Below are 72,089 nucleotides of genomic sequence, written 5' to 3' on the forward strand. Positions count from 1 at the left end.
GTTCAATGAATGGGTACAACTACACATCTTTTATGAGGAACTATCCTATGAAGCAAAGAAGGTTGTGGACCATTCTTCAGGAGGCTCACTCAACAAGAAGAAAACCATTGAAGAGGCCATAGATGTCATTGAGACTGTAGTTGAAAATGAGTATTTTTATGCTTCAAAGAGGACTCAGAAGAAGGGAGTGCTAGAGCTCAACTCTATAGATGCTTTGTTAGCTCAGAACAAAGCAATTGTAGCTCAAATAGCAGCTCTAACCAAAAGGATGGAGGCCAACCAAGCCTCAGTCATCCAAGACCAAACTCCTCAACAAGAAGGGAATGCACCAGAATCTGAAGGTGACTGGGAACAAGCCAATTATGTGAACAATTCATCTAGACCACTATATGACCCACACTCTAAGACATACAACCCAGGTTGGAAGAACCACCCAAACTTTGGGTAGGGAAATCAACAAAACCACAACCAGGACCACAACAAGCCTTATTCATCAAATCAGCATTTCAACCACAACCCCAACCATCAAACAGGAAACCATAGACCCTAACACAACTCACAAAACACATCATACCATAGTAACCAACCCACATACAATAACCTCAAGCAAGATACACCATCCTCAACTATGCAACCATGTGAGATCAAGAGCAACTTTGAGAGAATGGAAGCTGCAATAGCACAACTGTCCTCACAAGTTACAGGAGCAGTCTCCACCCTCATGGATAGACAAGCACAAACTGACAGAAGGATAGATGCTAATCAAGAAGAATACATGTCAAATCTGAAAAATCACAGCGCAGCAATCTCAAAGTTGGAAGCACAAGTGGGATTTTGTCCAAGTAAATCCCACTTCCCACACACACATTTCCTAGTGATACCATGGCTAACCCAAGAGGGGAATGCAAAGCCATTACTCTAAGAAGTGGGAAGGTTGTAGAAGAAGGAACCCCAAGCAAAGATAAGCATGAAGAAGTTGCAGCAGAACATGAGAACAAGGATAAAGAAGAAATCCCTACTCCACCTCCACTAAAACCAGTCCTGAAGCCTTATATGCCAAGGGCACCATACCCACAAAGACTGGAAAAAGATGGGAAGGATGGCCAGTTTTCTAAGTTCCTAGAGATCTTCAAGAGGCCCCAAATCAACATACCATTTGCTGAGGCATTAGAACAAATGCCACTCTATGCTAAATTTTTGAAGGAGCTTATAACCAAAAAGAGGAACTGGGAAGCAAAAGAAACCATAATCTTGACTGAAGAATGCAGCGCCATCATACAGAAGAAGCTGCCTCAAAAGCTGAAAGACACAGGGAGCTTCCAAATTTCCTGCATCATAGGAGACATCACCATTGAGAAAGCTTTGTGTGATTTGGGAGCTAGCATAAATCTTATGTCCCTGACCATGATGAGAAGGATGAAGATTGAGGAAGCCAAGCCAACAAGAATGGCACTCCAATTGGCTGACAGAACATTTAAGTTTCCACATGGGGTGGTGGAAGACTTGCTGGTGAAAGTAGGAGAGTTCATCTTTTTTGCTGATTTCATTGTGCTGGACATGGAAGAAGAGGCCAATACGTCAATTATCTTTGGAAGACCATTCCTAGCTACTGCTGGAGCCATCATCGATGTGCAAAAAGGGGAACTAGTCTTGAGGTTGCATGAAGAGAAAATGGTCTTCAATGTCTTCAAAGCAATGAGTTACCCCAAGGAATCCATAGGAGAATGCATGGTGGTAGACATCATGGAACAAATAGTTCAAGAAGTCTTGGAAGAAGAACAATGTGGAGGAACCATTGAGCTGGAACAAGCACCAGATGGAGAATCACCACAAGCAACCACGGGAAACTCAATCATGCCAACCATTACAAGTAACAAAGATGCAGAGCCACCTAAACTAGAGCTGAAAGCATTACCACCCAACTTGAAATATGCATATCTAGGTGCCAACAACACCCAACCAGTGATCATAAATTCAAGTCTGAGTAAGGAACAAGAAGAGGAGCTCATCCGAGTGCTGAGACAACACAAGGATGCCATAGGCTGGACACTTGCAGATTTAAAAGGGATCAGTCCTTCAATGTGCATGCATAAGATCCTACTTAAAGAAGATGCCAAACCTTCAAGATAACAACAAAGGAGGCTAAACCCAACTATGAATGAAGTGGTTCAAAAAGAAGTGTTGAAATTGTGGCAAGCAGGGGTGATCTACCCCATCTCAGACAGCCCTTGGGTAAGCCCGGTGCAAGTAGTCCCTAAGAAAGGAGGGATCACTGTTGTGGCAAATGAGAAGAATGAATTGATACCCACAAGGACAGTGACCGGATGGCGTATGTGCATTGACTACTAGAAACTCAATGAAGCCACCCGGAAAGACCACTTTCCCTTACCTTTTATGGACCAGATGCTTGAAAGATTGGCAAGACATGAGTACTATTGCTTCCTAGATGGGTATTCGGGCAACAATCAAATTGTTGTAGACCCCAAGGATCAGGAAAAAACTTCATTTACTTGTCCATATGGTGTCTTTGCTTATAGAAGAATGCCCTTTGGATTGTGCAATGCACCTGGAACATTCCAAAGGTGCATGCTCTCCATTTCTTCAGACATGATTGAGAAGTTCATAGAAGTATTCATGGATGACTTCTCTGTATTTGGGAACTCATATTCTGATTGCCTATACCATCTTGCTCTTGTGCTAAAAAGGTGTCAAGAAACCAACTTGGTTTTAAACTGGGAGAAGTGCCATTTTATGGTGACTGAAGGGGTGGTTCTTGGTCACAAGATTTCAAAAGATGGCATAGAAGTGGACAAGGCAAAAGTGGAAGTAATTGAAAAATTACCTCCACCTTGCAATGTCAAAGCAATCAGAAATTTTTTGGGACACGCTGGGTTCTATAGGAGGTTTATCAAATATTTTTCAAAGATTGCAAAACCCCTTAGCAACCTACTTGTCTCAAATATTCCCTTTGTTTTTGATAGAGAGTGCATGGTAGCCTTTGATGAACTTAAGAAGAAACTCTCCTTTGCACCTATTATAGCACCACCAAGTTGGGATCTTCCCTTTGAACTAATGTGTGATGCATCTGATTTTGCTGTTGGTGTTGTTCTAGGACAGAGGAAAGACAAGCTAGTACATGTTATTTACTATGCTAGCAAGGTTCTTAATGAGAATCAAAGGAACTATACCACCACAGAGAAAGAACTTTTAGCCATAGTTTTTGCTTTTGACAAGTTTAGATCATATCTTATTGGCTCAAAAGTAATTGTGTTCACTGATCATGCAGCACTCAAACACTTACTTACCAAACAAGAATCTAAGCCCAGACTAATAAGGTGGATCTTGTTGCTCCAAGAATTTGATATTGAGATTAAAGATAGGAGCGGAGCAGAGAACAAGGTAGCTGACCACCTCTCAAGGATCCCACAAGAAGAAGAGATGCAGCAAGTAGTAGTCAATGAAAGCTTCCCTGATGAACAATTGATGATGATTCGAGTATCCCCTTGGTTTGCAGACATAGCCAACTTCAAGGCTATTGGGGAACTACCAACCAACATCAATAGGCACATGAGGAGGAAGCTAATTAAGAATGCCAAACACTACATCTGGGATGACCCTTATTTGTTCAAAAAGTATGCTGGCAGAATCCTAAGAAGGTGTATACCCCATGAGGAAGGGCAGGAAGTATTATGGCAGTGCCATGGATCTACATATGGAGGTCACTTCAGTGGAGAAAGGACAGCAGCAAAAGTGCTTCAATCTGGATTTTACTGGCCAACAATGTTTAAGGATGCCAAGGAAATGGTGTCAAGGTATGATGAATGCCAAAGAGCTGGTAATCAAACCAAGAGAAATGAGATGCCACAGCAATTCATACTAGAGTTAGAGCTATTTGATGTATGGGGGATTGATTTCATGGGACCCTTCCCAACCTCCTACTCTAATAGCTACATATTGGTGGCTGTTGATTATGTCTCAAGATGGGCAGAAGCCATAGCCACTGCAACAAATGACAACAAGGTTGTGATAAGCTTCTTGAGAAGGAACATCTTCAGCAGATTTGGAGTGCCCAGAGCTCTCATTAGTGATGGAGGGACACACTTCTGCAACAAACAACTCGAGACACTCCTTCTCAGATATGGAGTAAAGCACAAAGTGGCAACTCCATACCACCCACAGACCAATGGGCAAGCTGAAATTTTCAACAGAGAGCTAAAAAGAATCCTTGAAAAAACTGTTGAAAGCTCAAGAAAGGATTGGTCTAAGAAGCTGGATGATGCACTATGGGCCTACAGGACAGCCTATAAGACTCCCATTGGGATGTCTCCATACCAACTGTTATATGGCAAGGCTTGTCACTTACCAGTTGAACTTGAGCATAGAGCATTTTGGGCTCTAAAAATGTTAAACTATGATGAGCAAGCTGCTGGAGAAAAAAGATTAATGCAACTCAATGAGCTGGAGGAGTTTAGGAATCAAGCATATGAGAATGCAAAAATCTACAAAGAGAACACAAAAAGGTGGCATGACCAAAAGATAGCAAGAAGGGAGTTCACTGAGGGACAGAAGGTGTTACTCTATAACTCAAGACTCAAGTTCTTCCCTGGAAAACTGAAGTCTAGATGGTCAGGACCTTTCACTATACTCAAGATGTTTTCTTATGGTCATGTGGAGCTCATGGAGGACAAGACTCAGAGAACTTTTACTGTCAATGGCCATAGACTCAAACACTACTTGGGAGGCTCCTTAGAGGAGCAGGGAATGAGCTACAAGCTCAGCTGAAGATGAAGGAATGTCAAGCTAATGATAATAAAGAAGCGCTAGTTGGGAGGCACCCCAACACTTTATCCTTTTTGATTTAGTTACTCTTCTTAGAAGTAGTTTAAAAATTTGTTGCATTAGGTAGTTTAATTTTCAGTCTCCCATTTATCTTACATTACCATATTAGGATTAGTTTACAATTGCAAATTAGAAAGTTGATTTTAGCTTTGGTAGCTAGATTTTCTTTATATTTTTTTCGGAATTGCAACTTGATGAAAGCATAGATCATGATGAGTGAATGGGCTGAGGACTAACTAAATTGCTAAGTTTGGTGTGGCCTTTCACCAACTTAATCTAGGTGTACAAACAATTTATATCTTGATTTGAAGAGTAAGCCCAAGGATTAAGTTTGGTGTGGCCACCACCAAGAATCATCTAGTAGCCCAAGTCACCCAGTTTGAAAGCATTTAATGCTTTGGGTAAGAACATGAATGTGGTTTAATGAGTTCAGAGGAATTGTAATCAAAAGGAAAATGAAAAGATTGATGTTATTCCACTTTTATGAACACATTAAATACACAATAATAAAACCAATTTAAGATGCCAAAGAATTAAGTTTGGTGTCCCAAGGGACACCCATCAGTTGCAATCCAATTCACTTTTGATGAGAAGGAATGTGAAAAGGGTTCTTTTGTCATTACTAATGCGTTCAGTTTCATTTCAGGAGAGAAGATGGGGCCTACATGGTAAACAACTCACAAAGTAAGGAAGTCAAAGTGTACTTACACTTTGGAACTCAACACACGCAGAAGACACAGTGAGAAAAGAGTTGGCGCCTCTTCCCACACTAGGCGCCACTCCCCAAGTGGGAAAACATTTAACCCTTTTTATTTCCCACCCTTCCCACCACAACATTCACCCATTATAAAAGCCCCACTTCACCATCTCCTATTCCACTCCAACAACCCCAATCACACACGAAGAGCATACAGCCCTCACCTTCCCTTCTCTGTTCATCTTTTACCATCTTTTTCCATACTTCCTTTCTTTCTTTTTTTCTTGATTGGGACAATTAAGTCCTAAGTTTGGTGTTGGAGCAAAACCTTGTTTTGCTTGCTTTTTCTTACAACCCCCGTTTCACTCTCAAACACACTCTCTCAACCTCATGACACCACCAAAAAGCTCAGCCTCAAAGAAAAGAAAAGTCAAGGAACCAACCTCTGGATCCTCAAGTTCCTTCAATGACTACAAGTTTCTCTCCGCATTCAACCAAAATCAATTCTATGGTTGGGTGAGTGAGAGGGAGATCATTCCAGAAGTTGGGTTCCAATTAGGGAGGAACAAGCATATTGAAATCAACATTGAGATCAACAATAGAGGTTGGTCACTTCTATGCAACCCACCAAGGAAAGTGGTAGAGAGCTTGGTGAGGGAATTCTATACCAACGTAGTGCCTCAACCAGGGCAACAATATGGCTACATTAGCTATGTAAGGAGGAAGTCCATTGACTACAGTCCCTCTAGCATAGAAAGAATGATAATGGTGAAGAGGACAAGTTCCACTCGGAGCTATGAAGAAAGAATGAAGCAGCAAGACCCTGGGTTTGATGAGATCCTGAATGAGATTTGTGTGATGCATGTGCGTTGGATCAATGACAAGGATGGGATACCCAATCAATTGAGGAGAATAGATTTGAGCCCCTAAGCTAGAGGGTGGCTAGAATTTGTGAGGAGGTCCCTAATCCCCACATCCAACACTTCAGAGGTGACCAAGGAGAGAGCTGTACTCATCTACAGCATCATGAAAGGAGAGAACATCAACGTGGGGGAGATGATTGCCAACAACATCAATAAAGTGCTAAAAAGCACCAGTGACAACACAAGGTTGGCATTCCCCAGCATTATACAGAGGCTATGTGATGAGGCTGGAGTTGAAAAGATCATTGATGAAGTGCTTGTGAAGCAAGATAAGTTCATAACTGCCAAAAAGATGGCAAAGGTGGTGGCTGTTCATCCACTCCACAGGGCCAGAGAACGAAGAGCTCATGCCCATGAACCACAACAACAATAACAACAAGAAGAAAAGGAGGCAGAAGAGTAACCTCAATTCCTGGCACTTCAACCACCGCCACAATACCAATATCAGAAATTTCCAGAGGGATTCAATTGGGAGCAATTGCAAGGAGATGTACACCAAATGAAGGGAGATCTACACCACTTGAGGGAAGATGTCAATCAACTCAAGGAAACTCAACAACAACAATGGAGCCAAGTCAACCAAAACATTTAACAACTCCAAGGGAATTGGGAGCATATGAGGAAGGAGCAGCAAGAACAATTTGACTGGAGAGAGGTGCGAAGTGCACTAGACAAAATAGCAGAGCAAGACAAATGGCAACAGAGGAACTTGGCCGAATTCAGACATCTCTACGATGCCAGAACCATATCCAGGAGGAAGTATGACATCAACACACAAGCGAAGCTAAATCACTTGTGTAATGTCGTAGCCACTCTAAACCCAGGATACCGAACCTTTGTGCAAGGAATGGAAGAGCTAAGTGCAAGACAAGAGGAAATCCTAGTCAAACATAAGGAGGATGAAAGGAATTATATGAGAAGGGCAGGATTTTGGAAGCCCAAGGACACCAAAGCACAAGAAGGTTCCTCCAAGCCAGATGAAGGTGGCTCTTCCCCCTCCAAGAAGAAGGACAAAGGGAAGGGGCCAATGAACTAAAGATGAAGCTGCTCAAGGTTGTTGAGTCCCATGGTTGACACTTTCCAACTTCTGAAATCTTGTTTAAGTTTTTGCTTTATTTACTTTTTAAATAAATAGTCATGCTAGGATAGTTTATACTTTATGCTTAGTTTTAATTCCTGTTTGAAGTCTTTATGAGTTTGATGAGCGGATAATTTATACGCTTTTTGGCATTGTTTTTAGTATGTTTTCAGTATGATTTAGTTAGTTTTTAGTATATTTTTATTAGTTTTTAATTAAAATTCACATTTCTGGACTTTACTATGAGTTTGTGTGTTTTTCTGTGATTTCAAGTATTTTCTGGCTGAAATTGAGGGCCTTGAGCAAAAATCAGATTCAGAGGTTGAAGAAGGACTGATGATGCTGTTGGATTCTGACCTCCCTGCACTCCAAGTGAATTTTCTGGAGCTACAGAACTCCAAATGGCGCGCTTCCAATTGCGTTGGAAAGTAGACATCCAGGGCTTTCCAGCAATATATAATAGTCCATACTTTGAATAAGGATTGACGACGTAAATTGGCGTTCAACACCAGTTCCATGCTGCAGTCTAGCGTCCAGCGCCAGAAACAAGTTGCAAAGTGGAGTTCAACGCCAGAAACCCGTTAGAAACTGGTGTTCAACTCCAAGAATGACCTCTCCACATGTAAACTTCAAGCTCAGCCCAAGCACACACCAAGTGGGCCCCAGAAGTGGATTTCTACATCATTTACTCAATTCTGTAAACCCTAGTAACTAGTTTAGTATAAATAAGACTTTTTACTATTGTATTTACATCTTATGATTTTTAGTTCAACTTTGGATCATATTGATCACGTTTGGGGGCTGGCCATTCAGCCAAGCCTGGACCTTCATCACTTATGTATTTTCAACGGTAGAGTTTCAGCACTCCATAGATTAAGGTGTGTAGCTCTGCTGTTCCTCATGATTTAATGCAAAGTACTACTGTTTTTCTATTCAGTTCAACTTATTCCGCTTCTAAGATATTCATTCACACCCAAGAACATGATGAATGTAATGATTATGTGACGCTCATCATCATTCTCACTTATCAACGCGTGCCTGATAAACACTTCCGTTCTACATGCAAACAAGCTAGAATGAGTATCTCTTAGATATCTAATACAGAGGAGCGAGTCCGAGATATTAGAATCTTCGTGGTATAAGTTAGAACCCATGGATGGCCATTCCTGAGATCCGGAAAGTCTAAACCTTGTCTGTGGTATTCCGTGTAGGATCTGGGAAGGGATGGCTGTGACGAACTTCAAACTCGCGAGTGCTGGGCGTAGTGACAGACGCAAAAGGAGGGTGAATCCTATTCCAGTATGATCGAGAACCTCCAGATGATTAGCCATGCCGTGACAGAGCATTTGGACCTTTTTCACAGAGAGGATGGGATGTAGCCATTGACAATGGTGATGCCTTACAGAAAGCTTATCATGGAAAGGAGTAGGAATGATTGGATGAAGACAGCAGAAAAGCAGAGGTTCAGAGGAACGAAAGCATCTCTATACGCTTATCTGAAATTCTCACCAATGATTTACATAAGTACTTCTATCTTTACTTTCTGTTTATTTATTATTATTATTCGAAAACTCCATAACCATTTGATATCCGCCTGACTGAGATTTACAAGATGACCATAGCTTGCTTTATACCAACAATCTCCGTAGGATCGACCCTTACTCACGTAAGGTTTTATTACTTGGACGACCCAGTGCACTTGCTGGTTTGTTGTATCGAAGTTGTGAATGAAAAATGATTTATTAAGACGTGCGTACTGAGTTTTTGGCGTAGTTGCCTGAGATCACAATTTCGTGCACCAAGTTTTTGGCGCCGTTGCCGGGGACAATCAATTTCGAACAACAATTTCACAATTGTTTCCAGACCACAATGGTGCCAAGTTTTTAATCCAGCAACAACACCAAGTTTTTGGCTCCGTTGCCGGGGATTGTTCGAGTTTGGACAACTGACGGTTCATCTTGTTGCTCAGATTAGGTAATTTTCTTCTTGTTTCAACTTTTATTTGGTTTTCAAAGACTTTTTCAAAAATTTTTCTTTGTTTTCGTTTTTCTTAAAATAAATTTTCAAAAAAAAAAATTTCTTCTTTTTCGTTTTTTCCAATTAATTTCAAAAAAATCCAAAAAAAATTTATAAAATTATAAAATCAAAAATATTTTTCTGTTTCTTGTTTGAGTCTAGAGTCAAGTTTCAAGTTTGGTGTCAATTGCATCTTTCTAATTTTCTAAAAAAAAAAAATTTTCAAAAATTTCATGCATTGCATTCTTCATGATCTTCAAGTTGTTCTTGGTCAGTCTTCTTGTTTGATCTTCAGATTTTCTTGTTTTGTGTCTTTTCTAGTTTTTCATATGCATTTTCAATTTGTTAGTGTCTAAAGTTTGATAATTTCTAAGTTTGGTGTCTTGCATGTTTTCTTTTCTTGAAAATTTTCAAAAATAAGTTCTTGGTGTTCATCTTGACATTCAAAGTGTTCTTGGTGTTCATCTTGACATTCAAAGTGTTCTAGCATGCATTGTGTGTTTTGATCCAAAATTTTCATGCATTGAGTCTTTTTGGTATTTTTCTCTTTCTTCATTCAAAATTCAAAAATAAAAAAAAAAAATCTTTCCCTTATTTCACTCATAAATTTCGAAAATTTGAGTTGACCTTTTCAAAACTTTTTAAAATTTAGTTATTTCTTATGAGTCAAATCAAATTTTCAATTTAAAAATCTTATCTTTTCAAAATCTTTTTTCAAAAAATCAAATCTTTTTCATTTTTCTTATTTATTTTTGAAAATTTTAAAAATATTTTTCAAAAATCTTTTTCTTAATTTTACCTCATAATTTTCGAAAATATTATCAACAATTAATGTTTTGATTCAAAAATTTCAAGTTTGATACTTTCTTGTTAAGAAAGATTCAAACTTTAAGTTTTAGAATCATATCTTGTGATTACTTGTGAGTCAAGTCATTAATTTTGATTTTAAAATTCAATTCTTTTTCAAAACTAATTTTAATCATATCTTTCTATCATATCTTTTTAAATTATATCTTTTTCAAAAAAAATTGATTTTAAAATATCTTTTCTAACTTCTTATCTTCTTATCTTTTCAAAATTGATTTTCAAATCTTTTTCAACTAACTAATTGACTTTTTGTTTGTTTCTTATCTTTTTCAAAACTACCTAACTACTCTTTCCTCTCTAATTTTTGAAAATACCTCCCTCTTTTTCAAAAATTCTTTTTAATTAATTAATTGTTTTAAATTTTAATTTTAATTTTATTTCCCCTTTAATTTTCAAAAATCATCAACTCCTTTTCAAAAATTATTTTCAAAAATTTCTCTCTCTCATCTTCTTCTATTTATTTAATTACTTACTAACACTTCTCTCCATCTCATATTTCTGCTCCTATCCTCACCCTTGTGTTTGGATTATCCATTCTTCTTCACTCTTATTCCCTTTCTTCCTCTACTAATAATAAGGAACCTCTTTACTGTAACATAGAGGATTCTTCTTCTTTTCTTGTTCTCTTCTCTTTCATATGAGCAGGAACAAGGAAAAGGGTATTCTTGTTGAAGCTGATCTAGAACCTGAAAGGACTCTGAAGAGGAAACTAAGGGAAGCTAAAATACAACAATCCAGAGACAACCTTACTGAAATTTTCGAACAAGAAAAGGAGATGGCAGCCGAACCTAACAACAACAATGCAAGGAGGATGCTTGGTGACTTCACTGTACCTAATTCCAATTTACATGGAAGGAGCATCTCAATCCCTGCCATTGTAGCAAACAATTTTGAGCTTAAACCTCAATTAGTTTCTCTGATGCAACAGAACTGCAAGTTTCATGGACTTCCATCTGAAGATCCTTTTCAGTTCTTAACTGAGTTCTTGTAGATCTGTGATATTGTTAAGACCAATGGGGTTGACCCTGAGGTCTACAGGCTTATGTTTTTCCCATTTGCTGTAAGAGACAGAGCTAGAGTATGGTTGGACTCTCAACCTAAAGATAGCCTGAACTCTTGGGATAAGCTGGTCACGGCTTTCTTAGCCAAGTTCTTTCCTCCTCAAAAGCTTAGTAAGCTTAGAGTGGATGTTCAAACCTTCAGACAGAAAGAAGGTGAATCCCTCTATGAAGCTTGGGAGAGATACAAGCAACTGACCAAAAAGTGTCCTTCTAACATGCTTTCAGAATGGACCATCCTGGATATATTCTATGATGGTCTGTCTGAATTAGCTAAGATGTCGTTGGATACTTCTGCAGGTGGATCCATTGACCTAAAGAAAACACCTACAGAAGCTCAAGAACTCATTGATATGGTTGCTAATAACCATTTCATGTACACTTCTGAGAGGAATCCTGTGAGTAATGGGACGCTTCAGGAGAAGGGAGTTCTTGAAATTGATACTCTGAATGCCATATTAGCTCAGAATAAAATATTGACTCAGCAAGTCAATATGATCTCTCAGAGTCTGAATGGATTGAAGGAAGCATCCAACAGTACTCAAGAGGCATCTTCTGAAGAAGAGGCTTATGATCCTGAGAAGCCTACAATAGCAGAGGTAAATTACATGGGTGAACCCTATGGGAACACCTATAACCCCTCATGGAGAAATCACCCAAATTTCTCATGGAAGGATCAACAAAAGCCTTAACAAGGCTTTAATAATGGTGGAAGAAATAGGTTTAACAATTATAAACCTTTTCCATCATCCACTCAGCAACAGACAGAGAATTCTGAGTAGAATCTATCTAGCTTGGCAAACATAGTCTCTGATCTATCTAAGGCCACTCTAAGTTTCATGAATGAAACAAGGTCCTCCATTAGAAATCTGGAAGCACAAGTGGGCCAGCTGAGTAAAAGGATCACTAAAACCCCTCCTAGTACTCTCCCAAGCAATATAGAAGAAAATCCAAAAGGAGAGTGCAAGGCCATTGAAATGACCATCATGGCCGAAACCACAAAAGAGGAGGAGGACGTGAATCCCAGTGAGGAAGACCTCCTAGGACGTCCAGAGATCAATAAGGAGTTTCCCTCTGAGGAACCAAAGGATTCTGAGGCTCATCTAGAGACCATAGAGATTCCATTAAACCTCCTTATGCCATTCATGAGCTCTGATGAGTATTCTTCATCTGAAGAGAATGAAGATGTTACTGAAGAGCAAGTTGCCAAGTGCCTTGGTGCTATCATGAAGCTGAATGCCAAATTATTTGGTAATGAGACTTGGGAAGATGAACCTCCCTTGCTCACCAATGAACTGAGTGATCTGGATTAACTGAGATTGCCTCAGAAGAAATAGGATCCCGGAAAGTTCTTAATACCTTGTACCATAGGCACCATGACCTTTGAGAAGGCTCTATGTGACCTTGGGTCAGGGATAAACCTCATGCCACTCTCTGTAATGGAGAAACTAGGAATCTTTGAGGTACAAGCTGCTAGAATCTCGTTAGAGATGGCAGACAATTCCAGAAAGCAGGCTTATGGACAAGTAGAGGACATGTTGATGAGATATTTTGGTGAAAAATAAATTTCTCCCAAAACACCCAAAACTAACCGGCAAGTGCACCGGGTCGTATCAAGTAATAAAAACTCACGGGAGTGAGGTCGATCCCACAGGGATTGAAGGATTGAGCAATTTTAGTTTAGTGGTTGATTTAGTCAAGCGAATCAAGATTTGGTTGATGGTTTTGTGACTTGCAGAATTAAATTGCATTGAAGTAAAGAGAACAAGAAATAAATTGCTGAAACTTAAAGAACAAGAAATTAAATGGCAGAAACTTAAAGTGCAAGAAATGTAAATTGTAGAATCTTAAAGTGCAAGGAATGTAAATTGCTTGAAATGTAAAGGGGATTGGGATGTGGATTTGTAGAAATTAAACAAGGAAAAACTAAATTGCATCAAACAGAAGAGGGCAAGGGAATTGGGATTGAACCGGATCTTGAAGCAGTAAAGTAAATGAACAGAAAAAGCAATAAACAGGGAATTGAAATGAGAAATTCAGATCTCAGGACCCAGAGACTAGAAAACCAAGTCTAGATCTCAATGCCTTCCTAGATCCAACAAGAACAATAGCAAGGAAATTGTAAATTGCAAAGAAAAGAGATGAAGAGCAATTAACAGAAACTTAAATTCAATTAACAGTAAATAAAGCAGAGAGATCCAAGATTGAGATTGAAACAGAATTTCTTCAATTCTCCAATCCAAGATCTAAGACAAGAGTAAATGAAATTGAAAGCAAAGAAATTAAAGTGCACTCAATATCAAAAGCTCTCTGAAAACTATTATGAAAATTCTAAAAGGAAAGCTCTCTGAATAACTTGAATTCTATCCTATTTATACACTTTCAAAAATGATCTTCAAGCCTTGATTTGGGCCTTTGTTCTTGGTGGAGTTGGGTTGAAAGAGGCCTTGGTTGATTGCTCTTGAAGTTTGAAGAAGAACCGAAGTGAACCAATTGAACCGGTTTTGAAGTTAGCCATAGTTGGACCTAACGTTTGAGCCAAAGTTAGGGGTCTAACTTTGGCTCTAACTTTTCATATCAGTTGGCACATTTCTCTGGTTTGGACGTTGGTGCCAACGTTAGGGGTCTAACTTTGACCCTAACGTTGGCCTTGTTTAGTGCTAGTGGCGCCAACGTTAGCCTCCAAGTTAGGGGGCTAACGTTGGCGCAAACGTTGGTGCCCCTCCCTTGTGTCTTCATGTGCCAACGTTAGCCTCCAAGTTAGGGGCTAACGTTGGCGCAAACGTTGGTGCCAGGGGAAACTCTCAAGTTCCAACGTTAGCTCCAGTTAGGGGCTAACGTTGGAGCTAACGTTGGCCTCTTCTTGAATGTTCATGTGCCAACGTTAGCCTCCAAGTTAGGGGGCTAACGTTGGCCAACGTGCCACGTTAGCCTCCAAGTTAGGGGGCTAACGTTGGGGCTAACTTCATGCTTCCTGGTTCAATTTTCACTTATTCCATTGTCCTCTCTTCACTCCTAGCCATTCCTCTTTGCTTCAACCTTTCTCCAAGCTTTCTTCACCTATCATTAATCAACCAAACTCATCAAAGCTATGCTCAAAATCATGAGATATTCATTCTTTCACAATATGCAACAAATATAGCATAAAACCTCATGAAATGGCATAAATTCATATATGGTTGGTTCAATCAAGGGAAACATGAAAATCTACTCAATTAGCTTGCTTGTAGCTCAAGAAAGTGCATAATTCTAATGAAAACAAAAGAAAAAGACTAGTTAAAATAGGTTAGGATGACTTGTCATCACAACACCAAACTTAAAGCTTGCTTGTCCCCAAGCAAGAAATGAATTATTAAGAAGAAAGAATGAAATGGAAGAGGAAGTTCATGCTAGCAGAGTATTATTGATAGTTCATGGGGTTTTGTGTGGATATGTAAATACTCACTTCTTATTGACTCCTAGGCCTAGAAAGTCTCCTTCAAGCTTCAAGTGACATACTGCTATGACCTCTCATTATTCCTTTATCCTTGGCTATTACTTTATTCAAAAGCTTTATTTGAGTGTCATGTGTAGCAAGTTCATTTTCTTTTCTTTATACTTGACACATTATTCACCATAGACACTTGGCTCACATTCCTTCTTAAAACATTGATTCCCAGCACCTCTTTGGGCTACTAAATGCCTTGTAGTTAGGTTGCTCTTGATAGTGGACTTTCAGCTGATGATCCCGGGTTAGTTAACCCAAGTCACCAAGTGTTGAGGCACTCCTAAGAGCTTACTAATCCAAGCAGATCCTAGTACAAAGACATCACAGGCATATATTTTAAGGTTCAAGCTATTGGTGTCCAGCTTTGTTTCTTTTTGTTTTTCTTTTGTTTTGCTACTTTTTGGCTCTCTTTGTTCTTTCCTTCTTTTTGTTTTTCTTTCTAACCAAGGAATTTAATTCAATTGAGATTCATAGACAGTAGGCCACTCTTTACTTAGAAGGAGATATCCTAGCTCTTTATTCACTAAAAGTGAGCTATTATACAATCACACACATACCACCACTTACTTTTATTCTACTTCTAACTAACAGAGATTATCTTGCTTCACATTCAAACTGTTCTTTTATTGAATTTTAAAGATGCAGGGGACAATACATACTTCTTGTTAAGTGAAATGAACACATAAAAACTAGCCTACTTATTAAAAAAAACAAAAACATAAATGATGAATAGATTACTACACTAACAGTTACTGTTAAAATGGGCATATTCACACTTCCAATTTAGAGCAATTTAATACTGATGGAGTTAAGTGACAATACAACCTCTTGGTGGCTTCTTCTTCTTTCTCTCAGCTAATGGTGAGTAGTCCTCCCAGGAGAGTGATTGAATTTCTGCAGTGTTAATGGAAGTTGCTTGTTTCTCAAGCCCTTAGATGATTTGTTAGTGTGCAAGACTTTCTTGTAGGCGTTTGAACTTACTTTGGTGTGTGAACACCAAACTTAGTCTCTTGCCATGTTTCTTATGCATAACCATATGTGAAAGCCTAAATTTTTGCTAAAGGTAATAAAACTGAAAACTAGAAACAGACAATGCTTAAATGATTTATCAGATTGCTTGGAGCTAGTAACCCTTTATGTAGAAAGTGAGAATGTGCTTTTAAGTAAGATTTTGGTGAAACACCAAACTTAGAATCCTTTATTCTCCCTTAATATGTTTTGGTGTGAAACACCAAACTTAGCTCCTTGCAATACATACCACTCATTTAACCTTTTTATTGAAATAACTATGAAAAGAAAACTACCTCAGGTTGGGTTGCCTCCCAACAAGCGCTCTTTTATTGTCACTAGCTTGACACCTTTCAATTCTTTTTAAGAGGGCTGTAGGTGTTGAACCTCTTTTTCCTTAACCCATTGTCCTCCCAAGTACAACTTTGCTCTGTGACCATTTACAGTGAATTGATTCTTTGTTGCCTCATCTAGCAGTTCAATATTCCCATAGGGAAAAATCTTTGTCACCAAGTATGGGCCAGTCCACTTAGACTTCAGTTTGCCAGGGAAGATTTTAAGCCTCGAATTATACAGGAGCACTTGTTGTCCTGGCTTGAATTCCTTCTTTGTGATCTTCTTGTCATGCCACTTCTTCGCTTTCTCTTTGTATATCTTCGCATTTTCATAAGCTTCCATTCTGAATTCATCCAGTTCATTTAGTTGTAACAGCCTTTTTTCTCCTGCAGCTTGGGGATCAAGGTTGAGGAGTTTAGTGGCCCAAAAAGCTCTGTGTTCAAGCTCTACAGGGAGGTGGCAGGATTTGCCATACAACAGCTGAAAGGGTGACTTGCCAATAGGAGTTTTAAAAGCTGTCCTATACGCCCACAATGCATCCTCTAGCTTTCTAGCCCAATCTTTTCTTGTGATTCCCACTGTTTTCTCTAGGATCTTCTTTAATTCTCTATTTGCAAGTTCAGCTTGGCCGTTAGTCTGAGGATGGTAGGGTGTGGCTACTTTGTGAATTACTCCATATTTGTGAAGGAGTTTCTCCATTTGTTTGTTGCAAAAGTGACTACCACCATCACTAATAAGACCTTTAGGCACTCCAAACCTAGTGAAGATGTGCTTTTTGAGGAATTGGAGGACGATCTGTGCATCACAGGTGGTTGTGGCTATGGCTTCCACCCATTTTGAGACATACTCCACTGCTACCAGGATGTATCTAAAAGAATAGGAAGGAGGAAAAGGCCCCATGAAATCAATTCCCCATAGATCGAACAATTCTAACTCTAAGATAAAATTTTGAGGCATCTCATTCCTTCTTGTTAATCCTCCTGCTTTCTGGCATTCATTACATTGGTGTACATATTCTCTGGTATCCTTGAAAATAGTTGGCCAATAGAAGCCACTCTGTAGTATTTTTGCGGCTGTTTTTTCTGAGCCAAAGTGTCCACCATAAGCTGAACCATGACAATGCCACAAGATGTCCCTCACTTCACTTTCAGGAATACACCTTCTGATTACTCCATCAGAGCATCTCTTGAATAAGAAGGGTTCATCCCATGAAAATTTCCTTGCTTCGTTGATCAACTTCTTCACTTGTTGCTTAGAGAATTCTTGCGGTATCTTCCTTCCCACTTTGTAATTTGCTATGTCAGCAAACCAAGGTGCTTGCTGGATCTGCAGAAGGTGCTCATCTGGGAAGCTTTCATTTATGGGCTGGGATGCTTTTTGACTTGTTTCATGTGGTAGCCTTGACAGATGATCAGCGACCTGATTTTCAGTGCCCTTCCTATCTCTTATCTCAATGTCAAATTCTTGTAGGAGCAGTATCCACCTGATGAGTCTTGGTTTAGCATCCTGTTTTGACATCAAATACTTAAGTGCAGCATGATCAGTGTAAACCACAACTTTTGATCCTATCAGATATGATCTAAACTTATCAAATGCATAGACTACAGCTAGCAACTCTTTTTCTGTTGTAGTGTAATTTCTTTGGGCTTCATTCAACACTTTACTTGCATAATAAATGACATGATGCAAATTCCCCTTCTTTTGCCCAAGTACAGCACCAATTGCAATGTCACTTGCATCACACATGAGTTCAAAAGGTAATTCCCAATCTGGAGGTGTGATGATTGGTGCTGTTGTGAGTTTATTTTTTAAGGTTTCAAATGCATGCTGGCAGTTTTCATCAAAAACAAAAGGGTTATCAAGCATTAACAGATTACTTAAAGGTTTGGCTATTTTTGAAAAGTCCTTGATAAACCTTCTGTAAAATCCGGCATGCCCCAAGAAACTTCTAACAGATTTCACATTAATTGGTGGAGGGAGTTTTTCTATAATCTCAACCTTTGCCTTATCAACCTCTATCCCTTTTCTTGAAACTTTATGGCCAAGAACAATTCCTTCGGGTACCATGAAATGGCATTTCTCCCAGTTCAAAACCAAATTAGTTTCTTGGCACCGTTTCAAGACAAGAGTTAAATGGTTTAGGCAAGCATTGAAATTATCACCAAGAACAGAGAAGTCATCCATGAAGACTTCTAAAAATTTTTCGACCATATCAGAAAAAATGGAGAGCATACACCTTTGAAATGTGGCAGGGGCGTTGCAGAGCCCAAAAGGCATCCTCCTATATGCAAAAACTCCAAATGGACATGTGAAGGCAGTTTTCTCTTGGTCCTTGGGGTCCACCACGATTTGATTATACCCAGAATATCCGTCCAAAAAATAGTAATAGGCATGGCCGGCTAACCTTTCCAGCATCTGATCAATGAATGGGAGAGGGAAATGATCCTTCCTGGTGGCATCATTCAATCTTCTATAGTCTATGCACATTCTCCACCCAGTTACTGTTCTAGTAGGAATCAACTCATTCTTCTCATTAGTGATGACTGTCATCCCTCCCTTCTTTGGTACAACTTGAACCGGGCTTACCCATGGGCTGTCAGATATTGGGAAGATTATCCCTGCATTCCACAACTTCATTACTTCTTTCTGGACAACTTCCTTCATTGTAGGATTTAGCCTTCTTTGTTGTTGAACCACTGGTTTGGAATTATCTTCCAAGAGGATCTTATGCATACATACTGCAGGGCTGATTCCCTTCAGGTCATCAATGGTCCATCCTAAAGCATCTTTGTGAGCTTTGAGTACATCAAGAAGTTCTCCTTCTTCCTTCTTTGTCAGGGATGAATTAATGATTACTGGGAAGCTCTCCGATGTGCCAAGGAATGCATATTTGAGATGGGTGGGTAAAGGTTTCAATTCTTGTCTTCGTACATCTTCTTTCTTATCTTGCCTTTCATCTTGCTCAGTAGAGGTCTCAGCCACTTGTTCCTCTGTTGCCCCTTGATTTCCTTCTTGCTCTTGAAAATTTTTTTCCAAAGTTTCTTCCACCAGACTGTCTATCATATCCACTCTCACGTAATCCTCTTGCTCAGGAGCGTTTTGCATTGATTTGAACACATTTATGATCATTTGTTCATTATGGACCCTGAAGGTCATTTCTCCTTTTTCTACATCAATGATGGCCCTTGCTGTGTGTAGAAATGGCCTTCCCAGAATGATTGAGTCGTGTCCTTCTTCTTCAGTGTCCAAAATTACAAAATCTGCTGGGAAAATAAACTCCCCAATCTTTACTAACAGATTCTCCACAATTCCATTAGGTGTCTTGATTGATCTGTCAGCCATGACTAGTGACATCCTGGTGGGTTTAAGTTCTTCTATGGCAAGTTTTCTCACCATTGAAAGAGGCATTAAATTGATGCTGGCACCCAGGTCACAGAGGGCCTTGTTGAGAATTATCTTGCCAATAGTGCATGAGACTACAAAGCTTCCCGGATCCTTAAGTTTTGGTGGAATACCCCGTTGAATCACGACACTGCATTCCTCGGTGAGTAATATGGTTTCCCTTTCAAGCCAACTTCTTTTCTTGTTGATAAGATCCTTCAGAAACTTGGAATATAGAGGCATTTGCTCAAGTGCTTCAGCCAAGGGAATGTTGATTTCCAGCTTCTTAAAAATCTCAAGGAATTTGTGAAAATGCTTGTCTTTAATCTCTTTGTTGAACCTCTGAGGGTAAGGCAGTGGAGGTGTGACGCTTTTTCTCATTTGCTGCTGCCCCTGAGCTACTTCCTTTGAGCTATGTGGCTGGTTGTCCTTCTCTTTGAGTTTCTCAGTGCCTTTGTTTGGCATCACATCTTGCTCCTTATCCTCATCTGCCTTTGTTTGATTCTTATCCTCTGTTGGTTCTTTGATGTTCTCTGCTTGCTTCCTTGTAGTGTCATTGTTGCTTATCAATGTTCTCCCACTCCTCAATTGTATTGCCTTGCATTCCTCCTTGGGATTTGGAATTGTGTCACTGGGCAGTGCGTTTGAAGGTCTCTCAACAGATACTTGCTTGGAGAGTTGCCCCATCTGTCTCTCTAGGCTCTTTATAGAGGCTTCCTGATTCTTGGCTACCATTTCTTGGTGTTTCAATATTTTATCTATCATGGCTTCCAAGTGAGTGATTCTTTGGGCTTCAGGTGATACTTGAGGTGGGTTATGAGATGTGGGTGGTGGATGGTAGGCGTTTTGGTTGGTGGGTTGGTTATTAGATTGGTATTGGTTGAGGTTGGGGTAGTTGTTTTGAGGTTTTCTGTAGGGGTTTTGGTTAGTTTGCTACTGGTTGTGATTTTGGTTGCTTCTTGGGTTGTGTTGGTTTGAGTTCCTCTGCCATGGTTGTTGGTTTTGGGTATGGTTATCTCCCCATCTGAGGTTTGGGTAGTTTTTCCAGGATGGATTGTATGTATCACCATACACTTCATTTGGTCCTTGGTTGTGCATATACTGTACTTGCTCTTGTTGTTGTTCTTCTTGAGTCTCTTCACTTTGTCCCCATGTGGTTGATGGTTGGCTGGTGTTAACTGCTGCAACTTGGAGACTATCAATCCTCTTGGCCATTTGCTCAAATTGTTGTTGAATTTGCTGCTGCATCATCTTGTTTTGAGCTAGGATTAAATCCACTCCTTCTAGCTCCATTACTCCTCTCCTATGTGATGGTTGGCGGTTTCTTTGATGAGCAAAGAAATATTGGTTGTTGGCCACCATGTCCACAAGATTCTGAGCTTCCTCAGCAGTTTTCATCAGTTGTAGTGAACCTCCAGCAGAATGATCTAATGCCTCCTGAGATTTCAATGTCAGGCCTTCATAGAAATTTTGCAGCACGTCCCATTCATTGAACATCTCTGGAGGACACTTTCTGATTAAGGCTTTGTACCTCTCCCATGCTTCATACAAGGATTCGGCATCTAATTGTGTGAATGTCTGCACCTCAGTTTTCAGCCTGATGACTCTTTGGGGTGGATAGAATTTGGCTAGAAATTTAGTCACCAAGTCATCCCAACTAGTGATACTTCCTTGGGGAAAAGTTTCAAGCCATTGTGCAGCCTTATCTCTTAATGAGAACGGGAACAGCAGAAGCTTGTAGGTTTCAGGATTCACGCCATTGGATTTGACAGTGTCACAGATCCTTAAGAAGGTAGATAGATGTTGATTTGGATCCTCCAATGGTCCTCCCCCAAATGAGCAATTGTTCTGGACCAATGTGATGAGTTGTGGCTTCAGTTCAAAGTTATTTGCATTGACATTAGGGGTGAGAATGCTACTTCCACAATGTCTAGCATTCGCAAAGGTATAGGAAGCCAACACTCTCCTCTGTTGTGGTTGATTATTGACTCCTTCTCCTGGATTAGATGTATCTCCTTCCATCTCGTGGAATTCTTCGTCTGATTCCTCTTCTCCAACAATACTTTTCCCTCTTTCAGCTCTTCTTAACCTCCTGAGAGTTCTTTCGTCTTGTTCATGAAAATTGGGTATGGCTCTTCTTGTACCTGACATACAAACAGAACATAAGAGCACACAAACCAGTTACACTTCAATCTACTGCTAGAATGAAGTTTTAGTTAGCTTAAGCAAAAATTCAAACAGTTAGTGGGTTAGTCAAAATTAAAGAAAAAGTGCTTGATCTAGAGTACCACCTCACTTAATCATTGTCAATCTAATCAATCCCTGGCAACGGCGCCAAAAACTTGATGAGATATTTTGGTGAAAAATAAATTTCTCCCAAAACACCCAAAACTAACCGGCAAGTGCACCGGGTCGTATCAAGTAATAAAAACTCACGGGAGTGAGGTCGATCCCACAGGGATTGAAGGATTGAGCAATTTTAGTTTAGTGGTTGATTTAGTCAAGCAAATCAAGATTTGGTTGATGGTTTTGTGACTTGCAGAATTAAATTGCATTGAAGTAAAGAGAACAAGAAATAAATTGCTGAAACTTAAAGAACAAGAAATTAAATGGCAGAAACTTAAAGTGCAAGAAATGTAAATTGTAGAATCTTAAAGTGCAAGGAATGTAAATTGCTTGAAATGTAAAGGGGATTGGGATGTGGATTTGCAGAAATTAAACAAGGAAAAACTAAATTGCATCAAACAGAAGAGGGCAAGGGAATTGGGATTGAACCGGATCTTGAAGCAGTAAAGTAAATGAACAGAAAAAGCAATAAACAGGGAATTGAAATGAGAAATTCAGATCTCAGGACCCAGAGACTAGAAAACCAAGTCTAGATCTCAATGCCTTCCTAGATCCAACAAGAACAATAGCAAGGAAATTGTAAATTGCAAAGAAAAGAGATGAAGAGCAATTAACAGAAACTTAAATTCAATTAACAGTAAATAAAGTAGAGAGATCCAAGATTGAGATTGAAACAGAATTTCTTCAATTCTCCAATCCAAGATCTAAGACAAGAGTAAATGAAATTGAAAGCAAAGAAATTAAAGTGCACTCAATATCAAAAGCTCTCTGAAAACTATTATGAAAATTCTAAAAGGAAAGCTCTCTGAATAACTTGAATTCTATCCTATTTATACACTTTCAAAAATGATCTTCAAGCCTTGAGTTGGGCCTTTGTTCTTGGTGGAATTGGGTTGAAAGAGGCCTTGGTTGATTGCTCTTGAAGTTTGAAGAAGAACCGAAGTGAACCAATTGAACCGGTTTTGAAGTTAGCCATAGTTGGACCTAACGTTTGAGCCAAAGTTAGGGGTCTAACTTTGGCTCCAACTTTTCATATCAGTTGGCACATTTCTCTGGTTTGGACGTTGGTGCCAACGTTAGGGGTCTAACTTTGACCCTAACGTTGGCCTTGTTTAGTGCTAGTGGCGCCAACGTTAGCCTCCAAGTTAGGGGGCTAACGTTGGCGCAAACGTTGGTGCCCCTCCCTTGTGTCTTCATGTGCCAACGTTAGCCTCCAAGTTAGGGGGCTAACGTTGGCGCAAACGTTGGCCCTTCCCCCTTTGTAATTCATGTGCCAACGTTAGCCTCCAAGTTAGGGGGCTAACGTTGGCGCAAACGTTGGTGCCCAGGGGGAAACTCTCAAGTTCCAACGTTAGCCTCCAAGTTAGGGGGCTAACGTTGGAGCTAACGTTGGCCTCTTCCTTGAATGTTCATGTGCCAACGTTAGTCTCCAAGTTAGGGGGCTAACGTTGGCTCAAACGTGGGGAGCCCAGGGAGTAATCTTCATGCCTAACGTTAGCCTCCAAGTTAGGGGGCTAACGTTGGGGCTAACTTCATGCTTCCTGGTTCAATTTTCACTTATTCCATTGTCCTCTCTTCACTCCTAGCCATTCCTCTTTGCTTCAACCTTTCTCCAAGCTTTCTTCACCTATCATTAATCAACCAAACTCATCAAAGCTATGCTCAAAATCATGAGATATTCATTCTTTCACAATATGCAACAAATATAGCATAAAACCTCATGAAATGGCATAAATTCATATATGGTTGGTTCAATCAAGGGAAACATGAAAATCTACTCAATTAGCTTGCTTGTAGCTCAAGAAAGTGCATAATTCTAATGAAAACAAAAGAAAAAGACTAGTTAAAATAGGCTAGGATGACTTGTCATCACATGTTAGTAAAGGTTGAAGGCCTTTACATCCCCATTGATTTCATAATCCTAGATACTGGGAAGGATGAGGATGAATCCATCATCCTTGGAAGACCCTTCCTAGCCACAGCAAGAGCTGTGATTGATGTGGACAGAGGAGAATTGATCCTTCAACTAAATGAGGACAACCTTGTGTTTAAAACTCAAGGATCTCTCTCTGTAACCATGGAGAGGAAGCATGAAAAGCTTCTCTCACTGCAGAGTCAACCAGAGCCCCCACAGTCAAACTCTAAGTTTGGTGTTGGGAGGCCACAACCAAACTCTAAGTTTGGTGTTGAACTCCCATATCCAAACTCTAAGTTTGGTGTTGGGAAGTCTCAACAATGCTCTGAATATCTGTGAGGCTCCATGAGAGCCCACTGTCAAGCTATTGACATTAAAGAAGCGCTTGTTGGGAGGCAACCTAATTTTTATTTATCTTATTTTCATTCTTATTGTTCTTTCATGTTTTATTAGGTTCATGATCATGTGGAGTCACAAAATAAATAGAAAAATTAAAAACAGAATAAAAAATAGCAGAAGAAAAATCACACCCTAGAGGAAGGACTTACTGGCGTTTAAACGCCAGTAAGGAGCATCTGGCTGGCGTTCAACGCCAGAACAGAGCATGGATCTGGCGTTGAACGCTAGAAACAAGCAGCATCCTGACGTTCAGACGCCAGGAATGCACACTGAGGAAAGCTGGCGCTGAACGCCAGAAACAAGCATAGAACTGGTGTTCAACGCCAGAAACATGCTCTATCTGGGCGTTGAACGCCCAGAACAAGCATCAATTCGGCGTTTAAATGCCAGAATTGCATGCAAAGGTATTTTACATGTCTCAATGGTGCAGGGATGTAAATCCTTGACACCTCAGGATCTGTGAATCCCACAGGATCATCTCAGCATCTGAGGACCCCACAGGATCCCCACCTACCTCTACTCATACTCTCCCCTCTTCTCATTCATCCTCTCTTCCCAATAAACACCTTTTCCCAAAACCCTTCACCAATCACCTCAATCTCTCTCTTCTTTATTACCCATTCACCACTCACATCCATCCACTCTTCCCCATAAACCTACCTCATAAAGCCCACCTACCTTCAAAATTCAAAATCACTTTCCCACCCAAACCCACCCCATATGGCCGAACCTTAACCCCTCTCCCTCCACTATATAAACCTCTCCATTCTTCTTCATTCTCACACAACACAACCCTCTCATCCCCTTCTTGGCCGAAACACAACCCTCTCTCCCTCTCTTCCATATATTCTTCTTCTTCTTCTTTTCTTTCTTCTCTTGCTCGAGGGCGAGCAATATTCTAAGTTTGGTGTGGTAAAAGCATAAGCTTTTTGTTTTTCCATTACCATTGATGGCACCTAAGACCGGAGAATCTTCTAGAAAAGGGAAAGGGAAGACAAAAGCTTCCACCTCCGAGTCATGGGAGATGGAAAGATTCATCTCCAAAGCCCATCAAGACCACTTCTATGATGTTGTAGCCAAGAATAAGGTGATCCCCGAGGTCCCTTTCAAACTCAAGAAAAATGAGTATCCGGAGATCCGACATGAGATCCAAAGAAGAGGTTGGGAAGTTCTAACAAACCCCATCCAACAAGTCAGAATTCTAATGGTTCAAGAGTTCTATGCTAATGCATGGATCACTAGGAACCATGATCGAAGTAAGAACCCGAACCCAAAGAATTATCTCACCATGGTTCGGGGGAAATACTTAGATTTTACTCCGGAAAATGTGAGTTTGGCGTTCAACTTGCCAATGATGAAAGAGAACGCATGCCCCTACACAAGAAGAGTCAACTTTGATCAAAGGTTGGACCAAGTCCTCATGGACATATGTGTGGAAGGAGCTCAATGGAAGATTGACTCAAAAGGCAAACCGGTTCAACTGAGAAGACTGGACCTTAAGCCTATAGCTAGAGAATGGTTGGAGTTCATTCAACGCTCAATCATTCCCACTAGCAACCAGTCTGAAGTTACAATAGACCGGGCCATCATGATCCATAGCATCATGATTGGGGAGGAAGTGGAGGTTCATGAGATTATACCTCAAGAACTCTACAAGGTGGCAGACAAGTCCTCCACTATGGCAAGGTTAGCCTTTCCTCACCTCATTTGCCACCTATGAAATTCGGCTGGGATTGACATAGAGGGAGATATCCTCATTGAAGAGGACAAGCCCATCATTAAGAAAAGGATGGAGCAAACAAGAGAGCCTATTCATGGATCTCAAGAGACGCATGAAGAAGCTCATCACCAAGAAATCCCTGAGATGCCTCAAGGGATGCACTTTCCTCCATAGAATTTTTAGGAGCAAATCAACACCTCCCTAGGAGAATTAAGTTCCAACATGGGACAACTAAGTGTGGAACATCAAGATCACTCCATCATCCTCCATGAAATTAGAGAAGATCAAAGAGCAATGAGGGAGGAGCAACAAAGACAAGGAAGAGACATAGAAGAGCTCAAGGACATCATTGGTTCCTCAAGGAGAAAATGCCACCATCACTAAGGTGGACTCATTCCTTGTTCTCAAATTTTCTGTTTTTCGTTTTCTTTATGTTAAGTGCTTATCTATGTTAGTGTCTTATTACATGATCAATAGTATTTAGTAACTTTGTCTTAAAGTTATGAATGTCCTATGAATCCATCACCTCTCTTAAATGAAAAAATGTTTTTAATTCAAAAGAACAAGAAGTACGTGAGTTTTAAATTTATCCTTGAACTTAGTTTAATTATATTGATGTGGTGACAATACTTTTTGTTTTCTGAATGAATGCTTGAACAGTGCATATGTCTTTTGAAGTTGTTCTTTATGAATGTTAAATATGTTGGCTCTTGAAGAATAAGGAAAAAGGAGACATGTTATTTGATAATCTGAAAAATCATAAAAATAATTCTTGAAGCAAGAAAAAGCAGTGAATACAAAAGCTTGCAAAAAAAAAAAAGAAAAAAAAGAAAAATGGCGAAAAAAAAAGAGAAAAAGAAAAAGAAAAAGCAAGCAGAAAAAGCCAAAAGCTCTTTAAACCAAAAGGCAAGAACAAAAAGCCAATAGCCCTTAAAGCCAAAAGGCAAGGGTAATAAAAAGGATCCAAGGCTTTGAGCATCAGTGGATAGGAGGGCCAAAAGGAATAAAATCCTGGCCTAAGCGACTAAACCAAGCTGTCCCTAACCATGTGCTTGTGGCGTGAAGGTGTCAAGTGAAAACTTGAGACTGAGCGGTTAAAGTCAAGGTCCAAAGCAAAAAAAGAGTGTGCTTAAGAACCCTAGACACCTCTAATTGGGGACTTTAGCAAAGCTGAGTCACAATCTGAAAAGGTTCACCCAGTTATGTGTCTGTGGCATTTATGTATCCGGTGGTAATACTGGAAAACAAAGTGCTTAGGGCCACGGCCAAGACTCATAAAGTAGTTGTGTTCAAGAATCAACATACTGAACTAGGAGAATCAATAACACTATCTGAATTCTAAGTTCCTATAGATGCCAATCATTCTAAACTTCAATGGATAAAGTGAGATACCAAAACTATTCAAGAGGCAAAAAGCTACAAGTCCCGCTCATCTTATTGGGGCTATGTTTTATTGATATTTTGGAATTTATAGTATATTCTATTCTTTTCATCCTATTTGATTTTCAATTGCTTGGGGACAAGCAACAATTTAAGTTTGGTGTTGTTATGAGCGGATAATTTATACGCTTTTTGGCATTGGTTTTAGTATATTTTCAGTATGATTTAGTTAGTTTTTAGTATATTTTTATTAGTTTTTAATTAAAATTCATATTTTTGGACTTTACTATGAGTTTGTGTGTTTTTCTGTGATTTCAGGTATTTTCTGGCTGAAATTGAGGGACTTGAGCAAAAATTAGATTCAGAGGTTGAAGAAGGACTGATGATGCTATTAGATTCTGACCTCCCTGCACTCAAAGTTAATTTTCTGGAGCTACAGAACTTCAAATGGCGCGCTTTCAATTGAGTTGGAAAGTAGACATCCAGGGCTTTTCAGCAATATATAATAGTTCATATTTTGAATAAGGATTAATGATGTAAACTGGCGTTCAACGCCAGCTCCATGCTGCAGTCTGGCGTCCAGCGCCAGAAACAAGTTGCAAAGTGGAGTTCAACGCCAGAAACACATTACAAACTGGCGTTCAACTCCAAGAATGACCTCTCCACGTGTAAACTTCAAGCTCAGCCCAAGAATACACCTAGTGGGCCCCGGAAGTAGATTTCTACATCATTTACTCAATTCTGTAAACCCTAGTAACTAGTTTAGTATAAATAGGACTTTTTACTATTGTATTTACATCTTATGATTTTTAGTTCAACTTTGGATCATATTAATCACGTTTGGGGGCTGGCCATTCGGCCATTCCTGGACCTTCATCACTTATGTATTTTCAACGGTAGAGTTTCTGCAGTCCATAGATTAAGGTGTGGAGCTCTGCTGTTCCTCATGATTTAATGCAAAGTACTACTATTTTTCTATTCAATTCAACTTATTCCGCTTCTAAGATATCCATTCGCACCCAAGAACATGATGAATGTGATGATTATGTGATGCTCATCATCATTCTCACTTATGAACGCGTGCCTGACAAACACTTCCGTTCTACATGCAAACAAGCTAGAATGAGTATCTCTTTGATATCTAATACAGAGGAGCGAGTCCGAGATATTAGAATCTTCGTGGTATAAGTGAGAACCCATGGATGGCCATTCCTGAGATCCGGAAAGTCTAAACCTTGTCTGTGGTATTCCATGTAGGATCTGGGAAGGGATGGCTGTGACGAACTTCAAACTCGCGAGTGCTGGGCGTAGTGACAGACGCAAAGGAGGGTGAATCCTATTCCAGTATGATCGAGAACCTCCAGATGATTAGCCGTGCCGTGACAGAGTATTTGGACCTTTTTCACAGAGAGGAGGGGATGTAGCCATTGACAACGGTGATGCCTTACAGAAAGCTTGCCATGGAAAGGAGTAGGAATGATTGGATGAAGACATCAGGAAAGCAGAGGTTCAGAGGAACGAAAGCATCTCTATACGCTTATCTGAAATTCTCACCAATGATTTACATAAGTATTTCTATCTTTACTTTCTGTTTATTTATTATTATTATTCGAAAACTCCATAACCATTTGATATTCGCCTGACTGAGATTTACAAGATTACCATAGCTTGATTCATACCAACAATCTCCGTGGGATCGACCCTTACTCACGTAAGGTTTTATTACTTGGACGACCCAGTGCACTTGCTGGTTAGTTGTATCGAAGTTCTGAATGAAAAACGATTTATTAAGACGTGCGTACTGAGTTTTTGGTGCAGTTGCCTGAGATCACAATTTCGTGCACCAAGTTTTTGGCGCCGTTGCCGGGGACAATCAATTTCGAACAACAATTTCACAATTGTTTCCAGACCACAATGGTGCCAAGTTTTTAATCCGACAACAACACCAAGTTTTTGGCGCCGTTGCCGGGGATTGTTCGAGTTTGGACAACTGACGGTTCATCTTGTTGCTCAGATTAGGTAATTTTCTTCTTGTTTCAACTTTTATTTGGTTTTCAAAGACTTTTTCAAAAACTTTTCTTTGTTTTCGTTTTTCTTAAAATAAATTTTCAAAAAAAAATTTCTTCTTTTTCGTTTTTTCCAATTATTTTCAAAAAAATCCAAAAAAAAAAATTTTTAAAATCATAAAATCAAAAATATTTTTCTGTTTCTTGTTTGAGTCTAGAGTCAAGTTTTAAGTTTGGTGTCAATTGCATCTTTCTAATTTTCTAAAAAAAAAATTTCGAAAATTTCATGCATTGCATTCTTCATGATCTTCAAGTTGTTCTTGGCCAGTCTTCTTGTTTGATCTTCATATTTTCTTGTTTTGTGTCTTTTCTAGTTTTTCATATACATTTTCAATTTGTTAGTGTCTAAAGTTTGATAATTTCTAAGTTTGGTGTCTTGCATGATTTCTTTTCTTAAAAATTTTCAAAAATAAGTTCTTGGTGTTCATCTTAACATTCAAAGTGTTCTTGGTGTTCATCTTGACATTCAAAGTGTTCTTGCATGCATTGTGTGTTTTGATCCAAAATTTTCATGCATTGAGTCTTTTTGGTGTTTTTCTCTTTCTTCATTCAAAATTCAAAAATAAAAAAAAATATCTTTCCCTTATTTCCCTCATAAATTTCGAAAATTTGAGTTGACCTTTTCAAAACTTTTTAAAATTTAGTTATTTCTTATGAGTCAAATCAAATTTTCAATTTAAAAATATTATCTTTTCAAAATTTTTTTTCAAAAAATCAAATCTTTTTCATTTTTCTTATTTATTTTCGAAAATTTTAAAAATATTTTTCAAAAATCTTTTTCTTAATTTTACCTCATAATTTTCGAAAATATTATCAACAATTAATGTTTTGATTCAAAAATTTCAAGTTTGTTACTTTCTTGTTAAGAAAGATTTAAACTTTAAGTTCTAGAATCATATCTTGTGATTACTTGTGAGTCAAGTCATTAATTTTGATTTTAAAATTCAATTCTTTTTCAAAACTAATTTTAATCATATCTTTCTATCATATCTTTTTAAATTATATCTTTTTAAAAAAAATTGATTTTAAAATATCTTTTCTAACTTCTTATCTTCTTATCTTTTCAAAATTGATTTTCAAATCTTTTTCAACTAACTAATTGACTTTTTGTTTGTTTCTTATCTTTTTCAAAACCACCTAACTACTCTTCCCTCTCTAATTTTTGAAAATACCTCCCTCTTTTTCAAAAATTCTTTTTAATTAATTAATTGTTTTAAATTTTAATTTTAATTTTATTTCCCCTTTAATTTTCAAAAATCATCAACTCCTTTTCAAAAATTATTTTCGAAAATTTCTCTCTCTCATCTTTTTCTATTTATTTAATTACTTACTAACACTTCTCTCCATCTCATATCTCTGCTCCTATCCTCACCCTTGTGTTTGAATTATCCATTCTTTTTCACTCTTATTCCCTTTCTTCCTCTACTAACAATAAGGAACCTCTTTACTGTAACATAGAGGATTCCTCTTCTTTTCTTGTTCTCTTCTCTTTCATATGAGCAGGAACAAGGAAATGGGCATTCTTGTTGAAGCTGATCCAGAACCTGAAAGGACTCTGAAGAGGAAACTAAGAGAAGCTAAAATACAACAATCCAGAGACAACCTTACTGAAATTTTCGAACAAGAAAAGGAGATGGCAGCCGAACCTAGCTACAACAATGCAAGGAGGATGCTTGGTGACTTCACTGCACCTAATTCCAATTTACATGGAAGGAGCATCTCAATCGCTGCCATTGGAGCAAACAATTTTGAGCTTAAACCTCAATTAGTTTCTCTGATGCAACAGAACTGCAAGTTTCATGGACTTCCATCTGAAGATCCTTTTCAGTTCTTAACTGAATTCTTGCAGATCTGTGATACTGTTAAGACCAATGGGGTTGACCCTGAGGTCTACAGGCTTATGCTTTTCCCATTTGCTGTAAGAGACAGAGCTAGAGTATGGTTGGACTCTCAACCTAAAGATAGCCTGAACTCTTAGGATAAGCTGGTCACGGCTTTCTTAGCCAAGTTCTTTCCTCCTCAAAGGCTTAGTAAGCTTAGAGTGGATGTTCAAACCTTCAGACAGAAAGAAGGTGAATCCCTCTATGAAGCTTGGGAGAGATACAAGCAACTGACCAAAAAGTGTCCTTCTGACATGCTTTCAGAATGGACCATCCTAGATATATTCTATGATGGTCTGTCTGAATTAGCTAAGATGTCGTTGGATACTTCTGCAGGTGGATCCATTCACCTAAAGAAAACACCTGTAGAAGCTCAAGAACTCATTGACATGGTAGCTAATAACCAGTTCATGTACACTTCTGAGAGGAATCCTGTGAGTAATGGGACGCTTCAGAAGAAAGGGAGTTCTTAAAATTGATACTCTGAATGCCATATTGGCTCAGAATAAAATATTGGCTCAGCAAGTCAATATGATCTCTCAGAGTCTGAATGGATTGAAGGAAGCATCCAACAATACTCAAGAGGCATCTTTTGAAGAAGAGGCTTATGATCCTGAGAACCCTGGAATAGCAGAGGTAAACTACATGGGTGAACTCTATGGGAACACCTATAACCCCTCATGGAGAAATCACCCAAATTTCTCATGGAAGGATCAACAAAAGCCTCAACAAGGCTTTAATAATGGTGGAAGAAACAGGTTTAACAATAGTAAACCGTTTCCATCATCCACTCAGCAACAGACAGAGAATTCTGAGCAGAATCCATCTAGCTTGGCAAACATAGTCTCTGATCTATCTAAGGCCACTCAAAGTTTCATGAATGAAACAAGGTCCTCCATTAGAAATCTGGAAGCACAAGTGGGCCAGCTAAGTAAAAGGATCACTAAAAACCCTCCTAGTACTCTCCCAAGCAATATAGAAGAAAATCTAAAAGGAGAGTGCAAGGCCATTGAAATGACCATCATGGCCGAAACCACAAAAGAGGAGGAGGACGTGAATCCCAGTGAGGAAGACCTCCTGGGACGTCCAGAGATCAATAAGGAGTTTCCCTCTGAGGAACCAAAGGACTCTGAGGCTCATCTAGAGACCATAGAGATTCAATTAAACCTCTTTATGCCATTCATGAGCTCTGATGAGTATTCTTCTTCTAAAGAGAATGAAGATGTTACTGAAGAACAAGTTGCCAAGTACCTTGGTGCTATCATGAAGCTGAATACCAAATTATTTGGTAATGAGACTTGGGAAGATGAACCTCCCTTGCTCACCAATGAACTGAGTGATCTGGATCAACTGAGATTGCCTCAGAAGAAACAGGATCCCTGAAAGTTCTTAATACCTTGTACCATAGGCACCATGACCTTTGAGAAGGCTCTATGTGACCTTGGGTCAGGGATAAACCTCATGCCACTCTCTATAATGGAGAAACTGGGAATCTTTGAGGTACAAGCTGCTAGAATCTCGTTAGAGATGGCAGACAATTCCAGAAAACAGGCTTATGGACAAGTAGAGGACATGTTAGTAAAGGTTGAAGGCCTTTACATTCCTGTTGATTTCATAATCCTAGATACTGGGAAGGATGAGGATGAATCCATCATCCTTGGAAGACCCTTCCTAGCCACAGCAAGAGCTGTGATTGATGTGGGCAGAGGAGAATTGATCCTTCAACTAAATGAGGACAACCTTGTGTTTAAAACTCAAGGATCTCTCTCTGTAACCATGGAGAGGAAGCATGAAAAGCTTCTCTCACTGCAGAGTCAACCAGAGCCCCCATAGTCAAACTCTAAGTTTGGTGTTAGGAGGCCACAACCAAACTCTAAGTTTGGTGTTAAACTCCCATATCCAAACTCTAAGTTTGGTGTTGGGAAGTCTCAACAATGCTCTGAATATCTGTGAGGCTCCATGAGAGCCCACTGTCAAGCTATTGACATTAAAGAAGCGCTTGTTGGGAGGCAACCTAATTTTTATTTATCTTATTTTCATTCTTATTGTTCTTTCATGTTTTATTAGGTTCATGATCATGTGGAGTCACAAAATAAATAGAAAAATTAAAAACAGAATAAAAAATAGCAGAAGAAAAATCACACCCTGGAGGAAGGACTTACTGGCGTTTAAACGCCAGTAAGGAGCATCTTGATGGCGTTCAACGCCAGAACAGAGCATGGATCTGGCGTTGAACGCCAGAAACAAGCAGCATCCTGGCGTTCAGATGCCAGGAATGCACACTGAGGAAAGCTGGCGCTGAACGCCAGAAACAAGCATAGAACTGGCGTTCAACACCAGAAACATGCTGCATCTGGTCGTTGAACGCCCAGAACAAGCATCAATTCGGTGTTTAAATGCCAGAATTGCATGCAAAGGCATTTTACATGTCTCAATGGTGCAGGGATGTAAATCCTTGACACCTCAGGATCTGTGGACCCCACAGGATCATCTCAGCATCTGTGGATCCCACAGGATCCCCACCTACCTCTACTCATACTCTCCCCTCTTCTCATTCATCCTCTCTTTCCAATAAACACCTTTCCCCAAAACCCTTCACCAATCACCTCAATCTCTCTCTTCCTTATTACCCATTCACCACTCACATCCATCCACTCTTCCCCATAAACCTACCTCATAAAGCCCACCTACTTTCAAAATTCAAAATCACTTTCCCACCCAAACCCACCCCATATGGCCGAACCTTAACCCCTCTCCCTCCACTATATAAACCTCTCCATTCTTCTTCATTCTCACACAACACAACCCTCTCATCCCCTTCTTGGCCGAAACACAACCCTCTCTCCCTCTCTTCCATATCTTCTTCTTCTTCTTCTTTTCTTTCTTCTCTTGCTCGAGGGCGAGCAATATTCTATGTTCGGTGTGGTAAAAGCATAAGCTTTTTGTTTTTCCATTACCATTGATGGCACCTAAGACTGGAGAATCCTCTAGAAAAGGGAAAGGAAAGACAAAAGCTTCCACCTCCGAGTCATGGGAGATGGAAAGATTCATCTCCAAAGCCCATCAAGACCACTTCTATGATGTTGTGGCCAAGAAGAAGGTGATCCCCGAGGTCCCTTTCAAACTCAAGAAAAATGAGTATACGGAGATCCGACATGAGATCCAAAGAAGAGGTTGGGAAGTTCTAACAAACCCCATCCAACAAGTCAGAATTCTTATGGTTCAAGAGTTCTATGCTAATGCATGGATCACTAGGAACCATGATCGAAGTAAGAACCCGAACCCAAAGAATTATCTCACCATGGTTCGGGGGAAATACTTAGATTTTACTCCGGAAAATGTGAGGTTGGCGTTCAACTTGCCAACGATGGAAGAGAACGCACGCCCCTACACAAGAAGAGTCAACTTTGATCAAAGGTTGGACCAAGTCCTCATGGACATATATGTGGAAGGAGCTCAATGGAAGATTGACTCAAAAGGCAAACCGGTTCAACTGAGAAGACTGGACCTTAAGCCTGTAGCTAGAGAATGGTTGGAGTTCATTCAACGCTCAATCATTCCCACTAGCAACCGGTCTGAAGTTACAATAGACCGGGCCATCATGATCCATAGCATCATGATTAGGGAGAAAGTGGAGGTTCATGAGATTATACCTCAAGAACTCTACAAGGTGGCTGACAAGTCCTCCACTATGGCAAGGTTATCCTTTCCTCACCTCATTTGCCACCTATGAAATTCGGCTGGGATTGACATAGAGGGAGATATCCTCATTGAAGAGGACAAGCCCATCATTAAGAAAAGGATGGAGCAAACAAGAGAGCCTATTCATGGATCTCAAGAGACGCATGAAGAAGCTCATCACCAAGAAATCCCTGAGATGCCTCAAGGGATGCACTTTCCTCCACAGAATTTTTGGGAGCAAATCAACACCTCCCTAGGAGAATTAAGTTCCAACATGGGACAACTAAGGGTGGAACATCAAGATCACTCCATCATCCTCCATGAAATTAGAGAAGATCAAAGAGAAATGAGGGAGGAGCAACAAAGACAAGGAAGAGACATAAAAGAGCTCAAGGACATCATTGGTTCCTCAAGAAGAAAATGCCACCATCACTAAGGTGGACTCATTCCTTGTTCTCAAATTTTCTGTTTTTCATTTTCTTTATGTTAAGTGCTTATCTATGTTAGTGTCTTATTACATGATCATTAGTATTTAGTAACTTTGTCTTAAAGTTATGAATGTCCTATGAATCCATCACCTCTCTTAAATGAAAAATGTTTTTAATTCAAAAGAACAAGAAGTACGTGAGTTTTGAATTTATCCTTGAACTTAGTTTAATTATATTGATGTGGTGACAATACCTTTTGTTTTCTGAATGAATGCTTGAACAGTGCATATGTCTTTTGAAGTTGTTCTTTATGAATGTTAAATATGTTGGCTCTTGAAGAATAAGGAAAAAGGAGACATGTTATTTGATAATCTGAAAAATCATAAAAATGATTCTTGAAGCAAGAAAAAGCAGTGAATACAAAAGCTTGCAAAAAAAAAAGAAAAATGGCGAAAAAAAAGAGAAAAAGAAAAAGAAAAAGCAAGCAGAAAAAGCCAAAAGCTCTTCAAACCAAAAGGCAAGAGCAAAAAGCCAATAGCCCTTAAAACCAAAAGGCAAGGGTAATAAAAAGGATCCAAGGCTTTGAGCATCAGTGGATAGGAGGGCCAAAAGGAATAAAATCCTTGCCTAAGCGACTAAACCAAGCTGTCCCTAACCATGTGCTTGTGGCGTGAAGGTGTCAAGTGAAAACTTGTGACTGAGCGGTTAAAGTCAAGGTCCAAAGCAAAAAAAGAGTGTGTTTAAGAACCCTGGACACCTCTAATTGGGGACTTTAGCAAAGCTGAGTCACAATCTGAAAAGGTTCACCCAGTTATGTGTCTGTGGCATTTATGTATCCGGTGGTAATACTGGAAAACAAAGTGCTTAGGGCCACGGCCAAGACTCATAAAGTAGTTGTGTTCAAGAATCAACATACTGAACTAGGAGAATCAATAACACTATCTGAATTCTAAGTTCCTATAGATGCCAATCATTCTGAACTTCAATGGATAAAGTGAGATGCCAAAACTATTCAAGAGGCAAAAAGCTACAAGTCCCGCTCATCTGATTGGGGCTATATTTCATTGATATTTTGGAATTTATAGTATATTCTGTTCTTTTTATCCTAAATGATTTTCAGTTGCTTGGGGACAAGCAACAATTTAAGTTTGGTGTTGTGATGAGCGGATAATTTATACGCTTTTTGGCATTATTTTTAGTATATTTTCAGTATGATTTAGTTAGTTTTTAGTATATTTTTATTAGTTTTTAATTAAAATTCACATTTCTGGACTTTACTATGAGTTTGTGTGTTTTTCTATGATTTCAGGTATTTTCTGGCTGAAATTGAGGGACTTGAGCAAAAATCAGATTCAGAGGTTGAAGAAGGACTAATGATGCTGTTGGATTCTGACCTCCCTGCACTCAAAGTGAATTTTCTAGAGCTACAGAACTCTAAATGGCACACTTCTAATTGCGTTGGAAAGTAGACATCCAGGGCTTTCCATCAATATATAAAAGTCCATACTTCGAATAAGGATTGACAACGTAAACTGGCGTTCAACGCCAGCTCCATGCTGTAGTCTGGCGTCCAACACCAGAAACAAGTTGCAAAGTGGAGTTCAACGCCAGAAACACGTTACAAACTGGCGTTCAACTCCAAGAATGACCTCTCCACGTGTAAACTTCAAGCTCAGCCCAAGCACACACCAAGTGAGCCCTGGAAGTGGATTTCTACATCATTTACTCAATTATGTAAACCCTAGTAACTAGTTTAGTATAAATAGGACTTTTTACTATTATATTTACATCTTATGATTTTTAGTTCAACTTTGGATCATATTGATCACATTTGGGGGCTAGCCATTCGGCCATGCCTGGACCTTCATCACTTATGTATTTTCAACGGTAGAGTTTCTGCACTCCATAGATTAAGGTGTGGAGCTCTGCTGTTCCTCATGATTTAATGCAAAGTACTACTGTTTTTCTATTCAATTCAACTTATTCCGCTTCTAAGATATCCATTCGCACCCAAGAACATGATGAATGTGATGATTATGTGACGCTCATCATCATTCTCACTTATGAACGCGTTCCTGACAAACACTTCCGTTCTACATGCAAACAAGCTAGAATGAGTATCTCTTAGATATCTAATACAGAGGACCGAGTCCGAGATATTAGAATCTTCATGGTATAAGTTAGAACCCATGGATGGCCATTCTTGAGATCCGGAAAGTCTAAACCTTGTCTGTGGTATTCCGTGTAGGATCTGGGAAGGGATGGCTGTGACGAACTTCAAACTCGCGAGTGCTGGGCGTAGTGACAGACGCAAAAGGAGGGTGAATCCTATTCCAGTATGATCGAGAACCTCCAGATGATTAGCCGTGCCGTGACAGAGTATTTGGACCTTTTTCACAGAGAGGAGGGGATGTAGCCATTGACAACGGTGATGCCTTACAGAAAGCTTGCCATGGAAAGGAGTAGGAATGATTGGATGAAGACAGCAGGAAAGCAGAGGTTCAGAGGAACGAAAGCATCTCTATACGCTTATCTGAAATTCTCACCAATGATTTACATAAGTATTTCTATCTTTACTTTCTGTTTATTTATTATTATTATTCGAAAACTCCATAACCATTTGATATCTGCCTGACTGAGATTTACAAGATGACCATAGCTTGCTTCATACCAACAATCTCTGTGGGATCGACCCTTACTCACGTAAGGTTTTATTACTTGGACGACCCAATGCACTTGCTGGTTAGTTGTATCGAAGTTGTGAATGAAAAATGATTTATTAAGACGTGCGTACTGAGTTTTTGGCACCGTTGCCTGAGATCACAATTTCGTGCACCAGAGTTCTTTTTTTTTTCAAGAAAGAAAATGCCATGTATTTCAAGTCTTCATTTCAACATAAATAAAAGTAGAGTTTGTCCCCATAAGAGTCACTGTGAGTTGTGCAAAAACAATGAGAGAGACCAAGGCCAAGATGGATTATCAAACAAACTAAGAATTAAGAAACTAAGTGTAGAACCTTGTATGAACTAAAAAGAAAATGAGTCATGGTAGAGCAACTAGTCCTAGAAGGTATAACCAGGGAAGGCCAAAGGGTGTTCCTTGAATATCCATAGAACCAAGAGGTAGTAAGCAATAAAGACCCAAGGCTTTGAGCATCAACTACTGGGATAGAAAAAAAAAGAAGAAACATTAAAAAGCTCAAAAAGAATTTAAGATCTTAGTAGATGCTTGTGGTGAAGATGTGTCAAGAAGAGACCTGGACAAGTAAATTCTTAGGGGTGTCTCAACACCTAGTACCCTAAAACTAACTGGTTTGGGAGTGCTAATTGAAAGCTTAAATAAAGGGTTGTCTTGAGATAAAACACTTAGAGTCGTGGTCAAGAAAGCAAAACAATCCTTACTACTTCAAGGTGACAATCAATAGAAAGGACCCCTAAGGCCTATACCTGAAAGAACCCTCAAGGATCCAAGAGCTTCCCATGACATTAAAATATTCATACATGTGTTGAACACTTAGTCTTACTCTTAGTTGTACTGCAATCACTCAAAGCCAAGGCCTCAAGTTATAAAGGTTTACTCACATTGATTTGCTTGGGACAAGCAAAACTTAAGTTTGGTGTTGTGATGACTTGCATCATCTACCCTTTTTTCTTGCATAAAGAAGACCATAAAAGAGCATAAATCTCATTTGATCAGTACAATTCATGCATTATTTGATGAATATTATGGTACACTACTTTGAGATGAGTTGTGCTGAATTTCAGGTGAGAAAAGCATCAAAAATTGGGTAGAAGACAAACAAGAAGCTAGGCGTGTGAAATTGGCGTGCCATTTGAAGCAAACGCCACAAAAATGCACTGGCGTGGCACGCCAGGAGCTGGGCGTGGCACGCCAGTACTAAAGTCCAGAGAAGAAGTCCAAGCATGCATGTGGGCGTGGCACGCCAGAGACTGGGCGTGGCACGCTAATACAAAATTCCAAAGAGCTACAATGGAAGACACAAAAGGGGCGTGGCACTCCAAGTTGGCGTAACACGCCTGGCCCATCAATTACTATAGGCGTGCAACTTGAGCAAAGGGGCGTGGCACGCCAACTCACTATTCCAAGAAGAACCTTCACTATGGCGTGCCACTTGGTGTCGAAGGCATGGCACGCCAGCCCCAAGAAGTCACTTGGGCGTGCCACTTGAGAACCCAGGCGTGGCACGCCAAGCTTGAAGAGTTCAAAAATCCATGGGCGTGCCACTTGAGCAGCATGGCGTGGCACGCTGGTACAACAATCCAGAGAAGGGGCTGAAGGCAATTGAAGACTGGGCATGCCACTTGAGTAACCAGGCGTGGCACGCCAATGCACAAAGGACCAAAAGCAAAGACTGGGCATGCCACTTGGTATCGAAGGCGTGGCACGCCAACCTTAGCATTTTACTATGGCGTGCCACTTGAAGACTGAGGTGTGGGATGCCAACTACTGGAACCAAGACAAGATCATGGGCGTGGCACGCCAGCCTTTAGGTGTAGCACGCCAGTACAAGTTTCCAGAGGCAAAGAGAAGTGAGAAAGGCAAGGGGCGTGCCACTTGAGTTCGAAGGCGTGGCACGCCAAGGTTGAGAGAGGGACGAGCGTGCCACTTGAAGGAGTAGGCGTGGGATGCCAAGCTAGAAATGAAGGGCACGTGACATGCTAGAGAAGCGCCAGTCACACGCCAGCTAAGAAGTCATGCTTATTGAGTGTTTTCTTTTCCCTCCAAAATGTAATTTTCCTTTTTCACTTTTGTAATTCTTTTATTTTACTAGAAGTAGTATAAATACCCCCAAGGAGTACTGAAGAAGGGAGTTAAGCAGTCAGTTTTAGATCCACTTTTACACTTCACTTTTGAATACTTTTTGAGCCATGAGTAGCTAACTTCCCTCTCATTGAGTGAGGGAGCTCTGTTGTACTTGATGGATTGATGATAGTGAAATCCTTCTTCTCTTCATCTTCTCTTTGATTTTCTAGAAGGAATTTCGTTCGTAAAGCTTAGTATTCAATCATCTTGGGAAAGAGATTGAATGCAATTGGGTTTCATGGGAACCTTGGGAAAGGAAACATGAAACCATGCTTGAAATCCCTTCTCACACTAGAGTAGAATCTGGGTTTTGGTGTTTGGATATGTGACATATAATCCTCCCTCTACTTGGACCTATAATGGTGTGTGGTATAATCAGGGAACAAGCATATCTTTCTTCATGAGCAATTAGACCAAGGAATTGGCTATTGATCAAGATCTGAGAGATTGAGTCACCAAGGGATTGGGGCTCAATCAATCATGATTGCCAAGAGGTCAATGAGTTGCATGATTGAAGGGGATATAAGCTAGATTCGATCTAAAGAGACAATATCTCCCAATCTCAATGAATTTCCCCATTCTTATCTACCCATTTCTTTACTGCTTATTTTTACATTCAGCAATTCCCCATTCCCATTTACATTCAAGTCATTTATGATTCTGCCCTTTACTTTCTGTCATTTATATTTCTACACTTTATTGCTTTTCTTTATATTCTAGTCATTTATATTTATGTCATTTACAATTCTGCACTCTACAATCCTATTGATCCGCTTGACTAATTCATCAATTGATTAAAACTGCTCGAATTTGCTAATCTCTGTGGATACGATCCCACTCCACTGTGGGTTATTACTTGAGGATAATTTTGGTGCACTTGCCAAAAGGACTAATTCACCAATTTTGAATGGGGTGTGAATTCCAGTCATCAACAGGTTTGGAATTACTCATACTAAACCTCTCTAAAACCTTCTCAATATATTTCTGCTGTGACAACCACAGTTTTCCATTCTTCCTGTCACGAGTGATACTCATACGAAGGATTTTCTTTGCAAGACCCAAATCCTTCATAGCAAAGGATCTGTTCAAGTCTTTCTTAAGACTTTCAATCTTTTTAGTGTCATGACCAAACATGTCATCAACATAAAGCAAGAGAATTATAAAATCACCATCAGAGAATTTCTTAACATACAGACAATGATCAAAAGAACTCTTACTATACCCATGACCTTCCATGAAGGAATCAAACTTCTTGTACCACCTTGGCGCTTGCTTCAGCCTATATAAGCTCTTCTTCAACTTGCATACAAGATGCTCCTTTCCTTTAACCTTGAAACCCTCTGGTTGCTCCATATATATTTCTTTATCTATGTCACCGTGAAGGAATGCAGTCTTCACATCAAGCTGCTCAACCTCTAAATTCAAGCTAGTCGCCAATCCAAGCACAACTCGAATAGAGGACATCTTCACAACTGGAGAGAAAATCTCCTCAAAATCAATACCTTTCTTTTGCTCAAAGCCTTTCACAACCAATCGAGCTTTGTACTTTGGTCGTGAGACATTTTCATCCGCTTTCAATTTGAACACCCATTTATTCTTGAATGCTCTCTTACCCTTCGGCAACTTCACTAATTCAAAAGTGTGATTCTCATGCAAGGATTTCATTTCTTCTTGCATAGCCTTCAACCAATCTTCCTTATGCTCATCAGACATAGCTTTCTGGTAGCTCTCTGGCTCTCCAATCTCAGTGTTCATCACATACTCATGAAGAGAGTATTTTTTGAGAAGGATGACGCTCTCTAGTAGATCTTCTAAATTCAGGCTCAACTGGTGGTTCAGGTGGAACTTCAACATTTGGCACCTCAGGTTGAGGTGTAGGTTCATCATAAAAATTATCACCATCATTATCAACTTGTACATCTTCCCCATCAACAGGAGGTCTAGTGGAAGGACCAGGTTCATCATCAGCAGAACGTCTAACAGTTATTAGCTTATTTGTCTTCTCAAGCTCTTCAATAGTTTGGTCTTCAAGAAAAATCACATCTCAGTTCTAATTATCTTCTTGCTCACCGGATCCCATAATCTGTAACCAAAGTCTTCGTGACCATAACCCATGAAGATACATTGCTTTGACTTTCCATCAAGTTTAGACCTTTCATCTCTTGGAATGTGAACAAAAGCCCTGCAACCAAACCCTCGCAAGTGACTATAGGAGACATCTTTCCCTCTCCAAACTTTCTCTGGAACATCACCATTTAGTGGAACTGAAGGAGAAAAATTGATCAGATCTACTGCAGTCCTCATCGCTTCACCCCAAAAGGACTTAGGCAACTTTGCATAAGAGAGCATACACCTGACTCTATCATTGATAGTGCGATTCATTCTCTCTGCAACTCCATTATGTTGAGGAGTCTTAGGAACCGTCTTCTCAAGCTTGATTCCATGTCCTTTACAATACTCTTCAAATGGATTATTCACCACCATTATCTGCTCGAACACATTTCAATTTCCTTCCTATTTCTCTTTCAACACTTAAATGAAAGTGTTTGAATATTCCGAGAACCTGGTCTTTAGATTTCAAAACAAAAGCCCATACTTTTTGAGAATAATCATCAATAAAAGTAACAAAATATGATGCACCACCTAGTGTCTTAGCATCCATAGTGCAAACATCAGTGTGAACTAAATCTAGAACATGTGATCTCCTATGAGGTCCAGAATTATAAAATGATACTCTAGCATGCTTTCTAACAAAACAATGAGTGCAAGTATTTAAAGTTGTACCTTTCACTGGAAGTGAGTGCTTCTTGACCAAGACGTATGTGCCACAAATCAGAAGAGGAATCATCAGCTATATTCACTTCTTCTTTGCACAACTTTGATTGCAACCAATAGAGAGTAGTGAGACTATTATCTTCTCTAGCAACAATAAGAGCCCCTTTGGTAATCTTGCATTTTCCACTACCAAAGGAAGTGCAATACCCCTCTTGATCCAATGCCTTCATAGAAATAAGATTGAACCGCATATCTGGCGCATGCCTAACATTCTTCAACTGCAACTTGCATCCCATATTGGTTTCAAGCCACAAATTACCCATAAAAATTATATCACACACTCCTTTATCTCCCAATTTGATCTTGCCAAAATTTCCAGCAGTATAAGAAGTGAAAAATTCACGTCTCAGAGTGACATGACATGAGACACCAGAGTCCATAATCCAAGTGGAATCATCACAGACAATATTCACATAATTTTCATCATATGTGATAAGAACATCTTCATAAACAATAGCAGCAGTCTCTTTATCACTATCTTTACATTTGTCTTTATTTCTTCCCATTGATTGTTCTCTTTTTAAGAACCTACAATACCTCATGATATGTCCCGACTTGCCACAATGGTGACAAATGAACTCTTTTCTTGACTTGTACTTTCCTCTTGACTTGCTTTGACTCTCTGACCTGTCAAAACTGTGAGGTTTTCTAATTTGACTTCTCCCCCGTGACTCTGAAACAAGTGCTTCTGACTGGGAGGAGGTATTTGTCAAATCTCGCTCTTTTCTTCTGGCTTCTTCATTTAACATACTCTCTTTAACCATTGCTAACGTGGTACACGGAATCGCGATCTCACACTTTCCTCACAACTCCATGCAGCTGACCAGCAAGTGCACTGGGTCATCCAAGTAATACATTATGTGAGTAAGGGTCGATCCCACAGAGATTGTCGGCTTGAAGCAAGCTATGGTCATCTTGTAAATCTCAGTCAGGTGGATTCAATTGATTATGAGGTTTTGATAATTAAAATATAAATAAAACATAAAATAAGATAAAGTTACTTATGTAATTCATTGGTGGGAATTTCAGATAAGCGTCTGGAGATGCTTTGTTGCTTTGGATCTCTGTAGCTCAAGTTATGCTCCATTGAAGAGGGTAATGTCAGCCTGCCAAAATTGCAGGCGTTTTTGGTGAACACGCCTTTGTTTCCAGTGTTGCCAACGTGCTCAGATTCTGAAGCTCTAAATGAAGCCGGCTTTTGAAGCTTCAAATGAATGCCAAACCCATACTATGATATATCGTTGGAAAGCTTTGAATGTCTAATTTCCAATGATGTTGAGATTTCATCATTTAAAGCTCTAGAGCTCAAGATATACTCCATGGAAGATGAAGAGGTCAGCTGGCCTTACTATAGGTTGATACCATGTTCATCTATGAACTTTCGGGCCAATTTTCTCCCTCAAATTTAATGTCCACCATATATTGCAATATATGCTTGGAAAGCTCTTGATCCCTACTTTCTAATGCAACTAGAATCACCTCAATTAGAGCTTTGTAGCTCCAGTTATGCATCCTTGAAGAAGGTAAGGACAAGCTGCCTTGGTTGGGGCGTTTTTACCAAACACGCTAGTGCCAACGTGCTAGTGAACTCCCCTAGCCCAAATTTTTGGCCTTGGCGTTGTTGCTGGAGTTTCCAAGGAACACGCCAGTTCATCACTTGCCTTGGCAACGCTCTCGAGCTTCCTTGGTTCATTCATGCTTCCTTGAGTTTCAATCTTCATGTTCTTGTTTTTAGGGCCTAAAGATGACTCTGATTCGAGCTTCCATTTCATGCTTCACTATGGACTATTATATATCGTTGAAAAGCTCTAAATGTCAAATTTTCAACGCAACTAAAGACATCTCAATTGAATCTTCCTATCTCAAGTTATGCATCCTTGAAGGAGGCAAGGTCAGGTTGCCAACTTTGCTGGAGTTGTTGGTGAAGTTGCCATCAAACACTCTAGTGACTCCCTGCTTGCCTTGGCCTTGGCTTTGTTGTTGGTGTTGTTGATGAACACGCCAGTTCATCCTCTGCTTGGCAATGCTCTTCAAGCTCTTCCTTGCTCTGCTCCAAGATCCTGGCGTTGTTGCCAGCGTTGTCAAGGAACACGCTAGCCTTCCCCCAAGTTGGCAACATGCACTCTGCCTTCCAAGAAGCCAAATTCTTGCAAGGGTGTTCATGCTCTTCCTGGAGTTAAGTCTCAATGGCATTGCTAACTTGAATTTGGAGTTGGCAACGCCCTCAACTTCTTCCTCCTAGCTCCAGGGCTCTTTGCTTCACCTATCATCAACCAAACACATGCATCAAAGCCTTGCTAAATCACAAGATTTTGCATCATTCATAACATCAAACAATTCTTGCATAAATCTCATGAAAATGCACATAATTAACAATGTTTGATTGAATCAAGGCATGCATACAATTCTCATCCAAATACTTGCTTATTGTCTAAGAAAATGCATGAAACCAACCTAAAGCATACAAAAAATGGCTAGTAAAACTAGCCAAGATGCCCTGGCATCACAACACCAAACTTAAATCTTGCTTGTCCCCAAGCAAGAAAGGAACTATGCACAAAGAACTCTCTTAATTGGAATGTATTGAAGAATTGCTTATGATGCCTTAGTGGGTGAAGTGATTAAGTGATAGTGGGGTGACTCCAATTTATATGCTTATGCAAGGATTCCAGTGCTCATTAGTCCTTACATTTTGGAAGTCTTAGATCTTAGGACTTTCATTCAAATGATATTATGGAAGTCTCTTTATAGATAATCACCCTGAAGCAGCTTATAGTTTTTGTGTCTTGGCCTTGACTCTAAGTGTCATGTCTCAAAGCGGCTCTTTAGATAAGCTTTCAATCAATACTCCCAAACCAGTTGATTTTAAGGTATTAGGTGTTGAAGCACCACTTAGGATTTACTTTCTCAAGCCTCTCTCTTTGACACAAATCCACCACAAGCATTTAACTAGGACAATAACTCTTTGAGTTCTTGTTTCTTTCTTTTTCTTCCTAGTAATTGATGCTCAGAGCCTTGAGCTTGTCCTTTGTTTTTCTTTTTCTTTTGTTTTCTTTTGTTACTACTTCTTGGATTAATAGATGTTTGAGACATTTCATAATACTTCTCTAAACTTCATTTCCTGTCTATGAGCTCCCATGCAAGTTTTCACAAACATGTAACCTCAATACACAATCATACAATCAGAACCTCCACTCCTCTTAATCTTTTACTTGCCCCAAGATTTATTAAATTCTTCAGCATTTTCCTTTCAAAAGAATTATTTCTTTGTTGCATTCTTAGAGATATTGGGTGCAAGTAAAATTCAAGATGATAATCATGATATCATAGCAACATGTTACAAATCAAATACCAAATTATGCTTATTCACAAGGAGTAATTACACATGCATACAAAGAAAATGGAAGACAGTCATGCAATTTAAAGTGCTGAAAATAAATAAGAGGAAAAGGAACTTTACCACCTTGTATTTTATCTTCATTGTTGTTGTCATTTTCCTCCTACTCTTCCACCTCCCACACCAAACTTAGAATGATTGCTTGTCCTCAAGCAATAATTAAAACAGTGGTGATGGGGTTTATGATGGGTCATGAGTGTCTTTAACAATGGAGTGTTAGTAGTACATGTGTTCAAGCAAGAGAAATAAAAAAATGACAATGAAGGCACAAGAAACAGAGACATTGATTGCAAAAACAAGTAGGGTGTGCATGATACATTGCATGAAAGATAAGTGGCACACCAAACTTAGTGTGACAATTTCACTTGGAATTGATGCAAGTATCCAGGAAAGATTGGAAACAAATTTTGTTGCATAGCAACACCAAACTTAGAATGCAATCATATGCCAATTTATTTGGAATGAAACTACGCAAAAGAAACTATTGTATGTTAATAACACAATCACCAAAAGAAAAGATTGTCATGAGTAAGGATTTCTTGGTGAGGCATTAACATAAATAGTTGGGGACAATAGAAGAAAGTATTAAAAAAAATGACTAAAACAAAGAGAAAGAAAAAGTGTCTAATCTAGGTAATCAACCACCAGTAGATTGTTAATCACAATTAATCCCCGGCAACGGCGCCAAAAACTTGATGCGCGAAAAATTAAGAAATTTCACGTATTTACTACCGGCAAGTATACCAGATTGTATCAAGTAATAAAACTCACTTAGAGTGAGGTCGATTCCACGAGGATTAACGGATTAAGCAATCTATAGTAAATTGATTATTCTAGTTAGACAATCATTTTGGAGTGATGAGCAAACAACAGGACGTGTAAATAACATGAAGATAAAGGAAAGCAATAAATTGCAAGGAAAATAAATGACATGAATGTAAAGTACTGGAAAGTAAAATTGCAAGAAAGTAAAGAACATCAAAGTAAAGTTCAGGGGAAATAAAATGCTGAAAAGTAAAGTACAAGGAAGTAAAAAAAATGTAAAAAAGTAAATGACAGAAAGTAAAGATGGAAAGCATAAGGGATTAGAGATGTTGATTCCTCATGAATTAATGGGTCTCACTCCTTCTCAATCATGTAAGGTAGATCCATGGCGGATTATGAGTAATTAAACCCCAATCTCTTGGTGATTTAATTTCTCTTCATATAATCAATTGCCAATCTCTTGATCTAATTACTCATGAGAAGAGGTGAAGTTCAATTTCTAATCCAAAAGCCACACAACCCTCAAGACCTCAACTCAAAGAGATTATATGTCACGTACCAACTAAGAGTGTATTGATCAAGAGAATTATGAGAGAAGAGCCTCAAACTGAATTCCATGATCCCTCTCTCGAGGCTCACATGAAATTCAAGTAGACTCAATCCCCCTCTCGGTGGTGATTGAATCTTTGAAGCACAAAAGCTCTTTCTTAGGAAAAAAAATAAACATGATTTCTAATCTCATACTACATAAATCCAAAGACCCCAATATTAGAGAGGTTACATGTCACAATACCAACTCTAAATCAAAATCAACTTCATTATGCCATGAGAGCTCAAACTGAATCCTATGATCCCTCTCTCAAGGTTCACAATAGGATTCTAATAGATCCAAGGATCTTTGAAGAACAAAACTCTCTTGCAAGAATTCTAATAGATATCCAACTATGAAGATAGAGTGAAGAAGAGAAGGAGAAATAAACATCAATTCAATCAAAATTGAAACAGAGCTCATTTTCCAAATGCAAAGGGAATTAAGTGATCATTGCTCTCAAATGAAAACTAAATTGCATGAAATTTAAGTGCATGAAAATAAAGAGTGAGAATTCAAAACAGAAATTGAAAATTCAAGAATTCATAAATGAAAATTACAAAGTAAACTAAACTACTACTAAGGAAGAAGAGAAGAGGAAGGGAAGAGGAGTGTATGAAGGGGAGGGGTCCGAAGACCCACTCCCAGTGGAGTGTGCCAATGAAGTGTGTGTGTGTGTGATCTCCTCCCAGCGCTCTTTAATTCTATGAAACTATGGCCTTTATATAGGTTTTCCTAAATTACAAATTGAAATGAAATTAAAAGAAAATTACAAACAAAATAAAAATTAACTATTCTAGATGATTCTTGTGGCCTTGATTGGTTGAGATTTATGGGCTTTGCTTGCTTGAGGTTGGATTAGCTAGCTTCTAAATGAAATTGTAGCACCAAGTTGAAAACAGAGAGCTTGTGCGCATGTCTTGGCAATTTTGGCCCAATGGAGCACGTTTTTGGCCAACACGCCTATGTTAATGCACGTTGGTAACGTGTGGTGCACGAAATTGTGATCATCAATGGTGCCAACAACTTGGTACACACAATTGTAATCTCAACTCTTTATCACAACTCCGTACAACTAACCAGCAAGTGCACTGGGTCGTCCAAGTAATACCTTACGTGAGTAAGGGTCGATCCCACGGAGACTGTCGGCTTGAAGCAAACTATGGTCATCTTGTAAATCTCAGTCAGGCAGATTCAAATGGTTATGGAGGATTGATAATTAAAGATAAATAAAACATAAAATAAAGATAGAGATAGAGATACTTATGTAATTCATTGGTAGGAATTTCAGATAAGCGTATGAAGATGCTTTGTTCCTCTTGAACCTCTGCTTTCCTATTGCCTTCTTCCAATCATTCATACTCCTTTCCATGGCAAGCTTTATGTTAGGCATCACCGTTGTCAATGGCTACTTCCCGCCCTCTCAGTGAAAATGTTCTACGCACGCTGTCACCGCACGGCTAATCATCTGTCAGTTCTCGATCATGTTGGAATAGGATCCATTGATCCTTTTACGTCTATCACACGCCCAACACTCGCGAGTTTGAAGCTCGTCACAGTCATCCCTTCCCAGATCCTACTCAGAATAGCACAAACAAGGTTTAGATATTCCGGATCTCAGGAATGGCCGCCAATAATTTTAGCCTATACCACGAAGGTTCTAATCTTAGATTAGAAACCTAAGAGATACACATTCAAGCTTGTTTGCATGTAGAACGGAAGTGGTTGTCAGTCACGCGTTCATAGGTGATAATGGTGATGAGTGTCACATAATCATCACATTCATCATGTTCTTGGATGCGAATGAATATCTTGGAGAAGAAATAGATTTGAGTTGAATAGAAAAACAATAGTACTTGTATTAATTCATGAAGAACAGTAGAGCTCCACACCTTAATCTATGGTGTGTAGAAACTCCACCGTTGAAAATACATAAGAACAAGGTTCAGGCATGGCCGTGAGGCCAGCCTCCCAAAACGTGATCAAGTGTATGAAAAGTATGAAAATACAATAGCAAAAGCTCCTATTTATAGAGAACTAGTAACCTAGGGTTTACAGAAATAGGTAATTAATGCAGAAATCTTCTTCCGGGCCCACTTGATGTGTGCTTGGGCTGAGCATTGAAGCTTCCATGTGTAGAGACTTTTCTTGGAGTTAAACACCAACTTTTGTGGCAGTTTGGGCATTTAACTCCAGCTTTTATGCCAGTTCTGGCGTTTTGACGCCAGAATTTCTATGCTGACTTGGAACACCGGTTTGGGCCATTAAATCTTGGGCAAAGTATGGACTATTATATATTGCCGGAAATCCCAGGATGTCTACTTTCCAACGCAATTGAGAGCGTGCCAATTGGGCTTCTGTAGCTCCAGAAAATCCACTTCGAGTGCAGGGAGGTTAGAATCCAACAGCATCTGTAGTCCTTTTTCAGCCTCTGAATCAGATTTTTGCTCAGGTCTCTCATTTTCAGCCAGAAAATACCTGAAATCACAGAAAAACACACAAACTCATAGTAAAGTCTAGAAAAGTGAATTTTAAATAAAAACTAATAAAAATATAATAAAAACTAACTAAAATATACTAAAAATATACTAAAAACAATACCAAAAAGCGTATAAATTATCCGCTCATCACAACACCAAACTTAAAATGTTGCTTGTCCCCAAGCAACTGAAAATCAAATAGGATAAAAAGAAGAGAATATACAATGAATTCCAAAAACATCTATGAAGATCAGTATTAATTAGATGAGCGGGGCTTTTAGCTTTTTGCTTCTGAACAGTTTTGGCATCTCACTTTATCCTTTGAAATTCAGAATGATTGGCTTCTATAGGAACTCAGAATCCAGATAGTGTTATTGATTCTCCTAGTTAAGTATGTTGATTCTTGAACACAGCTACTTTATGAGTCTTGGCCGTGACCCTAAGCATTTTGTTTTCCAGTATTATTACCGGATACATAAATGCCACAGACACATAACTGGGTGAACCTTTTCAGATTGTGACTTAGCTTTGCTAGAGTCCCTAATTAGAAGTGTCCAGAGCTCTTAAGCACACTCTTTTTGCTTTTGGACTATGACTTTAACCGCTCAGTCTCAAGTTTTCACTTGACACCTTCACGCCACAAGCACATGGTTAGGGACAGCTTGGTTTAGCCGCTTAGGCCAGGATTTTATTCCTGTGGGCCCTCCTATCCACTGATGCTCAAAGCCTTGGATCCTTTTTATTTTACCTTTGCCTTTTGGTTTAAAGGGCTATTGGCTTTTTCTGGTTGCTTTTTCTTTCTCTTTTTTTTTTTCCTTTTTTTCGCATTTTTTTCTGCAAGCTTTTTTTTTCACTGCTTTTTCTTATTTCAAGAATCATTTTTATGATTTTTCAGATTATCAAATAACATTTCTCCTTTTCCATCATTCTTTCAAGAGCCAACAATTTTAACATTCATGAATCAACAATATCAAAAATATGCACTGTTCAAGCATTCATTCAGAAAGACAAAAGTATTGCCACCACATCAGAATAATAAAACTGTTTTAAAATTTAAAATTCATGCACTTCTTTTCCTTTTCAATTAAAACACTCTTTATTTAAGAAAGGTGATGGATTCATTTTCATAGCTTTAAGGCATAGACACTTAGACACTAGTGATCATGTAATAAAGACACAAACATAAATGGACATAAGGCATAATTTTCGAAAAAACAGAAAATAAAGAATAAGGAAATTAAAGAACGGGTCCACCTTAGTGATGGCGGCTTGTTCTTCCTCTTGAAGATCTTATGGAGTGCTTGAGCTCCTCAATGTCTCTTCCTTGCCTTTGTTGCTCCTCTCTCATGACTCTTTGGTCTTCTCTAATTTCATGGAGGAGTATGGAATGCTCTTGGTGCTCCACCCTTAGTTGTCCCATGTTGGAGATTAATTCTCCTAGGGAGGTGTTGATTTGCTCCCAATAGTTTTGTGGAGGAAAATGCATCCCTTGAGGCATCTCAGGGATTTCATGATGAGGAATTTCCTCATGTCCATGAGTGGGATCTCTTCTTTGCTCTATCATTTTCTTAGTGATGGGCTTATCCTCATCAATGAGGATGTCTTCCTCTATGTCAATTCTAGCTGAATTACAGAGGTGACAAATGAGATGAGGGAAGGCTAACCTTGCCAAAGTAGAGGACTTGTCTGCCACCTTGTAGAGTTCTTGGGATATAACTTCATGAACTTCTACTTCCTCCCTAATCATGATGCTATGGATCATGATAGCCCGGTCTATAGTAACTTTAGACCGGTTGCTAGTGGGAATGATTGAGCGTTGGATGAACTCCAACCATCCCCTAGCCACGGGCTTGAGCTCATGCCTGCTTAGTTGAACCGACTTCCCTCTTGAATCTCTCTTCCATTGAGCGCCCTCTTCACAGATGTCTATGAGGACTTGGTCTAACCTTTGATCAAAGTTGACCCTTCTAGTGTAGGGGTGTGCATCTCTTTGCATGATGGGCAAGTTGGATGCCAACCTTACATTCTCCGGACTAAAATCTAAGCATTTTCCCCGAACCATTGTAAGCCAATTCTTTGGGTCCGGGTTCACATTTTGATCATGGTTCTTGGTGATCCGTGCATTGGCATAGAACTCTTGAACCATTAAGATTCCGACTTGTTGAATGGGGTTGGTGAGAACTTCCCAACCTCTTCTTCGAATCTCATGTCGGATCTTCGGATATTCACCCTTTTTGAGTTTGAAAGGGACCTCGGAGATCACCTTCTTCTTGGCTACAACTTCATATAAGTGGTCTTGGTGCACCCTTGAGATGAATCTCTCCATCTGCCATGACTCGGAGGTGGAAGCTTTTGCCTTCCCTTTCCTCTTTCTAGAGGTTTCTCTGGCCTTAGGTGCCATAAATGGTTATGGAAAAACAAAAAGCAACGCTTTTACCACACCAAACTTAGAAGGTTTGCTCGTCCTCGCGCAAAAGAAGAAAGAAGAGAGTAGAAGAAGAAGAAATAAGGAGATAGAGGGGGCTTAGTGTTTCGGCCAAGGGGGAGAAGTAGTGTGTATGTTGTGTGAAAATGAAGTAGTGAAGATGGGTTTATATAGGAGTGGAGAGGGGGGTATGGTTCGGCCATTATGGGTGGGTTTGGGTGGGAAAATGGTTTAAATTTGAATGGTGAGGTAGGTGGGGTTTTATGAAGGATGGATGTGAGTGGTGAAGAGAATGGTGGGATTTGATAGGTGAGGGGTTTTTGGGGAAGAGGTATTGAGGTGATTGGTGAATGGGTGAAGAAGAGAGAGAGAGGTGGGGTAGGTGGGGATCTTGTGGGGTCTACAGATCCTGAGGTGTCAAGGATATCTCATCCTTGCACCAAGTGGCGTGCAAAAATGCCCCTTTCTACCAATCCTGGCGTTAAACGCCAGGCTGCTGCTCATTTCTGGCGTTTAACGCCAGCTTCTTGCCCATTCCTGGCGTTAAACGCTAGCTCTGTGCCCCTACTGGTGTTTAAACGCTAGTAGGCTTCTCCTCCAGGGTGTGCTATTTTTCATTCTGTTTTTCAGTTTGTTTTTGCTTTTTCAATTGTTTTTGTGACTTCACATCATCATCAACCTACAGAAAACATAAAATAACAATGGAAAATTTAACATAGATAAGTAAAAATTGGGTTGCCTCACAACAAGCGTTTCTTTAATGTCAATAGCTTGACAGCGGGCTCTCATGGAGCCTCACAGATACTCAGAGCATGATGAAGGCCTTCCAACACCAAACTTAGAGTTTGGTTGTGGCCTCCCAACACCAAACTTAGAGTTTGAATGTGGGGATTTTGTTTGACTCTACATTGAGAGAAGCTTTTCATGCTTCCTCTCCATGATTATAGAGGGAGATCCTTGAGCTTTAAACACAAGGGAGTCCTCATTCACTTGAAGGACCAATTCTCCTCTGTCAACAGCAATTACAGCTTTTGCTGTGGCTAGGAAGGGTCTGCCAAGGATGATGGATTCATCCATACACTTCCCAGTCTCTAAGATTATGAAATCAGTAGGGATGTAATGGTCTTCAACCTTTACCAAGACATCCTCTACAAGTCCATAAGCTTGTTTCCTTGAATTGTCTGCCATCTCTAATGAGATTCTTGCAGCTTACACCTCAAAAATTCTTAGTTTCTCCATTACAGAGAGAGGCATGAGGTTTATGCTTGACCTTATGTCACACAGAGCCTTTTCAAAGGTCATGGTGCCTATGGTGCAAGGTATTGAGAACTTTTCAGGATCTTATCTCTTTTGAGGTAATCTTTGCCTAGTCAAATCATCCAGTTCTTTGGTGAGCAAGGGGGGTTCATCCTCCCAAGTCTCATTACCAAATAACTTGGCATTTAGCTTCATGATTGCTTCAAGGTACTTAGCAACTTGCTCTTCAGTAACATCTTCATCCTCTTCAGAGGAAGAATACTCATCAGAGCTCATGATTAGCAAAAGTAAATTCAATAGAATCTCAATGGTCTTTGTATGAGCCTCAGATTCCCATGGTTCCTCCTTAGGGAACTCCATGGAGGCCAGTGGACGTCCATTGAGGTCTTCTTCAGTGGAAATCACTGCGTCTTCCTCCTCTCCAGGTTCGGCCGTGTGGGGTATGTTGATGGCCTTGCACTCTCCTTTTGGATTCTCTTCTGTATTGCTTGGAAGAGTACTAGGAGGGAGTTCAGTAACTTTCTTGCTCAGCTGACCCACCTGTGCCTCCAAATTTCTAATGGAGGACCTTGTTTTAGTCATAAAACTTTGAGTGGTTTTAATTAGATCAGAGACTATGGTTGCTAAGTCAGAATGGCTTTGCTTAGAATTCTCTGTCTGTTGCTGAAAAGATGATGGAAAAGGCTTACTATTGCTAAACCTATTTCTTCCACCATTATTGTTGTTGAAACCTTATTGAGGCCTCTGTTGGTCCTTCCATGAGAGGTCTGGATGATTCCTCCATGAAGGATTATAGGTGTTTCCATAGGGTTCTCCCATGTAATTCACCTCTTCCATTGCTGGGTTCTCAGGATCATAAGCTTCTTCTTCAGATGAAGCTTCTTTGGTACTACCTGTTGCTGCTTGCATTCCAGACAGACTCTGAGAAATCATATTGGCTTGTTGAGTAAATATTTTGCTCTGAGCCAGTATGGCATTCAGAGTATCAATCTCAAGAACTTATTTCTTCTGATTTGTCCCATTATTCACAGGATTCCTTTCAGAGGTGTACATGAATTGGTTTTTTGCAACCATTTCAATGAGTTCCTGAGCTTCTGCAGGCGTCTTCTTCAGATGAAGAGATCCTCCAGCAGAGCTGTCCAGTGACATTTTGGACAGTTCAGACAGACCATCATAGAAGATACCTATGATGCTCCATTCTGAAAGCATGTCAGAAGGACACCTTCTGATCAATTGCTTGTATCTTTCCCAAGCTTCATAGAGGGATTCACCTTCCTTCTGTCTGAAGGTTTGGACTTCCACTCTAAGCTTACTCAATTTTTGAGGTGGAAAGAACTTTGCCAAGAAGGCATTGACTAGCTTTTCCCAAGAGTTCATGCTTTCCTTAGGTTGTGAATCCAACCATGTTCTAGCTCTGTCTCTTACAATAAAAGGAAAGAGCATAAGCTTGTAGACCTCAGGATCAACCCCATTGGTCTTGATAGTGTCATAGATTTGCAAGAATTCAGCTAAGAACTGATGAGGATCTTCCAATGGAAGTCCATAAAACTTCCAATTCTGTTGTATTAGAGAAACTAATTGAGGCTTAAGCTCAAAGTTGTTTGCTCCAATGGCAAGGATTGAGATTCTTCTCCCATAGAAGTCGGGAGTAGGTGCAGTAAAGTCACCAAGCACCTTCCTTGCATTGTTGGCATAGTTGTTTTCGGCTGCCATGGCTTCTTCCTCCTTGAAGAGCTCTGTTAGGCCCTCTAGAGAGAGTTGTGCCTTAGCTTCTCTTAGCTTTCTCTTCAAGGTCCTTTCCGGTTCAGGATCAGCTTTAACAAGGATGCCTTTGTCTTTGCTCTTGCTCATATGAAAGAGAAGAGAACAAGAAAGTATAGAATCCTCTATGTTACAGTATAGAAATTTCTTGAGGTGTCAAAGGAAAAGAAGAATAGAAGGAAAAGGTAGAAAGAGAAGAATTTGAACTTATCAAGAGGGATAGAGTTCGAATTGTTGATAGTGGAGGAGTGTTAGTCCTTAAATAGAAGGATGTGAGAAGAGGGGAAGAATTTTCGAAATTAAAGTAAAAGATTTTGAAATAATTAAAAGAAATTTTGAAAATTTAATTGATGATTTTCGAAAATTAAAATTGGGAAAGAAATTAAGTGATTTTGAAAAAGATTTTGAAATTAGAAATTAAAAAGATATGATTGAAAATTAATTTTTGAAAAAGATGTGATTGAAAAGATATGATTGAGAAGATATGATTGAAAATCAATTTTTAAAAAGACGGTTTTAAAATTAAAGTTGATTACTTGACTAACAAGAAATTAGAAGATATGATTCTAGAATTTAAAATTTGATCCTTTCTTAATAGGCAAGTAACAACTTGAAAATTTTGAATTAAATCACTAATTGTAGCAAGGATTTTCGAAAATAGTAATAAACAAAAAAAATGGAAAGAAATTGATTTTGAAAAGATATGATTGAAAATATATGATTTGAAAAAGATTTGATTTTGAAAAATTATGAAAATTTGGAAAAAAATTTGAATTAAAAACAAAAAATTCCAGGAATCATGCAATGTTAGTCTAAAGCTTCAGTAAAAAAATATTAGACATGGCTAGCCAAGCTTCAGCAGGACATTACATTCAGCAGCTAAATTGATGAGAATCAATTAGCTTTTGTGATGATAAGAACATCACCTTGAAACTCTAGAATTCATTCTTAAAAATTCTGAAAAATACCTAGGTTGCGCGGGAATTGTTTGTTCCCCGGCAACAGCGCCAAAAACTTGGTGCACAAAATTGTGATCATCAATGGCGCCAACAACTTGGTACGCACAATTGTAATCTCAACTCTTTATCACAACTCCGCACAACTAACCAGCAAGTGCACTGGGTCGTCCAAGTAATACCTTACGTGAGTAAGGGTCGATCCCACGGAGACTGTCGGCTTGAAGCAAGCTATGGTCATCTTGTAAATCTCAGTCAGGCAGATTCAAATGGTTATGGAGGATTGATAATTAAAGATAAATAAAACATAAAATAAAGATAGAGATAGAGATACTTATGTAATTCATTTGTAGGAATTTCAGATAAGCGTATGAAGATGCTTTGTTCCTCCTAAACCTCTGCTTTCCTATTGCCTTCTTCCAATCATTCATACTCCTTTCCATGGTAAGCTTTATGTTGGGCATCACCGTTGTCAATGGCTACTTCCCGTCCTCTTAGTGAAAATGTTCTACGCACGCTGTCACCGCACGGCTAATCATCTGTCGGTTCTCGATCATGTTGGAATAGGATCCATTGATCCTTTTGCGTCTGTCATACGCTCAACACTCACGAGTTTGAAGCTCATCACAGTCATCCCTTCCCAGATCCTACTCAGAATACCACAAACAAGGTTTAGACGTTCCGGATCTCAGGAATGGCCGCCAATATTTCTAGCCTATACCACGAAGGTTCTAATCTTAGATTAGAAACCTAAGAGATACACATTCAAGCTTGTTTGCATGTAGAACGGAAGTGGTTGTCAGTCACGCGTTCATAGGTGAGAATGGTGATGAGTGTCACATAATCATCACATTCATCATGTTCTTTGGTGCGAATGAATATCTTGGAGAAGAAATAGATTTGAGTTGAATAGAAAAATAATAGTACTTGTATTAATTCATGAAGAACAGCAGAATTCCACACCTTAATCTATGGTGTGTAGAAACTCCACCGTTGAAAATACAGAAAAACAAGATTCAGGCATGGCCGTGAGGCCAGCTTCCCAAAACGTGATCAAGTGTATGAAAAGTATGAAAATACAATAGCAAAAGGTCCTATTTATAGAGAACTAGTAACCTAGGGTTTACAGAAATAGGTAATTAATGCAGAAATCTTCTTCCGGGCCCACTTGGTGTGTGCTTGGGCTGAGCATTAAAGCTTCCATGTGTAGATACTTTTCTTGGAGTTAAACGCCAGCTTTTGTGCTAGTTTGGGCGTTTAACTCCAGCTTTTATGCCAGTTCTGGCGTTTTGATGCCAGAATTTCTATGCTGACTTGGAACGCCGATTTGGGCCATCAAATCTTGGGCAAAGTATGGACCATTATATATTTCCGGAAAGCCCAGAATGTCCACTTTCCAATGCAATTGAGAGCGCAGCAATTGGGCTTCTGTAGCTCTAGAAAATCCACTTCGAGTGCAGGGAGGTCAGAATCCAACAGCATCTGTGACGTTGAGATTTTTGCCAGTAAAGAATTTCATAAAAATAGTTGCGTTGTAGATATAGTCTCTAAACCAACAAAAATCCCTTCGTACAAACGTTTTGGTTGTCACAAGTAACAAACCCCTTAAAAATTGTTAACCGAGTATTCAAACCTCGGGTCGTCTTCTCAAGGAACTGCAAGGAAGTATGTTCTTATTATTGGCTGTAAAGGTCGTAATCAGGGTTTAGAAGGTGAGAAGCAAGTGAATTGAATGACAAGTAAAGTAAATGGCAATTAAAATAAATAAATACTGTAAAGCAAACTTTTGGCAAGGTAAGAGAAATTGGAAGTCCAACTTAGTTATCTCTCTCAACAATGATGAAAGTTGAATCTAGATTCCACTTAGTTGACCTTTACTAAAGCAAAGGAAAGTCAAGGGACTAATTAGTTTGGCCTTCGAATCCTATTTATTTCCTAAGAAAAAGTTGGGATTATTGAAGTTCAGTTCAATTAGCAAGATAACGATTATCAATTATGCTGAGTTGGTAACTGTTGAGTTACTGATTTCTTAACCAAGACCAAAAGGGGAAAAAGTAAATTGCTGGAATAAAATATCTTCAGATCAGAAACAATGATAACATAAATTAAAAAGAGCAATCATAAACTGAAAATACCTCAAATATCATTAATTCAAATAATAATCTGTAACATGGAATAATTCATAAATTCAATTATAAAAGTAAATAATCAACTCAAGTGCTGGAATAAATAAAAGTGAAAGGGAAGCTAAAACAAAAAAAAACGTAAAACCTGGATTGAGCGTCACTCTTACAAACTAAGAGAAGTCCTAAATCCTAAGAGAGAGAGGAGAGAACCTCTCTCAAGACTAAATCTAAATCATGGAAAGTAAAAATTGGGGAGCTCTATTTTGAATGGATGCATTCCCCCACTTTATAGCCTCTAGTCTGTGTGTTTTGTACCTGGATCTGGGCCAAAAGGGCTTCAGAAATCGCTGGGGGCGTATTCTGTAAATTCTGATACGTGGCCTCTGTCACGCGTCCGCGTGGGTCACGCGGTCGCGTCATCTGGAGTTTTCCTTGTGGCGCGGTCGCGTCGGTCACGCGTCCGCATCAAATGCGCTATGCTCAAGTCGCACGGCCGCGTCAGTCATGCGGCCGCATCGCTGCTTCTTCGCTCCTGACACGCGATCGCGTGGATGCCAGTTTCTTCAAAACTCCGTTTTGCATTTTCCTTCCATTCTTGTATGTTTCCTTTTCCATCCTTTAAGTCATTCTGTCTTAGAAAATCTGAAACTACTCAATACACTAATCACGGCATCGAATGGAAATAAAGGTAATTAAAATAATTAATTTTAAAGCTTAGGAAACATATTTTTCACGTACATCACCTAATAAGGAAGGAAAAGTAAAACCATGCAATTAATATGAATAAGTGGGTGAAGGATTGAATAAATCACTCAAACTAAGCACAAAATAACTCATGAAATATGGGTTTATCAACCTCCCCACCCTTAAACAATAGCATGTCCTCATGCTAAATCCAAGGTAAAGAATAAGGTAAGGTTAAAGTGGTAGAATGTTATGCAATGCAACCTATTCTAAATGCATCTACCTAAATGAGTCATGCAATTCCAATTTATCCACTCATATATAAAGCTTACACATAGTCAAATTAATTCACATTCTCAAGGAGTCATATATATATATATAGCCAACCCTTAAATAATAAAGCACTTCTGCAAATGAGATGGGAAAGAAAAATATTGTACAAACTTGCAAAACAATTAGTAATTTAAGCACAGATATATGTTGATGAGCTATTGAACCCTCACTGGAAATTGTGTTTACCCTCTAGTCACTCAATGTTTATTGGGTTTATTCACTCTACTTTTCTTTTTATTCTTACTTTCTATAACTTTATTCTTCATCTAACCAATCAACAATTATAGAGTACAGTCATACCAAAAGTCATGAGGTCTTTAATTAAGGTTGTAATGGGGCCAAGGTAAAGGTAAGGATATATGTATAAGGCTAAGTGAGCTAATAGGTGAATCCTTAATTAGACTAAGATCTCACCTAACATACATATTTAGCAGAACAAAACTTCTTTACCAATTTTCCCATATTATCCCACTTCTTGTTACATGCTCATGTTTCAATTTTATTTTTTTTATCCCATGTGCATTGCTTTTATTTTGCATTGAGGAATTCTTTTGTATCCCCTTTTATTAAATGCTGAAAAATAACCCTTTTTTTTTTAATGCACATGGTAATTGAATCACTTTGATTTCTCAGGAGCATGCTTCCCAAATTTTCTGAGTTATTTTATTTCTTTCAACTTTTCTACATTTTGTTTCTATCATCCATGTTCCCAATAGGTTTCCCACATTTTAATCTATTCATAATTTTCTATCTTAAGCTAACCAAGGATTCAACTTGGAATTTTATTTTGTTTTTCTGCTTAAGGCTAGTAGTGTGGCTAAATAGAATAAAAGGGATTTTAAAGGCTCAAGGGGGCTAACAAGGGTGATGTGAAAGGTAGGTTATTTTGGGGTAAGTGAGCTAAAATCAAATGATGGCCTCAATCATTCTTTTGGTATGTATCTATATTCTATATTCTATAATTGGACATATAGATTAAAGCAAAGTAAAGAACATCAGAATAAAAAGAAGCAAAACACACAGGAATGAAATTATGGTTTGAATGCAACCATACAATTAAGCTCAAGACTCACAGGCTGTGTGTTCTCTAACTCAAGCATCATATATCATTCATATATGTTATGCAGGTTTAGTTAAAAATTCCCATTATTCTCATAAAAAATTTTATTTAGGGTAGCCTTTAAAGTTTTAATGTTCCTCCTTGATGAAATGTTGTCAACTTAACTATATGATGTAATGCTATATATACAAGGTTTATGGATTTAAATCTGTTATGTTCAATTTCCTAGCTTTCTTCCTTTTTATATTTTTCAATTTAAACTATGCTATCTTATGCTAAAAAGGGTAAACTATACTAATTAATCCACTAATAAGTCAGAATTGCAAACTAAATTAAATAACTAAAAATATGAACTAAAAATGCAAAATGCAGAAATAGAGTAAAAATACATAAAAGTAGCAATGTATAAGTACTCAAAAAATAACAGTAAAAAGAAAAATACAGAAAAATATCCAAAATAAAAGAAAAAAGAGATGTAGTGGTTCACCAAAATAAAACGCCAGAGATGGCGACCTCCCCACACTTAAAATGAAGCATCGTCCCTGATGCTCAGTCAAGCCGGGTGTGAAGGGGTGTCATCACTGGTAGGGATAGTAGCTGGAGGCTCTGTGGTGGTGGTGGGCTGAGCGTCTGGCTGCTGTAGAGGCTGTGCTGACTGGATCGGGATCTCCGGATCTGCAGCCTCGATCTGATGCGTAACCTCCTGATGTGGTACAGCCTGCTCTGTGCCTGCCTGCGGATGGGTTTCCTCCTGGGGCTCATCCTCTTCCTCCTCTGATGGCTCTGATGGTGTGTCGGGCTCGGAGGGGATGTCACCACCCTGTCGGATCATCAGCTTCAGATGCGAATAGCGTCGCTGGCTGCGACGCTCCAATCTCTCATACCGGCACCGGTTACGGCGCTCCATCTGATCAAGCTGTCGGAATAGGCGGTGCATGAGGCAGTATACGGGCTCAGAGGCAGGTGAAGGGGCAGTGGTGGCAGCAGGGGCAGCAGGGGCAGCCGTGGATGAAGAGGGTCCAGCAGACGGTGGGGCTGTCTCATCAGTAGCAGTGAAGGGTGGTGGTCTGTAGCCCAAAGCTAGGAAGTTCCTGCTGTGAGGAATGATCTTCCTGCAGTCCACCACTGGTGGTCTCTCATCGGCATCCTCCCATGGCACGTCAGCTCGACGGCCTAGCTGTGTAACCAGATACGAAAAAGGGAGGGTGCCTCGGACGTGGACCCTGGCCATATAATGCCGGATAAAGCGTGGCAGATAAAGGTCCTTACCCTCCATCACACACCATAGGAGGGTGATCATAGCAGCTGGGATCTCCGTCTCATGAGTACTCGGCATCACACAGTTGCTCAAGATCTGGTGCCATAACCGAGCCTCATCATTTAAGTGCGCCCTCTTGATCCCTCTAGGCATGGTGGTGTCCTGACCCATCTCCCAAGGAACCGTTGGGTCGAGAGCTATCCGTGCCTTCACAGCATCCCAATCAAACCGTATCAGGCGCATGTCCTCCTTAGCCTTTTTATAACCATCAGGCTGATCGGACTTGGCTGGGAGCCGGAGAATGTCCTCTATGGCCTCCTCAGTGACCAGAATCTGCTTTCCTCTCAGGTTCACTACATCGAGGGTGGTGATATAGTAGTTGTAGTAGAATTCCCTGACCCAAGATGCATTGACCTCTGTCAGTGCTCTCTCCAGAAAGAACCAGCCTCTTTGCTTGATTTGCTCAGTGGTGTACTGCTGGAGTGCTTCTAGAATCCTCAGAGTTCTCTCCAGGTATAGATTCCTGGAGTTTGCAAATGCCGGATACTTCAGCTCACAGTATCGGTTTGCAAATTTTATTGATGTGTAAAGTTCTTGTCCCGCCATGAGGAATCATGCATTAGATCAATGATGGACTGGGATGAATCTCCTCTTTTGCGCTTGCCAGTAGCTTTGCCCTTTCCTTTCCTCTGTGAGGCAGACATCCTGAAAAATGGAAAACCAGGATAAATAAAAATAGGAAAGCAAGTAGGCATATAGGCAAAGAAAACACAAAGTGGCATGGGAGAATTTGAATGAGGTAAATGAGTTACGTAAATGTGCATTAAGGATTGTATAGTAGTTTAAAACTTCGAAAGGAAGAAGTTACAATCCAAAATGTATCAGAATTCAAGTTAAATAGAAAAATTGTCATTATGCCATGGTTAGAAAGTTAGAGGAAAGTGAAAAATCAGAAAAGATATTTTAAAAGGTTAGTATGGTGAGAATTTGAAAAAGAAGTCAGTAAATTAAAATTGGTGAGTCAGTAAAAAGTGGGTTAAGGTAAGTGGCATAAAGAAAATATTCCATGTAACAAGGATTCACAGGTAGGAACTATAATGACTCATAACCAAACAAGAAAAACAAGTAGATACTGATTCAAATAGATATAAAGAAAGCAAAAATTGGAATCAAAACATCACAAATGCAGTTTATAAACTAGGAAATCAAAAAGGATAAGAAAGCATGCCCTGGCAATTATAAAATGGTTTGGTTAAAGCAGTGGAAAATAGAGTTCAAATTTCCAAACCGAGATATGAATGAAAACATTTTTATAGAAATTTGGGCAGCATTCCGGCTAAAATTGGATTATCCCGGAAAATAAACAGCAATCAAAGCAGTTCATATGAATTAAGAAGTTAAGCTGCAGGTACATATATATAATATAAACATGAAAATTCAATGTAAAGAGCAGCAATATACAAGAAATACAACATATGAACAAGATTACAGCAACAGCAGATTTGTAAATATGATAAAACAGAAGCAAGAACAGTGCAAATAAACAGACCTAGAGCCACTAACCACAGCCTAAGCTACCTAACAACCTAAAATCCACTACAACATGTAAGACTATCTATCCTAATTATGAACAGAAATGGAAAAAAATAAGAAGAACTACGAACGGATAAATGGGATTGCGTGTTGCGGAACCTGGAAGGCGGAATAAGGAGAGTAGGCAGGAAGGTGGTTGGGTGGTGGTGATGGTGGCGTCCGATGGTTGGTACGGTGGCTGGCGGTGGTGGGTACGGTGGTGCGGCTGTTCAGCAGGGGGAAGGAGAGAGTGATGGGGGTAGGGAAAGAGAGGGGGAAAAGTGGTGGTGTTGCTATTGAAGGGGGGTTGTGGTTGGACGGTGGCGGCGGCGTGTGGTGGCGCGGAGGGGGGCAGTGGCGGGGGAGGAGGGAGGAAGAAGAAATAGGAAGAAAGAAGAAGGGGTTGGTTGCGGCTGGGGCGGACGGCGGCGGTGGGTGGTCGGCGGTTCCCGGCGGTAGTTGGTGCAGCGGTAATGGTGGCTGGGTGGTGGTGGTTGAGGGTTGGGGAGAGAGAGAGGGGGGGTTGAGAGTGAAGGGGTGGGGCGCGAGGATAGGGTTTCGCGTGACCTGGGGCGGTTATATTTTGAAATCCACGCGGCCGCGTGGGGCACGCGGTCGCGTGGTGGGGGTGAAAATGGGGGTGACGCGATTGCGTAGGTCGGGCGATCGCGTGAGAGGGGTAGGAGAGGGGATGACGCGATCGCGTGGGTCGTGCGATCGCGTCGCTGGAATTTGTGCTAGACGCACACTTCCATCGTCGTTTTAGCACAACTTTCTGTCTCCTTCGAGGGTGTTGTGCAATCCATGCGACGCGATTGCGTCGCTCACGCGGTCGCGTGGGATTGGTTTTGTGCAAGTGACGCGATCGCATGGGGCATGCGATCGTGTGGGCCAATTTGTGCAAAACGCACAAGGGCCGCACGATTCCAGCCTAACTTTCTGGACGTTAGATCTTGATGCCAATCTCTAGGGCACGAGGCCGCGTGGGTGATGCGGTCGCGTGAATAGTGTTTTCGCAATATGACGCGATCGCATGGGGCATGCGGTCTCGTCGTGCATCCCTTTTTTTTATATATGTAAGATAAATGCAGAATGCAATGATTAATATGAATGCTATGCATGATTCCAGGTTCAATAAAGTAAAATGAAAAGAAAATAAAAATGAAAGCAATTAACAAGAATTAAATTGAAAAAGAAGCGACCATACCATGGTGGGTTGTCTCCCACCTAGCACTTTTAGTTAAAGTCCTTAAGTTGGACATTGGAGGAGCTTCCTGCTATGGCGGCTTATGTTTAAATTCGTCCAAAAATCTCCACCAGTGCTTGGAATGCCAATAGCCTCCGGGATCCCAAACTAGGCATGCAAAGCTTCTGAACAGCTTCAAACAGATTGTCAGGCTCCCGGGGTGACAAACGTCAGAATAAACTCCAGGATCCCAAGCCTTGCTTTTAAATCCGCCTCCGTCTTGATCTACATGTCTCCATCCGGGCGGTTTAAAGAGTATAATCTCACCATGGTGACCAAACGTTCTCTGTGATCCATGCAATTGAGCATGATACTAATCCGTGTACTTCGAGGTGAAGCGTGGAACCTTATTGAACCTTGTGCACCAACTCTGAGTACGAGCCATTTCCCTCTTACTCTTAAAGCCGCAAAGAGCTCTAAGCTGGCCATCTGTTTCAAGCAAACCATATTCAAGTGAATAAGTAAAGTTATAGGTTAAGGATTGTACCCACTTGAAGCTTGTATTAGGTGGTAATGGCTTGGGATAGGTGTTTCCGATGGTTCTGTAAGTTCTACTCCCTTGTGCTCTTCTGTGAATTCCTCCACTTCCTTGCAAGGTTCTACAAGTGTATCTGTGTCCTGGTCAAAGTCTTCTATGTCTTCCTCATCACTTGAGTCATAGATTGGAGGTTGAGAGAAATCTACCTCCGCATCGTCTTCATATTCACTTGGGGAAGATTCTTCGACCTCGGAGAATTCATTTGCGGATGCCAGTTCATTACTAAGAGAATTTGACTTGTGACTATCATCATCAAGGGAATTTGTGTCCTGGGTTATTCCGTCTGATTCTTCATAAACAACTTGCCTTGGAGATTGTACAATATCCTCCTTAGCATCAACTGTAGCATCCTTTACGGAGTTCTCCTCAGTTCTGGATTCCCATGGAGGTTCAGCATCTCCTAGATCTTCAACCAACTCTTCTTCTTGAACAATGACAGCTTCTTCTACTTGTTCTAGTACGAATTCATTCTCTGTCTTGTCCACTGGAGTTTCTGGTATCTCTTTCATGCTACGCTCTTCGTTAGACTGTTCACATGGGGCTGTGGCTGATCCTTGTGTATTTGAGCGCCTAGAAACCCATTGAATTACTGCTTGCTCCAGTTGTCGAATGGTTGTTTGAAGTTTATTTACTGTTTCCTTTAGGCGAACCTCTGCTTCTCGGGTTGCCGGATTTGGACATGATACATAGGAAAGTGGCGGTGATTGGGAGTGATTGGATTGGTACTGGGGTAAGGAAGGATCATATGGTGGCGAATGGTGAAGAGAAGCTTGTGAGTGTGGTGGTTCGAGGTTATGTTGAAAGGATGGTTTATATGCACGGGGTGGGGCTTGTTGGTAGTTACAAGGTTGTCCACCATATCTTTTAGCTGGGTATGCACGGTAGAATGGTCTTTGTCCAGGATATCTCAGAGGGTGTTGCTACCTAAAGGGTTGATTAGATCCTCTTGGCTCCATCCATCCTTGATTGGTCTGACCTTGATGCATATTCCTGTTGTAACTTCTATTTCCTTCAACAAAGTTAGAACCAAACTCAAAGCGAGAGGGGTGAGAATTCATGGTAGCAAATGAAAAATAAAAAGGAAAAACAGAAATAAATAAACAAGTAAAAGAAAATATTTACAATAACCAATAATAAGGCACACGTTAGCAGCTCCCCGGCAATGGCGCCATTTTGACGTTGAGATTTTTGCCAGTAAAAAATTTCATAAAAACAGTTGCGTTGTAGATATAGTCTCTAAACCAACAAAAATCCCTTCGTACAAACGTTTTGGTTGTCACAAGTAACAAACCCCTTAAAAATTGTTAACCGAGTATTCAAACCTCGGGTCGTCTTCTCAAGGAACTGCAAGGAAGTTTGTTCTTATTATTGGCTATAAAGGTCGTAATCGGGGTTTAGAAGGTGAGAAGCAAGTGAATTGAATGACAAGTAAAGTAAATGGCAATTAAAATAAATAAATACTGTAAAGTAAACTTTTGGCAAGGTAAGAGAAATTGGAAGTCCAACTTAGTTATCTCTCTCAACAATGATGAAGTTGAATCTAGATTCCACTTAGTTGACCTTTACTAAAGCAAAGGAAAGTCAAGGGACTAATTAGTTTGGCCTTCAAATCCTATTTATTTCCTAAGAAAAAGTTGGGATTATTGAAGTTCAGTTCAATTAGCAAGATAACGATTATCAATTATGCTGAGTTGGTAACTGTTGAGTTACTGATTTCTTAACCAAGACCAAAAGGGGAAAAAGTAAATTGCTGGAATAAAATATCTTCAGATCGGAAACAATGATAACATAAATTAAAATGAGCAATCATAAACTGAAAATACCTCAAATATCATTAATTCAAATAATAATCTGTAACATGGAATAATTCATAAATTCAATTATAAAAGTAAATAATCAACTCAAGTCCTGGAATAAATAAAAGTGAAAGGGAAGCTAAAACAAAGAAACGTAAAACCTGGATCGAGAGTCACTCTTACAAACTAAGAGAAGTCCTAAATCCTAAGAGAGAGAGGAGAGAACCTCTCTCAAGACTAAATTTAAATCATGGGAAGTAAAAATTGGCGAGCTCTCTTTTGAATGGATGCATTCCCCCACTTTATAGCCTCTAGTCTATGTGTTCTGTACCTGGATCTGGGCCAAAAGGGCTTTAGAAATCGCTGGGGGCGTATTCTGTAAATTCTGATACGTGGCCTCTGTCACGCATCCACGTGGGACACGCGGTCGCGTCATCTGGAGTTTTTCTTGTGGCGCGGTCGCATCGGTCACGCGTCCGCATCGAATGCGCTATGCTCAAGTTGCGCAGCCGCGTCAGTCATGCGGCCGTGTCACTGCTTCTTCGCTCCTGACACGCGATCGCGTCATCCATGCGATCGCATGGATGCCAGTTTCTTCAAAACTCCGTTTCGCACTTTCCTTCCATTTTTGTACGTTTCCTTTTCCATCCTTTAAGTCATTCTGTCTTAGAAAATCTGAAACTACTCAACACACTAATCACGGCATCGAATGGAAATAAAGGTAATTAAAATAATTAATTTTAAAGCTTAGGAAACATATTTTTCACGTACATCACCTAATAAGGAATGGAAAGTAAAACCATGCAATTAATATGAATAAGTGGGTGAAGGATTGAATAAATCACTCAAACTAAGCACAAAATAACTCATGAAATATGGGTTTATCAATCTGCAGTCCTTTTTTAGCCTCTGAATCAGATTTTTGCTCAGGTCCCTCAATTTCAGCCAGAAAATACCTGAAATCACAGAAAAACACACAAACTCATAGTAAAGTCCAGAAAAGTGAATTTTAAATAAAAACTAATAAAAATATAATAAAAACTAACTAAAATATACTAAAAACATACTAAAAACAATGCCAAAAAGCGTATAAATTATCCGCTCATCAACGTGCTAGTGAATTTCTTGGGTTGGGGGCTTGGTGATGGGCGTTGCTAGCCCAAGTTATTGCCAAAAACGTGACTCTCTTCTTCTTGAACTCAACTTTTGATGCTTAAATTTGCCTATGGTTTGAGCTTCAATCTTCTGCTTTAATATAGACTATTGTACATGGTTGGAAAGCTTTGAATGTCAGCTTTCCAATGCAACTAGAAGCACCTCAATTATATCTCTGTAGCTCAAGTTATAATCCATTGAAGAGGGTAATGTCAGTTTGCCAAAATCACAGGCATTTTTGGTGAACACGCCTTTGTTTCCAGCGTTGCCAACGTGCTCAGATTCTGAAGCTCTAAATGAAGCCGGCTTTTGAAGCTTCAAATGAATGCCAAACCCATACTATGATATATCGTTAGAAAGCTCTGAATGTCTACTTTCCAATGCCATTGAGATTTAATCATTTAAAGCTCTAGAGCTCAAGATATATTCCATGGAAGATGAAGAGGTCAGCTGGCCTTACTACAGGTTGATACCATGTTCATCTATGAAATTTTGGGCCAATTTTATCCCACAAATTTAATGTCTACCATGTAGTTCCATATATGACTGGAAAGCTCTTGATCTCTACTTTCCAATGCCACTGAAATCACCTCAATTAGAGCTTTGTAGCTCCAGTTATGCATCCTTGAAGAAGGTAAGGTCAAGCTGCCTTGGTTGGGGCGTTTTTACCAAACACGCTAGTGCCAACGTGCTAGTGAACTCCCCTAGCCCAAATTCTTGGCCTTGGCATTGTTGCTGGAGTTGCCAAGTAACACGCCAGTTCATCCCTTTCCTTGGCAACGCTCTCAAGCTTCCTTGGCTCATTCATGCTTCCTTGAGTTTCAATCTTCATGTTCTTGTTTTTGGGCCTAAAGATGACTCTGATTCGAGCTTCCATTTCATGCTTCACTATGGACTATTACATATCGTTGGAAAGCTCTGAATATCAGCTTTCCAACACAACTGGGGACATCTCAATTGAATCTTCCTAGCTCAAGTTATGCATCTTTGAAGGAGGCAAGGTCAGGCTGCCAACTTTGCTGGAGTTGTTGGTGAAGTTGCCATCAAACACTCTAGTGCCAACGTACTAGTGACTCCCTGCTTGCCTTGGCCTTGGCGTTGTTGCTGGCGTTATTGATGAACACGCCATTTCATCCTCTACTTGGCAACGCTCTTCGAGCTCTTCCTTGCTCTGCTCCAAGATCCTGGCGTTGTTGCCAGCGTTGTCAAGGAACACGCTGGCCTTCTCCCAAGTTGGCAACGTGCACTCTGCCTTCCAAGAAGCCAAATTCTTGCAAGGGTGTTCATGCTCTTCCTGGAGTTAAGTCTCAATGGCGTTGCTAACTTGAATTTGGAGTTGGCAATGCCCTCAACTTCTTCCTCCTAGCTCCAGGGCTCTTTGCTTCACCTATCATCAACCAAACACATGCATCAAAGCCTTGCTAAATCACAAGATTTTGCATCATTCATAACATCAAACAATTCTTGCATAAATCTCATGAAAATGCACATAATTAACAATGTTTGATTGAATCAAGGCATGCATACAATTCTCATCCAAATACTTGCTTATTGTCTAAGAAAATGCATGAAACCAACCTAAAGCATACAAAAAATGGCTAGTAAAACTAGCCAAGATGCCCTGGCATCACAACACCAAACTTAAATCTTGCTTGTCCCCAAGCAAGAAAGGAACTATGCACAAAGAACTTTCTTAATTGGAATGTATTGAAGAATTGCTTATGATGCCTTAGTGGGTGAAGTGATTAAGTGATAGTGGGGTGAACTCCAATTTATATGCTTATGCAAGGATTTCAGTGCTCATTAGTCCTTACATTTTGGAAGTCTTACATCTTAGGACTTTCATTCAAATGATATTATGGAAGTCTCTTTATAGATAATCACCCTGAAGCAGCTTATAGTTTTTGTGTCTTGGCCTTGACTCTAAGTGTCATATCTCAAAGCGGCCCTTTAGATAAGCTTTCAATCAATACTCCCAAACCAGTTGGTTTTAAGGTATTAGGTGTTGAAGCACCCCTTAGGATTTACTTGCTCAAGCCTCTCTCTTTGACACAAATCCACCACAAGCATTTAACTAGGACAATAACTCTTTGAGTTCTTGTTTCTTTCTTTTTCTTCCTACTAATTGATGCTCAGAGCCTTGAGCTTGTCCTTTGTTTTTCTTTTTCTTTTGTTTTCTTTTGTTACTGCTTCTTGGATCAATAGATGTTTGAGATATTTCATAATACTTCTCTAAACTTCATTTCTTGTCTATGAGCTCCCCTGCAAGTTTTCACAAACATGTAACCTCAATACACAATCATACAATCAGAACCTCCACTCCTCTTAATCTTTTACTTGCCCCAAGATTTATAAAATTCTTCAATATTTTTCTTTCAAAAGAATTATTTCTTTGTTGCATTCTTAGAGATATTGGGTGCAAGTAAAATTCAAGATGATAATCATGATATCATAGCAACATGTTACAAAGAAAATAGAAGACAGTCATGCAATTTAAAGTGCTGGAAACAAATAAGAGGAAAAGGAACTTTACCACCTTGTATTTCATCTTCATTGTTGTTGTCATTTTCCTCCTACTCTTCCACCTCCCACACCAAACTTAGAGTGATTGCTTGTCCTCAAGCAACAATTAAAACAGTGGTGATGGAGTTTATGATGGGTCATGAGTGTCTTTAACAATGGAGTGTTAGTAGTACATGTGTTCAAGCAAGCGAAATAAAAAAAATGACAATGAAGGCACAAGAAACAGAGACATTGATTGCAAAAACAAGTGGGGTGTGCATGATACATTGCATGAAAGATAAGTGGCACACCAAACTTAGTGTGACAATTTCACTTGGAATTGATGCAAGTATCCAGAAAAGATTGGAAATAAATTTTGTTGCTATGCAACACCAAACTTAGAATGCAATCATATGCCAATTTATTTGGAATGAAACTAAGCAAAAGAAACTATTGTATGTTAATAACATAATCACCAAAAGAAAAGACTGTCACGAGTAAGGATTTCTTGGTGAGGCATTAACACAAATAGTTTGGGACAATAGAAGAAAGTATTAAAAAAAATAACTAAAACAAAGAGAAAGAAAAAGTGTCTAATCTAGGTAATCAACCACCGGTAGATTGTTAATCACAATTAATCCCCGGTAATAGAGCCAAAAACTTGATACCCGAAAAATAAAGAAATTTCACGTATTTACTACTGGCAAGTATACCGGATCGTATCAAGTAATAAAACTCACTTAGAGTGAGGTCGATCCCACGAGGATTAACGGATTAAGCAATCTATAGTAAATTAATTATTCTAGTTAGACAATCATTTTGGAGTGATGAGCAAACAACAGGACGTGTAAATGACATGAAGATAAAGGAAAGCAATAAATTGCAAGGAAAATAAATGACATGAATGTAAAGTACTGGAAAGTAAAATTACAAGAAAGTAAAGAACATCAAAGTAAAGTGCAGGGGAAATAAAATGCTGGAAAGTAAAGTACAAGGAAATAAAAAAAATGTAAAAAAGTAAATGA

At 39.5% G+C, this 72,089-nt stretch overlaps 3 non-coding genes across 3 annotated transcripts; 1 reads left to right on the forward strand and 2 right to left on the reverse strand.

Annotated features, from left to right (window-relative positions):
• Positions 1 to 11,594: 11,594 nt before the first annotated feature.
• On the reverse strand, positions 11,595 to 11,702 carry LOC112745159 (small nucleolar RNA R71). The gene has a single exon (XR_003173101.1). It is a non-coding gene; the product is annotated as a small nucleolar RNA R71 (small nucleolar RNA).
• Positions 11,703 to 31,548: 19,846 nt separating this feature from the next.
• Positions 31,549 to 31,656, reverse strand: LOC112745332 (small nucleolar RNA R71). The gene has a single exon (XR_003173267.1). It is a non-coding gene; the product is annotated as a small nucleolar RNA R71 (small nucleolar RNA).
• A 23,624-nt stretch (positions 31,657 to 55,280) lies between these two features.
• On the forward strand, positions 55,281 to 55,388 carry LOC112745843 (small nucleolar RNA R71). The gene has a single exon (XR_003173751.1). It is a non-coding gene; the product is annotated as a small nucleolar RNA R71 (small nucleolar RNA).
• The last annotated feature ends 16,701 nt before the right edge of the window (positions 55,389 to 72,089 follow it).

This window comes from Arachis hypogaea, chromosome 14 (assembly GCF_003086295.3).
Source record: "Arachis hypogaea cultivar Tifrunner chromosome 14, arahy.Tifrunner.gnm2.J5K5, whole genome shotgun sequence".
In the NCBI taxonomy this organism is placed as follows: Eukaryota; Viridiplantae; Streptophyta; class Magnoliopsida; order Fabales; family Fabaceae; genus Arachis; species Arachis hypogaea.